The 72,089-nt window shown below is 32.2% G+C and overlaps 2 protein-coding genes and 2 long non-coding RNA genes across 24 annotated transcripts in view; 3 read left to right on the top strand and 1 right to left on the bottom strand.

The window, feature by feature from the left end:
• Positions 1-6,202, top strand: part of LOC114383768 (pentatricopeptide repeat-containing protein At1g22960, mitochondrial-like) — a 7,342-nt gene extending 1,140 nt beyond the window's left edge. Inside the window, exons 1-7 of one of the 17 annotated variants that reach the window (XM_028343509.1) lie at positions 1-1,325; positions 1,419-1,505; positions 2,130-2,313; positions 2,441-2,562; positions 3,079-3,150; positions 4,159-4,882; positions 4,995-6,202. The exon at positions 1-1,325 is cut by the window's left edge and continues 1,140 nt beyond it. In XM_028343509.1, the coding sequence (XP_028199310.1) occupies positions 1-1,167 (1,167 nt within the window). In that variant the 3' untranslated portion in view covers positions 1,168-1,325; positions 1,419-1,505; positions 2,130-2,313; ... (2 more) ...; positions 4,159-4,882; positions 4,995-6,202. Of the gene's footprint in view, positions 1,326-1,418; positions 1,506-2,129; positions 2,314-2,430; positions 4,883-4,994 lie in introns of all 17 variants that reach the window. The other 16 variants (XM_028343500.1, XM_028343511.1, XM_028343503.1 and 13 more) reach the window with 16 other exon arrangements.
• Positions 6,203-6,446: 244 nt separating this feature from the next.
• On the bottom strand, positions 6,447-7,078 carry LOC114383770. Its single transcript, XR_003660601.1, has 2 exons — positions 6,859-7,078; positions 6,447-6,667 (listed from the first exon to the last, which is right to left on the bottom strand). It is a non-coding gene; the product is annotated as an uncharacterized LOC114383770 (long non-coding RNA).
• Positions 7,079-17,828: 10,750 nt separating this feature from the next.
• LOC114385478 lies at positions 17,829-22,931 on the top strand. Of its 2 annotated transcripts, none has more exons than XM_028345584.1 (5): positions 17,829-18,137; positions 19,215-20,719; positions 20,846-21,086; positions 21,834-21,913; positions 22,561-22,931. In XM_028345584.1, exons 2-5 carry the CDS (start codon positions 19,265-19,267, stop codon positions 22,723-22,725), a joined length of 1,941 nt encoding a protein of 646 aa, XP_028201385.1. In that variant the 5' UTR covers positions 17,829-18,137; positions 19,215-19,264; the 3' UTR covers positions 22,726-22,931. The 2 variants fall into 2 exon arrangements, with proteins under 2 accessions (XP_028201385.1, XP_028201384.1); XM_028345583.1 differs by having other exon boundaries at positions 17,829-18,174.
• Positions 22,932-38,239: 15,308 nt separating this feature from the next.
• On the top strand, positions 38,240-51,599 carry LOC114383499. Of its 4 annotated transcripts, XR_003660523.1 has the most exons (7): positions 38,240-38,397; positions 38,498-38,618; positions 48,669-48,716; positions 48,841-48,907; positions 49,165-49,211; positions 49,565-50,232; positions 51,220-51,599. It is a non-coding gene; the product is annotated as an uncharacterized LOC114383499 (long non-coding RNA). The 4 variants fall into 4 exon arrangements; XR_003660521.1 differs by having other exon boundaries at positions 38,242-38,618; XR_003660522.1 differs by lacking the exons at positions 38,240-38,397; positions 38,498-38,618 and adding an exon at positions 39,432-40,082.
• The last annotated feature ends 20,490 nt before the right edge of the window (positions 51,600-72,089 follow it).

Below are 72,089 nucleotides of genomic sequence, written 5' to 3'. Positions count from 1 at the left end.
AGTAGAGGGGCTGTGCCTACTCTGGTGACCTACAATACGATTATGTATGGCCTTTGCAAGTGGGGGAGAGTGAGTGATGCTAGGAAGTTGCTGGATGTTATGGTGAACAAGAATCTGATGCCGGATTTGGTTTCGTATAACACTCTGATTTATGGTTACACCAGATTGGGAAACATAGGGGAGGCTTTTCTCTTATTTGCTGAGTTAAGATTCAGGGGTCTTGTTCCCAGTGTTGTGACCTATAATACGCTTATCGATGGTCTTTGCAGAATGGGGGACTTGGATGTTGCCATGCGGCTAAAAGATGAAATGATCAAACATGGGCCTGATCCTGATGTATTTACTTTTACAATTCTTGTTAGAGGATTTTGCAAGTTGGGGAACTTGCCAATGGCTAAGGAATTGTTTGATGAGATGCTGAATAGAGGATTGCAGCCAGATCGTTTTGCGTACATAACCCGAATAGTAGGTGAGCTGAAGCTTGGTGACCCATCTAAGGCTTTTGGTATGCAAGAAGAAATGCTAGCCAGAGGCTTTCCGCCTGATTTGATCACTTATAATGTCTTCATTGATGGGCTCCACAAGTTGGGCAATTTGAAAGAAGCAAGTGAACTTGTGAAGAAAATGCTCTACAATGGACTTGTTCCAGATCATGTAACATATACTAGCATCATCCATGCTCACTTGATGGCTGGGCATCTTAGGAAGGCTAGAGCGGTGTTCCTTGAGATGTTGAGCAAAGGGATATTTCCTTCAGTTGTCACTTACACAGTTTTGATTCATTCATATGCAGTCAGGGGAAGGCTGAAACTTGCTATTTTGCACTTTTTTGAGATGCATGAGAAGGGTGTACATCCAAATGTGATCACCTACAATGCTTTAATCAATGGACTTTGCAAGGTGAGAAAGATGGATCAGGCATACAAATTTTTCACAGAAATGCAAGCGAAGGGCATTTCTCCAAATAAGTATACTTACACTATTTTAATAAATGAGAACTGTAACTTGGGCCATTGGCAGGAAGCTTTGAGGTTGTATAAGGATATGCTAGATAGAGAAATTCAGCCTGATTCATGCACACATAGTGCCCTATTAAAGCATCTAAACAAAGACTATAAATCGCATGTAGTTCGGCATCTTGAGAATGTTATTGCAGCTGGTGAATAAACTGATGATGTAAGGATGAAGGAATGGTTATTTATTATTCTCATTTTGGCATTCTCACATGGCTAATGAGTAAAAGACAACCCTACATTTGAATGGGTTTTGCCTTTTGAGGTGTAAATTCCCCAGACAGAATCATGTATATTTTTCTGACAGTCATGGTAAGAGTCCCTCTTTTTCCTTTGATACATAATGCCTTATATAACTGTTATACTCCTCTCCTTTGGCCCTGATACATTTTCTAATTTTTACAGGTTGAAGATGCCTGTGGTGTTCTTGATGATTAAGATGGGCAGACTTCAACTATTTACAAGTTTTCAAACGTTATGTCCCTAGACTAGGTAATACTTGGTCTTGGAAGAGTGTTAAGTTGTCCTGTGACAATATGCTGATTCAATTCCTCCTCTCTTCAGAAATAGGAAATATTTTAAACAAAATTGAAGAAACAATGGTGTCCATAAGAAATATTTTAAACAAAATTGAAGAAACAATGGTGTCCATGCTTCTTTTTGTTCTCTTTTCAGAATGTGATATACTTTCGATGTAGTTGGTGATTAAATTGTACTTTTTTTGTTTATTGCTATATAACCATGTTTAATCCCCCGTCCCTGAAAAAAAATGAACAAGAAAAAAAAAACCTCCATACCAAGTTATATTTCTGCTTGTAGTTGTGGCTTATTTTATGTTTTTCCACTCACTCTCCTTAACATGAGCCCCTTACTTCATGTTGAATATAAGGATGATACATAGTATATGGTAATGGTAACACACATCAAGGCATTTTTCAATTATTAATGGATGTAGAGTAAATGGTGTAGTATCTTATTCAAATATATTGTAAGTGTAGACAATATGGTTATTTTGTTAAAATAAAATAATGATGAATTGAATGAATAGTATGAAAGATTTTCATGGTTGTATAAGCTATAGGTTTTGTATAAGTTATTTTAGTTTTTCTCTTGCAGTCAGGGGAATCAATTTGCTTTGTGGCTATTTCAGCAGTGTGTAACTGCTAACTTTTCTTCAGCTGTTATGTGACTTCTGACATAGATACTGGACCTGCATAGTTGGTGCTCAATTCAAATACAGAAGCCAAACAATCAGAAAAGATTAAATCATAATTGATTCCTGATGCATTGAAGTATTTAGGTATTCTTGCTAGATGTTTCTTTGATTTTCTTTGTTTTGTTGTCAATTTTAAAATTTAAAATGGCATAGGTATTTATTGTTTTTTACAAGGACTGTTAGGGGAATAACTTGTGACAGGTTTCTGCAGATTCTGATGATATGAAAAAGATCAAAAGTGTCAGTTCCCACTGTTCGTTAAATTCAAAATGGTCCTTTAATAATGTTATGGACAGATCGAAGTTGACAGATTTGATGTTCCATGACCATGAGGTGAGAGGTGATTGTTCTCCTTTAACGGTTTAACCTTGACATTAAAGTTTCTATTTTGATACCTTACATTTTCTAGTGTGCTGCTACTCTTTTTATGGTAGGATTGTTGGAAAAAAAATTCATGAGTCTGCACTTGAAAGTTATGATATCATGTGAATAAGATCAGATAGTGTATCAGAGGGATTTTGGAATTTGGATATTGTTCTCATTCTAAAAATATATTCATTTTGATCCATAGTCTGGCATCTTCTTACTGTTTTAAACTAATTTGTAAATTTAGAATTCTACCTGATTTTTTTCTGGTTGAAAAAGAAGAAAGGGAACAAGCAAGCAAAATAAATTATAGATCGGAATAAAACATAGATGCCAAGAGCATGAAATCAAAAGGATGTGAAGAGACATTAATGAGATGAAAACTGAGAAGTATAAAATAGTACTATGGGCGTTGAAGACAATCAAATTTTTTTCTTTTCTTAAAATATAAAAATGAGTCTTTTTTTCTTCTATTCATACCAGGTCAATTATGGGAACTTCATGCATGGGCTGATGAGGGAGTATATCCAACTTTAACTGAAAGTTTCTGTCTGAGTGAGTTATCTATGCATGAACCCTATAGCTTTAAGTCTTCAGTAGATATATCACGAAATGCATTTCCAGGAAACCAAAATGTGGTGGTTCCTCCTACTTTAGCAAACAGTGGTAGTTTATGTTAGAATCGTTAATCTATCTTTGACAGTTTCGAGTGTACTGCACTGTATTACAATCAATTTTGTATGCTTGAAATTCGCAAATTCATTGTATACTTTTTAACTGCATGATTTTTCTCCTCCATTACCATTTCAATTACTCTGGTGTCAGAATTATGGTACAATCCAATAAACCTTGATTCCAAATACTGGTTGTTTTTATGGACCATTTACTGCCATTAGTCTCTATAAAAAATTAAAAGATTACATCAGTTATCCTAGGTTAGCAACAATCACTATTAATTAATTATTCAAACTAATTAAAAATTTAAATTTATAGGGTAGAATTGTGAAGGCACCACAGTAAAATTTATTTTAAATGACATGCTTCTTTTATAGTACTAAATGGAGTTTCTCCGGTGCTTTCATTAAGGTAAATGTGGTAAATTGGTAATCATTCACTGTGTAGAAGACAATTGCAAGTCTCTTTGTAGAAAAGGAATCGTGTGATCATTCTTTGAGCAGCTATCTCATATGGTTTTCATATTTGGTGGGATTTGTACTTTTGTAGACAACCCAAATCCAAATGAAAATATTTATTAAATTAAAGAAAACAAGGGTTGGGAACTAGATAGTCAGAAGACACGTCTATAATATAAGATCACACGCATAGATTACATAATGTCCGTGCATCACATAGGTTGGACACTAGATAATTCATATTTCACGTAAAGATTAAGTATGATATGTTAGTTTAATTTATAGTTCCAGCTAATTTCATGTAAAGATTTAATTCATGATGTTAGTTCTTTATAGGTTTATTTGTATTTATGTATTTTGCAAGGTATATCACCTATGAAGTTCTTCATGAGCATCATCTTCATCAAGTGATATGGGTCTTTGATCACAGATAAAAAGAACAGAATGTCCTTCTGGCATCACCAACAGGGTAGATGGCAAGCAAGAAATAGCCGAGTTGCAGGAAACAAGGATATATACTAGGGAACATTTGGCAAGTTTTTAGCTTCTACCTTGCTATCTTGCTGTTCATAGCCAAGCGGGATAAATATAATAATGCAAAAGAATGTGCCCTTGGTGTGGACTGCAAACTGAGACTACAACACATACTGTTCCGATGTGTGATGAGGTTTGAAGACTATGGTTTGCATCACAATCAATGTAAGATTAGATGTTAATGATGACATAACTATTGCTGATTGGATTAAATTGTGTCTAGATACAGTTGATGAGGGAGCTTTAGAATGGATTTTTGTTCTTGCTTGGTCTTTCTGGAATTGTAGGAACCATATGGTATTCAAGCAAAAGAAAATATTAGTTGAGCAGATTATGCAGCAGGTGCATCACCTCATTAAGTGCTACAAGGAGGAATGAAAGATGGCAGAAGCCATTGACAGGCCAAATTAAAGCAAACTTTGATGCTGCTGTTAGAAAGGGTGTTGACACGGGCATTGCAGTCATTTTTAGAGACCATGAAGGTGAAACTTTGGCAGCTGCAACAAAGTTTCATCAGAGTGGCAGAAGCTCTGGCCTTAAGATGTTGTATTGAAGATCTTTTGTCTTTGTTGTCTGAATCTAGCTTGGATATAAGCTAGATAACCTCCGCTAAGAGAATGGTAAGCAGTGGATAATGTTGATGGACTCATGATTCTTAATCACTGCACTGTGCAAAGGGATTTCTATTTCTGCACAACCATAATTTTTGACAGATTTTTCCAATTTTGACAGGGTTTCATCATTTGACTACTCATTTAATCAACTGTCTGTGAGTTCAGGCTTATGCCTTCAGTAAGTGCAGTTCGAAGCCTGTGGGGAAGAGTACACAACAAACCTAGAGGCATGTTCGTTTATATTGGCAGGAGCTGAGAGCGTTAAAATTAGGATGGGGGCGATTACATGTGATGAGATGGGTGAAGATTATGTCTCTGTCTCTCTGAAGATGCATGGGAATTTTATGCAAGGTTGAATTTAACTGATGACTCATGCGAATCAGAGTGGCTGTATACTTTGTGGCGCAGGGTAATTAATACGGGAAAGGGGAATGGTAATTAATGCTATATTAACTTTTGGTCAAATTAGCATTGTTACAGGTCGAATATGGTGGTTACACGATAATGTATGGTATGGGGATATAATTAAACTAGATTGAAGGGTAGAATAGTTTGCTTTAGTTTTGATGGTTCGGTGGTTAATTAATAGGGAGTTGCTATTGGCTCTTACAATCCCTCAAAATTCCAAGATTAACATCCTCTCGAAAAACATTACGGCATCGTGTTTCCGCAGCACAAAAGGGAGTGCCAATTTTTGTGCACAAAAGGGAATCAACCGGCTCAACTCCAAGTCCACCCACCACGCTTGCTCCCTCGTCTGCCACCATTGATTCCACCTTGAGTGCTGAACCCAAACCACCCTCGAAATTGGTGCCACCCACCACTTCCTCAACGGTCTCCCCACCCAATCACCGACGAGCTTGTCTGTGGAGAGATATACGATGCGACTAATTAGAATTTATATTATAGGGATTGGATTTGGATGGTTGGGCGCATGAAAATGAGGAGAATTTATTTGATCGTGGCATGCATATATGTGGGAATAAAAAGAGAATGGTGGATTGGAAGGGGTAACTGCAGTGTACCTATCTATCGTGTTCACTATTGTTATGTGCTTCATTTTACTCCATTCTTCTTGAGCTCTGTACACAAACAAGGGAAAAGAGGGAATCACCTGATAAAATTGTTGCAATATCCCCACCATGGCAACCAACTTGTGAAGAGAGAGGCTCAACAAATTATTGTTGCAGACTCTGCTATTTAGTTTCTGTTTTAGTTAATTATTGTAATCTTGATAAAATCTCATAGTTGTTGAGATTTTTAGCAAATTTCAAGTTGTTTGTAAATTGATTCTCATTTATGGAATATATTGCCTTTTGTTTTCAATTCTATGGCCCAATTTTTATCTTTGTGTATGTTCCAGAATTATTTTTTTTCAAACGCAATTATACCTCAAGCTGACTTCCATCTGGAAATGTTTGCCAAGATGGTATTAACTCAACAATGTGATCTCTAACACTAAGAAGGCACTCCATCTCTCTCTGCTACACTTCTTTCTTTTCACAAGGTATAGATTCTAGTCTCCAGTCTCCACAATTTCCCAAACACAGTGGCTACAAGTTGCATGAAATTCAAATTGAAAACATTATTATAACAATAAAATTCAAACCATAACAGGAAAATTTGAAAATTTTACCAATCCAGAGAAGGTAACACTAATTCAATACATTTGTTACAAAGAAAGCATACCACACATATTAGTAGTAGCGTTTGAGATGGCTAAAGCACTGCCAACTCCTTTCCAATTGAAAACATACTATTAATCAAGACTAGTAGTAATATGGTCTGCACCTGCGGAGCAATAGCATTTCGACGGAGACAATTTAATTTACATACTTACAATATGAGAATGGTAACATAGTCTAATGACATAGTTCAGGACTAAGTTGTTTCATACGAGTATGTGCTAGAAAATGAAGCATTTCAGAGTTCAGATAAATGGTGTCACGAGGAAGTGCAGAACAGAGCCAAATGAAAATTACCAAGAGAAGATGTGTTGAAAGTTGGTGGATTCGGAGATCCTACGCTTCAAGGCCTTCGTTGCCACCACTTCCCCGATGTTGCCTTCTACTTTGTCGACGAGCGGTCACAGTCTCTTCCTCTTCATTGCAGCTTTTCTACTCACAGTCTCTTCCTCTTTGCTGCGTGCGTGCGCGTAAAGGCATGGAACAAACGAGTGATGTTGTCCACTGGGAAAAGGGTAAAATTGGAAGAAAAAGAACCTAATTTAAAAATGTTAAATTAAACAAATATTTTACCAGAGAAATCAGTTGACAAAGTGTTGACATTTTAACGATTCGGAGGATATCTTGGCTAATTGAGGCGGAGGATACAGCATTTCTCTCTTTGGAGAACTCCAATTTAATTTCATTTTTTAAAAATTTTTGGCTGGGGATGTTTATAAATGTACATATCTTTATATATGGTTATCAAACTTTAAGTCTAAGTAAACTCAGTAGACTCTGAAGTTTATCACTGAGTTTATGAGTCCGTAAACTACAAAATTAGATCAAAACATAAGTTATGTTTATGTTGTTTTGTGTCAGTTTAGTATTCAACATACCTCTATTTGATGTGTTGTTCCCGAATCGAAATTTATTTTACCTCTGATAATATTAAAACCTTGTTCTCTAATAACATCAATCACTTTATTGGAATACTCTACCACTAGTATAACATCTGCAAGTTATTATTTTAAAATTCTTGAATTTGGTAACCTTATATATATATATATTAGAAGTGAGTAATTATATCTTTTTCTTTTACTTGTTCATTTTAAGGTTAAAATTGTAAATCTCAAAGTCATTTCCTCTCTCATAATTTAAAGGATAAAAAATAAATATTTTTCCCACTCTTTATAAGGATACATTAGTAATTGAAGATTTTTTGTTACTTGGATTTTTAATATTTTAGGAATTTATGATTTATAATTTATAATATTTAATTTATTAAAATTATATATAAACATTAAACATGCTTAATTATTATATATTTAAAAATATTATATTTTTTAAATAAATTTTAATGTTAAATTGTTAATATTTAAAAAAATACTCATACATTTAATGCTAAAATACCCGTTAAGGTAACAATTTTTCTAAAAAAAATTATATAACAAATAAAATATCAAGTTAAGGTAGATAATATTAAATAAAACATATTAATTATGAGTGTTTATGGATACTGGTCACCTGTGAACCTGAATTGACCCAAACCGATCGAAACAATTTCAATTGGGTCATTTATGTATTTCGGTCAAAATCGAATTAAACTAATTAATATCGTTCATGTACCGATTAAGTTATGGGTTTAAATTTATAGATTTTATCAAAACCGGATCGAATTGATAAAATTTTGTAGAGTTGTTTGGTTTGATGTTAAATAGTGTTAATATTGGGACTCGTGTTGAAACTATAAGTGTTGAGACTACTAGTTGTTTGGAACTTCTCAAGGTATTACTTTCAGGTACATTATTGTTTATTTCACCTTTTTCATATTTATTTTTTTGTCATGTTTATAATATTAATGGATCATACTTTATTTATTAGTTTCAGCAAAGCTTATTGTAAGAAATTAATTTGTATCAAATAACTGTGATTCAGACTATTATAGAAAATTTCGTTGAAAAATATTTTATTTTAATTTGTATTAGTCAATTTAAAATATTATGTTGATGGTATTAAATAAATTAATTTTACTTCTTTCAAACGTTTGATAATATTGTATTAATGATATTGAATATTTGGATGAATCATGATATAAATTAGTAATTTTATGAAGAAAAAAAATCGAATTTAAATGAGAAAATCATTGGTCCAAGCCAAATCAAACCCTTCATAAATAGGTTAAGTTAAAAAAAATATAAAAATCGAATCAGACTGATCAAATTTAATTGAGTTGAATTTTAAATTTGATCAAAATTGGTCTGAACTAACCTACAAACACTTAGTATTAATTAAAATTGAAACAACAATTTTTTTACAGAAAAGAAACAATTATTTTAATAATCAAATCGCAACCTTCTTACATGCATCCAAATCATAATCACGATAAATAAAACAACTATTTATTAATTACAAATTGCAAATTATTAATTGCATTAAAGATCTTGCAATTGCATTTAATATTTTTTATACTCTTTATGTAAGATGATTATTAACCAGAAAGATTTTTAATTAAATAAATAAACATGATATATAAAATGTCATATTTTTGTATTTTTCATTTTCAGTTTGTATTTAAATAGATAATAATTTTATATTTAAAAACATTCTTTAAATAAGATTTGAATGTTTAATTGTTAAAAAAATAAGTTAAAAACCGGACAAATCTTTATTTTTTTATTTTATAATTGAAATTTATATAGTAATAGTAATAATTATATATGTGAATTTAATTTATTTGATTTCGGTTCTATTTAATTTGGGAATTTATACGATTGTAGCAATATTATTATGGTTTTCAATCAAATCACGATCAATGTTCTTCATAATTAAGATATCCTTGACGTAAAATCTAGAAATTCTCCCATCAGTGCCAATCAAATTGAATAAAAAATATTACAGAAATATTTTAGACCACTTAAATTGAATCAATAATTAAAGAGTATTTGTGTCAATTAATATTAATTAAGTGTTTGAATCAATTAAAAATATTTGTTCCTATTAATATTAATTAAGCATTTTAATCAATTAAAAATATTTGTGCCAATTAATTATATGTCTTATTTTTTTGAATTATTTCAAAATGGTAATTAATTATTATGACACACTATTCCATTTTTATCTTCCTCTCTCAATTTTAACTTTTTAAATTTAATTTTATATTTTCATTTTATATTATTTCTTTCAATCTTACTATCCTTTCATTCTTGCAATCAGTTTACTAAAAAATTACATATTATTGTGACACAACTATAAGCTGCATAATAGTATATTAAGACCATTGACGGGGACAAATGAAAATTTAATAGGTTTTGACTCGGTAAAAAATCTTTAACAAATTTCAAATTATTACCAGCATATTTATTATTTTCTTTTAGTTCTTTTTTAAAAAAAAATTACATTTATTTATGTATTTTTATTTCTTTTATAGGTGATATAAAGACAAAAAAAATTAAATAGTCAATAATTAAGAGAATAGCAAAAAGAAACATGAAGGCAAAATACCAAAATACAAGACAAACTTAAAGTATTTGCATTTTATTTCGTCGTGCATTTGTTGTTGTTTTGAGTTTCTTTTTATGATTTTTGTATTTGCAAAGAAAACTCCAATTAACTGAAGAAGATTATCATGGTTTTTCTACTATCAACAGACTTTTTTTTTATGTGGGCTTTCGGTTTTGTGATTTGCTGTTTATTCAATTTCTGTAGATTATTGATTTTATATATTTGTGTTATTTATTGTTCTTATAATCTTTCTTTCTTGATCTACAAAACCAAGAAAAATATTATTTTTGTTTTTCATCTGGGTGTTATTTGTACGTTATTTATCGGTTGTCACTGAAGTGACAATAATTATACATTTTTAAATCTTAATATATTATATAAATTATATATTTCTTACAAATTCGGTATCTTTTTAATATTCCTTTAAGTTTTATCTAAATTTAAAATATTAGTATAATCTTAATAGTCAGCAATTGGTCATTGTGAGCCACTAAAAATATCATGAGTTTACAATTCGAAACATTATTTAAATGTATTAAATGTTTCATTGCTCAGATCTTCCAAAAAGAATCTAAGATTTCGCTTGGAATAGTTGCCAGCTTGTGATTTGTAATTTTGAAATTTTATGTTAAAATCAAAACGTATTTAGCAAAATCTAGTGAGTTTTGATTCTTACTAAATTTTAAAACTGTTTTATCTTATTTTAAAAACAAGAAAAATTGGTTTGTTGAATTTTGTTGTTAGTTTTACCCTATTTCACAGACCCCATCATGTTACGCTTTTTTTCTCAATTTCTATTCGTGTTTCTGTTTCTATGTATTTTCCGTTTTAATTTCGCTTCGGTTTCGGTTATAAATTAATACTTTTTAATTATTAATTTTTATTATGTTTAATTAATTTTTTATATTGCATAATTTCTTGATGGAATAAAATAGAACATGAGACTTATTTTATCTATTTTTTCTTACAACAGCTCCTACATAATTTGATTCATACCCAATTTGATTATCGGCGAGTTGCATCACACATTGAATAAGGAATCTATGTTTCACATGTTTCATTTGATCCTTTATAATGTTTGTATTATGATAAGTTCATAAGCATTTCATAGAAAAGTGAAATTTGTTATTGATAGTTGTTAAATAAAAATGGAAATATACAAAATTTAATTTAAAGCAAAATAAATAGCTTTCTTATGAAAACTTCTGTATATTATGACATAGTAGGTGACCAAATTTGAAAAGTTGTGCAACATGAGTAGCACACTTAGCCTATTGCGAGCCCATAAATAATCTTGAAATTATAATTTTGATTTAGTTTTTGCTTATTTAAACAATTTCTTTGGAGGGATGGGTTGGATAGGAGAAGGATTTGTTGGGTAGCGTGGGATAGGGTATGTACAGAAAAGGAGATGGGTGGTTTGGGCATAAAAAACGGGATCTTTTCAATTTATCATTATTAGGGAAGTGGTGATGGCGTATGAGGGTGGAAAGGAAGTCTTTTTTGGTATCGTGTTTTGAGAGATAAGTATGGGGGGAAGGCCACTGTGATTCATCTTGTTCAGTTTGGTGAAGGAGCTTCTTACATTGTTTAAGGAAAGGGGACAAGGTATTATGAATTAGGTAAAGTAGTATTATTTTGGAGGGATCATTGGGTGGGTGAGGCGACATTGGTATTGAGTTATCCTCGATTATTTGATGTGGCTATAAATAAGCAAGTTTCGGTGAAGGAGATGTGTCTTTGGAGGGAGGGTGGTGTGGGGAGGGATTGGAGGTGGAGAAGATGCTTTAAAGATTCAAGGCTTTGCATGGAAAGCGCTTTAGGATCACATTCCCTCTAAATAGAATTTGGCTCGTAGGAATGTTATTCCAGCCTCGGAAACTCTATGTAGTGTGAGTTTTCAGCAATGGTGTGGAGAATCTACAAATCATATTTTCTTGTAGTATGAGTTTTCAGCAATGGTGTGGAGATTGTGTTTGGAGTGGTGGGGTTCGCAAGTTCCTTTGCATTTGGATCTGTCACAACATTTTTTATAATTCTGAGGATAGTGTCACTGCATAGGAGACAAGCTTATATATGAAGGATGGTTTGGTTTGCAATGGTGTGGATGACTGGGTGTTGTGGAAAAAAAGGACTTTAACTTTCTGTTTGGATAGAAGATTTAAAATTTTTAAGAAATTCAAATACATAATTTTAATTGTTTTAATTTAAATTTTTTTTATTTTATAAACATTTTGTTTGGATCAAATCATTTAATTTCTTTTATTTTAAGTTTCTCGTTTAGATAAAATAATTCAATTTCAATGAAATTTAATTTTTTATTTTTAAATATTTATTTAAAAATTTAAATTTTAATATTTAATAAAAATAAATATTAGTCATTTTTTAAATAGTTAAATATTCAAAATAAATTTATTGCTAGACAATATTTAATAATCAATTTTTTAAAATTTAATAATTAAATAATCAAAATAATTTTAATATTAAATAATTTTGAATCTTACACAATATTTTTGTATTAACACAAAAAAAAACTTGGATTAAACAATATTATAAAATTAAAGATGAATGATATACAATTTCTTGTTCAATCTAATTCCTTGTTAAAAAAAAATTAATTATATAGTCTCATAATAATTTTTAAAAACGTATTAGAATTAAATAATTGTGTAATTTAAAAACAATCATCTGAAATGATTATGATTCATAAAATGATTGTGATTCATAAAACCACTATACATTACAATGAGATACCTTCCATGAAAACAAATGAGAAAATAAAAGTCCTATTAAACATCCTAAAATCCCGTGACAAGAAAATATGAAACTTTGGAGTTTCAAGCATTTTATCATATCGCTCATCATGTCCAATGGTAAAGAAGATGAAGTAAATAAAGTGGCATATAACCCCATTAAACAACCTCATTAACAACTTCCAAATCAAAAGACCAAAATAAAAATAAATTAATCATCAAAAATCATACAAGTAGCAAGTAGAAGTTGAACAATGAATACATTATTCCCATTCAGTTCTCTTACAAAAATAAAATAAAATATTTACCTAGCAAGACTTTCTAGTTTCTACCATTGTCAAAGAATACCAGCTACAACGGTTCTAGGATTTTCTCTCAATCCCTCTCTTTTTTAGCTTTCTATCAACTTTTGCTAGCCTCTTTTCTTCTTGTTTTCTCATTTTTCTTGTGTAAAAATTCTATCAATTAAACACAATCTATCAATTATATCTCTATTTCTCTTTCATGCATATTTACAAATATATGGTGCTCACAACCTATCTCAACTCCAAACCCATCCAATTCCACACCCACCAACAAATTAAAATCATTGAAAAAAAAATGAAATAGAAAATGAAACATAAATTAATAAAATCAAGCGAACCTTGTAGCCAAAAAAATGAAATCAAAATTAATGAAACATAAATTTGGGAAAAGAAATACACATAGATAAGAGATAGGGGGAGAGAGAAACCTATCAATGAGAGGAAGAAAGAGTTGTGATGAACAGAAAGAAGAACCTACTAGTTGATGGATTTTCTCTCAATCCCTCTCTTTTTTAGCTTTCTATCAACTTTTGCTAGCCTCTTTTCTTCTTGTTTTCTCATTTTTCTTGTGTAAAAATTCTATCAATTAAACACAATCTATCAATTATATCTCTATTTCTCTTTCATGCATATTTACAAATATATGGTGCTCACAACCTATCTCAACTCCAAACCCATCCAATTCCACACCCACCAACAAATTAAAATCATTGAAAAAAAATAGATGAAATAGAAAATGAAACATAAATTAATAAAATCAAGCGAACCTTGTAGCCAAAAAAATGAAATCAAAATTAATGAAACATAAATTTGGGAAAAGAAATACACATAGATAAGAGATAGGGGGAGAGAGAAACCTATCAATGAGAGGAAGAAAGAGTTGTGATGAACAGAAAGAAGAACCTACTAGTTGATGGAGGTCGTGATTACAGAGCAAGCGATAACTCATTTGCAAGTGATGCCAAGCGTGTGCTGAGAGGAAGAGAGAGAGCTATGGAGAATGCAAGAGCGTGTACAATGTTTCATGAGTGGAGAGTTTTGATTCCTTTGTTTTTCTGAGAATTTGAAATTCTGCTAAGTTAGTGTATTAAAATGCTTCACAAAAATGATAACATTTCAATTACTTTTAAAATATCATATCCAAACGAATTACATTATAGCAAGGCATTTTAATATCACAGTTGAAATACTTGAACCGATTTAATTCCCCCATCCAAACGTACGGTAAAGGTTTTTCAAGGAAAGGATCAAGATGTGGAGGAATTGATTGATCAAGTCAAAGTTCTGTCTTGGGGATGGATTTATACCAAAGGCTAGTTTCCATATTCGTTGGATTATGGGTTTAATGATCCGATATCTTGTAGTATGTTTTGATATCTTATTTATTAGAAGTAATTTGTTGGTGATTTTGAGTAGTGGAGATGTGTTGCTCAATTTTTTAGGCATGGATTGGTTTTTGGATTTGATGTTTTTGATGTAGGGGTGAATTTCGTGTATGTTTAAATCTCACAAGTTGAAAGATTTGGTTGGGTTCTAGGTTGATAGTTTTTGTTGTGGTTAGATATTTTTGTGTGGTTGAGGCATATATTATAGAGCATATAGTGTTCTGTCCGCTGGTACACGTTGGCCGATTAGGTGGGTGCATAGTTGTCCCTTTATCATTAATTTTATTCAAATCCAAAAAGTTAACAAAGAAGTGGTTTTGCTATGGGGAGTATTTGTGAGTTCTATGTCAAGTGAGTTGATGTTGTGATTGGTCATTGTTGAGTTTGATGTCAAGTTTTTTCTAGCATCGAATGTATCAACTAGGAAATTTTCCTTTTCTACTTAGCACGTGGTGTTGCAACTACTATTTTGGTGTTTGTTTTCATTCTTTATGCAAATAGAGGTCCTTTATGATCAATAAATCGTTGAGTTTCAGGTCAAAAGATAAGGTGCATACATATTGGGAATTGAATTTTTATCACCAAGGTTTAGGTGACTTAAATGCAAAGTGAAAGATTGCATTTTACTAGATGAATCTTATTTGAGTGGATGCATTGAAAGTTGCTTTTGTTTTAACTTCCAAGAGAGCTTATTTTTTATAGTTGGTGACAATCTCCACTATAAATAGAGAAAAGAATTAGTGGAGAAACACAACACATGAAGAAAGAGTGTGTAAGAAGAGAGATTGTGAAACAAAATCACTTTGTTGAGAGAAAAGTGTCTTTGTGTGAAAGTATTATCATTTCTTGTAATTATTAAGTGAGGTACTCGGGTTTGTAGAGTGATACACTATTTGTGGTGGGTTACAATCTTATAATCATTTTTGTGATAGTAAAAATATTTTTTGAGACGGTTCCGTGGACATAGACAAGAAGTGTCGAACCAAGTTAAATTATTGTGTTTGTTATTATTTTTCATACGATGTAATCTTTGTTGTATTCTTACTATCCTTTGTAGGTGTGAGTAATTTTATTTGTGAGAGCGTTGATTACCCAACACAATAGACATTTTGTTGTGGGCTTGTCTTAGGCTATCAGAGTCGTGAGGTTTGGTCCTTTTGTTTTAAATTCTCTCTGGTCAGCTTTCTTTTTGTATTCCTTTTCTATCATTCTAAACATGTTTTATGTTTAGTTTGATGTTTAAGGAAATTCAGTTTTAGCTTCTTAAGAAAAGATTAGGACTGTAGTCTCACATTTTCTTCTTTAAAAATTACAAAATTTTAAATAATAATTAGGACCAAAGATTCTATTAATCTTATCAAAACTCTTTGCGTGTATTTATTTTACGAATTAAAAGTCTATGTCTAAGAATGTATGCATGGAAATGTAACATTTTCATGTTTGTTACAAATTTTAAAAAAATTATTTTAGAGTGTTGTTGATTCATGGGAATGTCATAACTTCCTTTTTTAGTATGTTTTCCATGCTTTAGGGACGTTTATTTGAAGTTATAAAATTGTATTCCCAGAATTTATATTCCTAGGAATGTTATGCATGAGAATAATATTATTTCCATGAAGATATTTGGTTGTTAACTTGTTATTAAGAATTTTAGAAAATAAAGTAAAAATATTTAATTAAAAAATTTTAAAAATAAAAGTAAAATAAGAAATGTGAAGAAAAAAGTGAGGATAGGTAATTCTTGTAGAAATGAGAATGTGATATTTTTAAGTCTATATTTTAACAAATTTTTCTTGATAACTTGAAACAAATGTCTCATAATATTTTCATGAAAAGGGATGAGAATGTGATATTTCCATAACAGTATGATAAGTTATTCTATAAAACACATGTAACTTTCTTTTTTTTTTTTTATCTTTTTTCATTTAATTATTTTGAATTTTAAAAAATAATCCTAAAAATATTAAAATATAATCAAACATGTTTTTAAATATACCTAAAAATAACATTTTTAGTCATATGGTTTCTGGAATTATGATTCTAGGAAATACAATATTATTCTGTAAAACAAACATTTCATCTGTCTCTTCTCCAATGAGTTTTTTTTTCTTATTTGCGAAAATAAAATTTATCATTTAAAAAGAAAACTTAAGGATTGATTTACGCTTAGCATTTTATTAATTTTGTCAAAAGAGACTTTGACTCCACCATCTAGTAGTCTCGACCTTCATCTTTTTTTTACAAAAAATCATATTATTCCCGAAAAAACCAAATCCATTTAAAAAAAAAACACAACATATCTTCTTCTTTTGAATAAAATAATAAATAATAAAATATTCATAGATACATTATTTTATACTATTAATTACTTTCTTAACACTAGCCTAGGTTAAGGTTTTAAGTAAGAATATTTAATGATTAAAAAATTAAAAGAGATATATCTTTTGCATTTTCGATTGTTGTCGCTATAAGCCTGAACGTATAATAGTAATTTTGAATCGTAATATGAGAAAACGAATACAAAATAACTGTAATAAATATAACATTCAAGGATATGAAACAAAAAATAAATAGAAAAAAAATAAATTTTACTAAACTTGAAATAAAAGGAACATTTTTTTAAAGTGGCTTGTAAATATTCGATACAATTATTAAATATTTTTAAAAAATTATAAGGCATCCGTCAAAATTATCTTGTAGGTTTAGATGGAGAAATTTTAAATTCTAAGAATTTTAAATATTTCAATTGAAATTCTTTTATTTTTAAAATTTTGTATTTGGATAAAAAAAATTAAAATTATGAGGATGAAAAAAATGAATGAAAAAAAAAGAAAATATATAATTGGTGTGTATGTTCATATCAAATCTTTAGGAGTTGTGTTTTTCGAAGAAGACGGTAAGAAAATTTCAATTTCTCACATTTTAAAAGGAAATTGAAATTTTAGATTTAAAATTCTGTTTTAAAATTTCAAAATTTTAAATTTTTCATAAAAAAAACATCCAAGAATTCTAAATTACAGAAATTCAAATTCTTTAATAAATTACTTTCCTCAAAATTTTATATGACGAGTGACCATAAGATGCATATTATTTAAAGGATATGGTACACATATCAATCAATGAACAAATAAAACAATAATTAAAGCGTATATTTTTCAAATATATGAAATCAAATACACAATTTTTTATTATTAAATTTAAACTATTTACTTACGAATAATAAAAACAAGACAATAATTGAAATATACATCCTTCAAAAGGGCAAAAATTTAACTTTATGAAAGAAAAAAAAAATAGAGGGTGGCGTTAATGTGACAGTGGGTTAGGTATAAGAAAGGTTAGGGAACGTAACTTCACGAGCTAATGCCACTGCCACTGGAACAAAGAGAAAAGAGTTACTACTAATGTTCACTCTGTTCAGTTTGGAACCTTTTATTGTTCACAGCCCAAATTGTTCTTTTTGCCATTAACAGAAGGAAATTAGGTTTGGGATTGGACTGTTCAACTTTTCAAATCCCAAACCTCTCCTTTATCCTTTGCCTTCACCACCGTCGTCGAGACCAAATAGAAAACAGCGGTTCAGATTGAGAACCACACGCACGGTGCACCTGGCTAATCGAACATCGAGGAGTTGGAGTAATTGATGTTTGGTGAGGGAATGCGTTCTTGGGCTTAATCTTGTTGAAGGTTAATACTTTTTTGTTTAGCATAAGCATAATCTTGTTGAATTATAACTATTTTGGGTTGTCATTTTATGAATGATTGAATGTTGGTCTCCTAAGGGCGTTGGGGGCTTTTTAATTTGGTTTTCTTCCATTGTGCATATGAAAGGGAAACTTTGGAATTGATGATAATAATAATTAAAAAAAACTCTCATATGGTGGACCTAAAGAACCAAAATGAGGTATTGGCGTTCGAATTTTTTTACCAAAATCATAAAGTGTACTACATACATAAATACATTACTTATGCCTGAGGGAGGATATGGTTTATAAGCCTATGGAATATTCAATTTGTGGAGGGTTTTGCTGAGGTTTTTTTGTTTAAATTTTCATAAATTTAGTAGCCTAAATTGTGGAATATTCATTTGTGGATGAACTGCTGCTGCTGAATTTTCCATCACAGCCTGTCCAGTTTTAACGAAGATGATAAGCGCTTTTTTGGAAGAAAAAAATCATTATAGCCCATGTGCCAATCACCTTCCATGTCTAACTTAACGATTTTTTACACCGTTTGGAACCAGGGGGTGTAGGTGTAACAAACCCAAAAAAATTAAGGAGATTTTTGTAGGGTTAAAAAGGGAAAGGGTATTGAGTGTGTGTAATATGTCCAAAACTCGGGAGGTCTATGTAGTTTACTCAAAAAAATAATAATAAAAAGTAAGAGTTGCCTGTTGATCAAATTGCGATTGCATTTAAATTCAGCTTAAATGCCTATTGATGCATTTTAAGCTTCCATTGCTGTGTAGTGTGTATTATATTTTTGTATGTGCACCAAGCAAATAGATTGTTATCTATTGATGTATTTAATTAAGTTGATGTAATGTATCTGTCGTTTGGATTGAATTTTATTTCCATTAATTAATGGACTGAAAACATGTTCTCCATTACAAAATCAATGTACTTTCCATATAATTATTTTTCACAGTATTTTTTTCCTCAAGACATCAAAATTTCCAGCATAACAAATTGACTGTTTTCTTTTTTGATTTTTTTGTTTGTTTACAGCGCGTAAGTAGTCCTGTTGCAAAGGAGGACACTGCTATTGTTGAAGGAAAATGGGGCCTGCTCCGGACACAATTGATTTGGAAGGTTATGATGATGTGAGAGCGATTCTGAAACCGAAAGGTTCTAATTCTAAGGATTGTAGGTTAGAAAGACGATGGAAGAGATTTGAAAATTCAGGTTCAAACAAACAATTGAAGCACAATCACAGTGACAGTGGTACAAGATCAACTGTGAAGAGTCATGGAAAAGTGGCAAGTTTAACAATAAAGAAGGGTCATATGTCAGAGGATGAAGTGGATGAAGATTACAAATTCTTTTTGCTTACATATGATCCTCATATTGATGTTGTCAGTGATAGTGATGTGGATGGTTCTGATGATGACATCAACATTGGCCACAACAATGACCATAATGATCATCCTTACAGGGAAGAAGAAAGCTTGCATAATAATCCCAAGTTAGACAAGGGTTCAAAACAAAGGGATGAGACAGGAAATCAAAGAAACAAAGGGAGTGATTCTGTGGGAAAACAGACAAGTGGGTCAATGAAAGCTAAGCAGAATTTGGAGGCTAAAAGAGTACTTAGTAAGAAAAGGCTACATGAAGATGTTTCTGGTGTCCCCAAGAACAATGCCCAGACTAATAAGGAGTTAGATATTGTGGACGAAGATTACCAGATATTCCTGAATTCTTGTAGGGATGACTATATACCTAGTGAATTAATAGAAAAGCAGAATTTGGAGGCTAAAAGAGGACTTAGTAAGAAAAGGCCACATGAAAATGTTTCTGGTGTCCCCAACAACAATGCCCAGACTAATATGGAGTTAGATATTGTGGACGAAGATTACCAGATTTTCCTGAATTCTTGTAGGGATGACTATATACCTAGTGAATTAATAGAAAAGCAGAATTTGGAGGCTAAAAGAGGACTTAGTAAGAAAAGGCCACATGAAAATGTTTCTGGTGTCCCCAACAATAATGCCCAGACTAATATGGAGTTAATTGTTGTGGATGAGGATTACCAGATATTCCTGAATTCTTGTAGGGATGACTATATACCTAGTGAATCAATAGGAAAGCAGAATTTGGAGGCTAAAAGAGGACTTAGTAAGAAAAGGCCACATGAAAATGTTTCTGGTGTCCCCAACAACAATGCCCAGACTAATATGGAGTTAATTGTTGTGGATGAGGATTACCAGATATTCCTGAATTCTTGTAGGGATGACTATATACCTAGTGAATTAATAGGAAAGCGATCAAATGTTATACAGAATTCCCTTGTTTCTGATTATGTGCTGAGTGAGGTTGATGAAGATTACTTACAATATCTGAATTCTGTTTTGATTGTTGATGGTGAGGTGGGGTGTAGGCCTGAGAGGAATACCTCAAAGACAGACAACGTGGATGGTGACAGTAATTCCTCTGAGCCAGATGTTATTCTTCTAGAACCTGATCAAATTCATGAAAACACTCCATTTGTTTCTTCGAAAACATATGATTCATCTGTAAGTGTCTTTCTTTTACTTCATACAATGTAACTGCATCGTTCATAATCTGAACATGATTCACACACAGGCACATTATTAACTAAACACTTATTTTTTAACTTGGTAATGTCTCTGTGTGTTTAGTGGTTCGAAACTGAAAAGAATCCCAAAGACAACTGGCAATTACCTGCTTACGGTAATTCTCAGTTTAGGAGAAGACTTATGAATGATCTTCAAAGGCCTTATGACCAAGAAGAATGTGATAGACTTCTGCTTGAAGTACGTCAGAAAAAACAAAAGGAACGTCATAGAGAAACACGTCATGGGGTGGTCAAGTTTTGTCGCACTAGGGGTGTCAGCGAATCATATCTTGACTTGTACCCTGGTATGTCCAGTATTTTCTCAACTAGTTTGACTTTTTGAATATTCCTTTTTATTTATATATATTGTTAATGTGAAGTTTAATCCTAACCAAGCTGTCAAGATTCAATGGTTTTGACTTTTGATTTGTTCCTCACCTCCAGCATTAAACATCTCTGGCTTGATATAAGCATGGAGCAACCAATACTTAGTTGGATTATTTGAATAAGAGCAAGTTAATATTTTCATTCCTTTTGTCAGAAAACCTTCAACTACCACCATTTTTTTGAATTTTTTACTTACTGAGCTTATAGAAATGTTACAAGATATCGCAATAAGCTCAAATAAGCTCTTCCAAGTATACCATAAGTGTAATTTTCAAAACAACATAGGTGATGAAAATAATTTAGAGCCACAGAAATGAATATGATGTAATTTGCTTATGAGCTAAAGAACCAACTTAATCTCAATATACTATAATGGTAGGGGAACCTTTGATTCTCTCTAGTGAAGGTAGACCAATTTTCCTGTTTGTTATACCCTTAGAGGGGTTCATTCTTGTGATTGATTAATACTATTTTTTAGTCATCATTATATTTGGGTTAGATTTTTCTGATAGGTGCTTCATTTTGGTAATCTATGGTTTGTGCAAGCAGTTAGGTTGCTTCTGCTTCTTTTTGGACTTTCAGGTGGTGTTATTCTCATTGTTGTATAACTGTCTTTGCTCAATCTAATGCCATCCTCTATCAAATTTTGTTTCATGATTGTACAGATCTAGCTAAAGCAATTGCCGAATTCAAAAAACCGGAAAAGGTTTTGTTTCTCTTGCGTGGATTTATTTTCTGGTTGCAAGTAAGTCAGTAGATTCATGTTCAAATAATATCCTGTTTAGGCCGTTTTCATCTTGAGTGATTGTGATGAGAATGAAATGAACCTTCTTAACTTAAGTTGTTTGTGGATTACTTGGAGGTGATGGGTTCTTATGGTATGGAATTTTGAATCATTTCTGGTTGTAATTGTTAATCTTCTGTGCGAAGAAAGTTCTTGATATGAGTAATATGGCCACATGCAGTATGTTTTAAACGAGATACAATATTGTAAAACTAGAATATACTTTAGAGAACATAACTATTTTCTCCAGCCCACCTTTAGGCCACTATGGAATATCGTTTCTATCATCCACATTTTCTTTAGTTCTGAATTTTTATTTTTTTTAAAATGCATGTGACTTCTAGATGTAGATCTACTGGTCGTGTAAAGTAGGAAATTGCTTATTAATAGTACTTATGAATTTGGTGACTTTTGTGACTTTGCATTCACACACTTGTGCAATTTTTTTATTACATTTGTTGGCTCATTTGGTCTAATCATTTCATAATTTCATATTTACATGTTCTAACACATTGGTGAGTATGGGAGTTCTTGTATACATCTTCTGCTAACTGTGAATTGCATACAATAGCAGATATCTTAATGCATTTTTTTGATGCATTTTGCAGAATGTGACCCACGAAGGAAAATTTCGACCTTGGCTTGACAAGCATTGTTTGGACTTTTTACGACAAATAAAAAATTGGAATCTTGCTAAATTTGGAAGCAAGAGTTTAACTAACATAGTCAACAAAGTTTACATACGTACAGTTAAATCTATCTTGGAACTTTGACCTAGTTGTAGAAAGAAAGATAGCTAGAGTTGTGGTTCTCATCAGGAGTTCTTTCATTTCTGTTAAACCGTGGTTCTCTTTTTGTCCACCGTTTTTTGTACCATTGAGAAGATGGTGATAAACTGATAATTGAGGGGCTTAGGTGGCTAGCATATGCTGTAATATAATGTTATATTCTTCCTAAGCTAGTTTTTGTTGAGCCCAAATGCAAGATATCTAGGACTCTGCTCAAAAAGACTAATTTTTATAAAATAACTGTAATTATAACCATAACTTTTTATATAAAAGTAGTTATAAAATTATAATCGATTTTATAGTTATGGTTGTTTAAAACAATTTTTTATTTAAAAATTAGTTATAAAATTATAACCTATTTTACAGAAAATAATTATTTCAAATGCCTTATTTTTATAGTAGAAACACATGCTGTATTTTTATTGCGATTTTTTTTATTTCATTAAAATTGATATATTGTAACAATCTTGTATTATGTACTTGTGGAAACACAAACATAATATGTGTGTTCACATTTCTATTGTTTTAAAATATTTTTAGTATATTAAATTTAATACAGTATAACATTTTTCTTATTAATATAAGGATGTGTGTATTAATTTTGTTCTAAATACATATTTAGATGTTAATTTTTTGATATCATATGTAATTAGTTTATCACTTGAAAATGTGTAAATTATATGCATATTCCGTTTTAAGATCTTTGAGGAGTATATCATCAAAGAAATTTTATTTATTAATTTGAATCTATTTCAGTAAAAATTCTTGTAAAGAATAAAAACATACAAAAGGGTTTATTTTGATTCATTAATTAGTAATAGAATATTATTATTTTTTAATTTGTTAGACATAACTCTTAATTTAATAGATAGTAAAATGAGATATTTAATCTAAATAGTCTTTTTTTTATTCATTCATTAAGATAGTCTATTTGGAAGATAAACAAATAATAAACTAATAAAATTAAAAATGCTGAGAAGAAAAAAAATGGTACATTAAGAAAGAAACAATTGGTTAAAAGGAGAACGGTTTTGAAAACAATTGGGTAAGAGAGTGAGTAAAAGTGAGAAAAGATTTTCCAAAAAAACTGGAGAAAAAATAGCAATTTTTTTTTTTGGATTTGCATAGCTTTTTATTTATTTATTTATTTATTTATTTATTAAGGGTATAATAGTTTTTTTGGATTTGTCATACATTTTAAACATAAAAATAGGAGAAAGAAGGGAATAGAGAAAATAAAAGAAAAGAAAAATGAAAATTACATATGAACGAAAAAAGAAAAAGAGAAAACCTTGATCAGTTAATCATCAAACACAAAATTAACTACTATGGAATAAAAGAAAGAAAAGAAGATGGCACGTTCTATATTACAAACAAAAAATAAAAACATGAAAAGAAAAAAAATACAATAAAACAACAAAGCTAACAAAAAGAATAGAAATAAATAAAACTATGAAAAAAAGAACAAAAAAAAAGTGATGAGACACATTATTTAATTGTAAAACAAATAAAAAAAAGTGATATAAAACAAATAAAAAATGATAAACAAAAAACTTGTGAATATAATTGCTCAATTGCTTTCATGGATGGTGACAACAAAGAAAATAAAGCAAAAAACCTTAATGCATAATTGATTCAATCAGTGGTAGTACCCAGGGAGAAAAAACAATTATGTAAGCAAGAGGAGTTGTAGCAACAATATGTAGTATGAAAATTGTTCTCTTGGATTCAAATCGTGAAATTCTTGTCATGAACTTCCTCTTATATACAAGACCCTTCACAATCATACATAACATGAAAAACAGTTGTGAATGATCTTGTTGATCCCACATCAACCAAATATTGTAATTACTGTTAATAATGAATAAAAATGTTAAAATGTTATACTTCATGTAAATACATACACATAACTTTTGGAACACTTAATACATGATGAAGAAAAAACAAAATTTAAAATAAAGATAATGCATATAAGAAGATATTGGCACAAATTACTTCAACCATTATCACGATTAAGCAGTTGTAATTAGTTATAAGAAATTATTTGAGTAGTTAGTTGGTTACTAGAAGTTATTTGAGTAGTTAGTTGGTTACTAGAAGTTATTTGAGTAGTTAGTTGGTTATGATAGTTAGTTGGCAAATTTCCCCATCTGGGGTAGTTTTAGAAACTATTTCTCCAGATGGGGTTGTTTTTAAGTTATTTCCAAGAGGGGGTACTTTTGAACGTGAAAACCATGCGTGCAGGACCCAAACCGCCAGAACCAGTGGCGAGTTTGGTGTCCTTGAGCAAATCGTCAGCATCAATGGCGATACGTGCATGCAGAGACCAAATCGCCAGTTGGAATGGCGACATGCACAGATGTTTGGGAACCGCCAGTCAAACTGGCGAGTTCCATGGACTGAGGGTGCAGGCTAGGTTTCAGGCATAGGGGGCTGCTTTTCAGTGTTAGAGGGACCGCTTTTTCAAAGAAGGGGAGTTGCAACTGTCATTGGCGAGTTGCCTGCAAGTTGCAACTCCCATTGGCGATTTAGGGCAGAAAAAATAGCCATAAGGACTGGCGATTTTGTGCTTATAAATACGAAAACTTCTTTCAGTTGTGTGCTCACAATCACAAGTAACGTTTTTAGCTGTGTTCTTGAAATCACAAGTGACTTTGAGATGAAGAATTCTTTCCTCTTTCAGCAGTGTGTGCTCACAATTAGTGGCTTTGAGTTTTTTGAATGCACTAGGAGCTTTGAGTTTTCTGAGTGTTTAGGGATTTATCCGCATAAAGTTTTAAATTTGTTTGCTTGAACTTAAATATTTGAATCAGGTTTGTAATTTTGAAATTAATAATTTGTGTTATAATTTTTTTAACTAAATTTTTATAGTAGTTAGAAGGTATAGTTTTTAGTAATTCTTTAGTTAAATTAGTTTTATATTTTTATTTCGTAATTTCCTGTAAAATAATTTGTATTATAATTTTTTTAAGTAATTTTTTATAGCAGTTTGAATGTATAGTTTTTATGAAATTTTTAATTAAATTAGTTTTATATTTTATATGATTGTTTGTGTGTATAAAATAGAAGAAATTTGTCATCAAATTTTTAATTGGTTTGAAATTTGGTTCTTGAGGGTTAAATTTGTGAATGAGGTTCGTAAATTTCAGTCAAATAAATTATATTATAAAATATTTTTGAAGTAATTTTTGAGACCAGTTTGAATTTATAGTTGTTAATAATTTTTAATTAAATTAGTTTTATATTTTATATCTGTGTGTATAAAATAAAAGAAATATGTGATTATATTTATTTAAAGAAAATATTTGAGTCCCGAAAAAATTTGGTAAATATGAAATTTTTAGTATATTTTTAATTAGATTAGGTTGGTGTTGATAGTTTGTTAGTGTGTTAAAAATTAACGAAGCATGTATTGTGAAAAGTGTGTGAAAGTAAACAAATTTGTAACATCATAATTATTTTAAGTAAGTATTTTGAGTGTGGAAATTTATTTTAATATAAAGTTATATTAATTTTTTAATTAGATAAGGTTGATGTTCATGATTTGTTGGTGTGTCTTAAAATTTTATTTGCATTCAACTTGAACGGTATTTAAAATTTAATTTTTTTCCCATTATATTTATTTGAAGTACGTATGTTGAAGTTATTATTGTGAAAATTAATTATTTATAAATAATACTAACTTTGTTTATGGTTTATTTGGGCTTTAAAGTTACTACCTTGGATTCATATTTTTTTTGAAGTGTTTACCATCCAAAATATTTCAAGTTAATAAATTTTTTATAGAAGAAAGTTTTAATGTCAAATTGTGTTGAAGATAATTTTTGTGATTACATTTTACTATTTTGAATTTATTATGATTAATTAATTAAAATATTGTTTTTGTAGGTACACGATGTATTCGGTTATAACAGTGTTGTATTTCAATGAAATGGTATATGAAGATAATGATGGTGTAATATTTAAAGGCAGTAAAAAAGCGATTCAGATTAAACGTGGAATTAATTTCAATGCTTTGAAGAAAAAAATTGGAGACAAGGTAAAATTACAAAATAATGAAATTATTTCTGCTATCAGTTGTAAATTTTTCGTGTCAGGAAAATATATTGCCTTGTAAATTTGCGATGACGAAGACGTTGAAACGATGCTGGAAAGTTTTAAACAACAACAAGAAATGTCAGTTCTAGAATTGTACATAGAAAAGGATGTGGCTGGTGGTTCAATGTTTCATTCTACAAATTCGGTTACATCATGTGAAAATTATTTATCTAATGATGACACACAACCGCCAACAAATATGAGCAATTTACATCTTGATGAAGATGATTATCTTGTGTCTAACTCATACGTTGAAGAGTCTTTAGACGAAGAAGACAGTGTTGACGGTATATCTGATACAGACAATGAAGTCACCGAAATGATTCCACCAATAAGAATTGTTCACCCAACAGAAGGTATAATTTCCTCTTAAAAAATACTTCACTCAATACATTTATTATTTCACGACAATTGTATTTAATGGCAAATAAGTATGATTTGAATTTTTTTTGGACTATAAGGTGTACAAGGAATTCAAAATCCATTTTGGAATGATGTTTTGCATTATAATAATATCAACTGGAGCCATCCTGATGAGGAGGACATTTGTGGTTTGGAGATGCCATCCACTTTTAATGTTGGCCAAGAATTATATGTTGGCATGGAATTTGATAGTAAAGATGCGGTCAAGAATGCGCTCAAACAATATGTTATGAAGGTGCATCAAAGTTTCAAAGTGGTTGAAAGCAAATGGGACAAGTATGTGGTTTGTTGCTTGAATAAAAATGCAGATTGTCCTTGCCCTTTCTACATAAGGGAAATTCTATCTAAAAAAACTTATTCATGGAAAGTCACTCAATGGGGTGGACCACACACATGTCTCAATATGACCATGACCCAAGATCACGAGAAACTTGATTCAGATTTAATTGCCACTTGTGTAGTAGGTACGTATTTTATGTTCATATTATGTTATTGTTTTAGCCTTAATTGTCATTTAAATTTTGTTATTCTATTGACATGCATGATCAGAGAAGATCCATCGATAAAAATTTCATTGATTCAAGAGAGGATTAACAGCCAATTTGCGTACAAGGTGTCGTACAAAAAAGCTTGGTTGGCGAAACAGAAAGCCATTGCTATTGAATATGGCGATTGGGATGAGTCATATGCGAAACTTTTGTTGTGGCTAACACACATGCAAAATCATTCTCCTGGATCGTATTTTCAAATACTACATGACGATTTTATCGTTGGAAATACGGTTAGTCGCGAACACTGCCAATTTCATAGAGTTTTTTGGACTTATGGCCAATGTAAAGAGGCTTTCAAGTACTGTAAGCCAATCATACAAGTTGACGGCACACATTTGTACGACAAATACCGTGGGACACTCTTAATGGCCACATCACAAGATGGAAATGGTGGTGTCCTTCCTCTAGCATTCGCGGTGGTCGAAGGTGAGACGTTGACAACGTGGTCATGGTTTTTGGCACACTTGCGTGAATATGTCACATATAAAAATGGTATTTATCTGATATCTAATCGACATGCGAGTATAAAGTCCATTGTCGCTAACGAAGCACTTGGCTGACAACCTCCCCATGGTTATCATGTCTATTGTGTGCGACACATAGCAAGCAACTTCAATCGAAAATTCAATAATGCCAAACAAAAAGAAATGTTGAAGAAATTGGGTAAAATTTCATATTTGATGGTCACGTTTATTTTACTTTCATTTATACTTAAAATTGTTATTCATAACTAATTTTATGCAGCCTACACTCCATGCAAGCACATTTTTGATCAAAATTTAGAAAAATTTCGTGAACTGAGTCCAGCCATAGCAACATGGATTGATCGCATCTTAAAGGAAAAATGGACGATGGCTTACGATAGAGAAGGACGTCGATATGGCCACATGACAACGAACCTCTTAGAATGTCTCAATAAGGTTTTAAAAGATTGTCGCAACATTCCCATAACAGCATTGGTGAAATCAACGTACAGTAGGTGTCGAAAGTACTTTGTTGAGCGTGGCCGCCAAGCCCAAAGACAGTTAAATGAAGGCCAAGTATATTGTTCAAAGCTTGTTAAAGAACTGAGGAAAAATCAAGAACAAGCTTGTACGCACATCGTTCGCGTGTATGATATCCAGTCCACAAGGTTTGAAGTAGAGGAGAGCTTCAACCCTATAAAGCAACGTGGCGGACAAAAGTGGACAGTAAACTTGAATGGTCGTCATTGTCAATGCGGAAGGTATTCTGCGCTTCACTATCCATGTTTACACATTATTGCAGCTTGTGGTTACGTGAGCATGAACTACTACCAATATATAGATGTTGTTTATACAAACGAGCACATCTTAAAAGCTTACTCCGCACAATGGTGGCCTCTTGGGAATGAAGCAGCTATTCCTCCTTCTGATGACGCATGGACACTTATCCCTGACCCAACTACAATTCGTGCGAAAGGTCGGCCAAAATCAACAAGGATAAGAAATGAGATGGATTGGGTCGAACCATCTGAGCACCAACCAAAATGTAGTAGATGTGGAGCCGAAGGGCATAATAGGCGTCGCTGTCCAATGCAATCTGAGCGTGGGAGTTGTTCAAATCGTTGATTTATGTATGTTAGTCGAGTGACTTGTATTTGTTTACGTTCTGTTCAATGTATTGAATTTCTGGGGTTCAATGAATTCGGTAGTTAAAAACATTTTGCCTTTTGTACATGACTTATTTGTGGGGTTCAATGAATTCGTTAGTTAAAACCATAAACATAAACCCTAAACCTAAACCACTAACCCTAACCCTAACCCACTAACCACTAGCCCTAAACCCTAAACCATAAATCCTAAACAGTAACCACTACCCCTAAACCTAAACTGTAACCACTACCCCTAAACCCTAACCACTAACCCTAAACCTAAACCACTAAAATTAAACCCTAACCACTAACCCTAAACCTTAACCACTAACTCTAAACCCTCACCACTAACCCTAAACCCTAAACACTAACCCCTAACCCTAAACCCTATCCATATACTTAGTTTGATGCGCGACATAAAAATAGTCATTATGATTACTACCATTACTTATTTTGATTTGTCTACTTTAATTTTTCTTTATGACTTTATTTATTATTCTAGTTTGTTGCGCGACATAAAAATAGTCATTATGATTACTACCGTTACTTATTTTGATTTGTGTACTTTACTTTTTCTTTATGACTTTATTTATTATTCTAGTTTGATGCGCGGCATAAAAATAGTCATTATGATTACTAACCCATAACCCTAACCCTAACTCATAACCATACCCCAAACTCATAACCCTAACCCATAACCCCTAAACCTAACTCATAAACCCTAAGTCCTAAAACAAACTCATAACCCTAACCCTAACTAATAAACCCTAAACTTAACTCATAAACCTAACCCTAACTCATAACCATAACCCTAACCCATAACCCCTAAACATAACTCATAAACCCTAAGTCCTAAAAGTAAGTCATAAATCCTAACCCTAACTCATAACCCTAACCCTAACCATTCACCCTAACCCCAACTCATAACCATAACCCCTAAACATAACTCATAAACCCTAAGTCCTAAAGTAAGCCATAAACCCTAACCCTTACTCATAACCCTAACCCTAACTCATAAACCTAACCCTTCACCCTAACCCCAACTCATAACCCTAACCCTAACCTTCACAATAACCCCAACTCATAACCCTAACCCTAACTCATAACTCTAACACTAACTCATAAACCCTAAGTCCTAAAACTAACTCATAAACCCTAACCTAACTCATAAACCCTAACCCTAACTCAAAACCTTAAACCTAACCCTTCACATAAACCCTAACCCTAACTAATTAACCCTAACTCATAAACCCTAACCCTAACTATGTATTTGTCAACTTTAATTTTGCTATATGACTTTATTTATTATTCTAGTTTCATGCGCGACATAAAAATAGTCATTATGGTGTCCGCGATGGTGATTCAATAACAAATGGTGATCAAAAACGCAATTCCATAACAAGTACAATGAGATACCATAAATTAAGTCTGAAATTCAAATTACAAAGATACAAAACAAATTTCAAATAGAGACATCAAAATCAGTCATTATGGTGTCCGTGATGGCGCAAGGATGTGCCACATGGTCGATCCCACCTTCGGGCTTGACGATCCGGATTTCTTCTTGCGCGCTGTCTCCGCCCTTGTTGCTCAGCCTCTGCAGAAAACTCGTGACGCAAATCAACACCTAATAAGTCACCCATATCAGGTATTGCTCTGGGTACATCCCATTGCGGACCTAATGGGGCATTAGGTGTTGCCATTGGGGCATCATGTTGCTGCAAAGGGGTCATGGTCGGCCATGAAAAATGAGGATGTGTTTCCGCAACACCACCAAATGAATGTTCGCTTGCAGACATATCAGTGTCACGGCCTTCGAAAGGATACTGATACATCTGCGAAGGATACTAAGAAAATGTTGGTGGCGTGTAATACATTCCATGGCCACGCTGCTCCATTTGTTGGGAAAAATCTTCCGCTTGAACAATCTCCCTTCGTCTGTCAAAACCTCGAGTTTCAACACTTGACTGAAGCATGTCAAACTGTTGTGGGGGAAATCGACGCTCTGATGCTGGACCATGTGTCACAGGCTCAGTGATCCTCCCTTGCTCTTAGGATAAAATCGCTAACTTTTCCACATATGGCACGAGGTCATCAACTGTCCATGTGTTTCGCCCTTGTGGTGACACCATATACTATAATGTCTCGGCAACTTCACCCTGCAATTATTAGGGTAAGGAAATTAATGTCGATGATTTAAAAATAAATTGAAGTTAAATAATTAAAAAGAAATAAATACCAATGTAGCCGTGTTTGCATTGTTTGGGTCAACAAACATTTTTGTTTTGCGCCTATACCACACCATGTAATCCGAGTTAAAACTCAATAGGCCCTCTTGTCGAGGATAAACGTCGACCCTAAACTCAGCTCGATTATTCCACTGACTGATAAATGGGGCCAACAGCTGGAACCAATTTTCATCTTGTTTGCCTTTCAATGTTAGCCCATGGACATTCCGTGGTTGCGAAGGAGACTCCGGAATAGGTTGTTGCATTCCAAATTGTCGCAACACTCTATCCGGTTGGTGCCCCTCTACAACATGGAAACAAATGAGTGGCACCACTGCGCACCACGCCATACTGCCAACCAAACAAATGGGAGACAACATCAACATAACAGTTGTTGTGTAAGGCTCCCACAGAAACTGCATAGAATAACACAATTGTTAATTTATCTTAAACCATGACATTTTATTTATTATTTAACGAATACATGATGATCTTGTTACCTCATGTCGTTTCATGATATCCAATTTGCGACGGAAAACTATTAGATCATCATTGCCAATATGTTGGTTTCCACGTCGCAGCTACCTAAAAAAAATATATGAAATAATTAGTGCCGACGCGTTACATTATTGATTATTTTCAAATGAATTTTTTTTCAAAACAACTAACCTGTGTCCGAGTGGTTTGTTTTCTATTATAGGAGGAGTTCTCTTTGGAGCCAAAGTCGTGCAGCGTTCCAATGCCCACATTTGGATTAAGATGCACATACCTCTGATTGATTTTATTTTGTATTCGGTGGCGCTGCACATCTCTCTGTATAAATAAGCAAGCACGGCAGGTCTCCATGCATATGTGCTGCATTGTTCAAAGTCCTGTAAAAATTGGAGGTACCTTAGGGAAACTTTACTGCTGCTTTTGTCAACAAATAAAACTCCTCCTATGAATCTGAGGATCCATGCACGAGTAAACCTTTGTAATTGTTCTACGTTAACGTCATGGATATTTATTTCTGAAAAATGGTGAGCCAGCCAACTTAATTTGACCACACTGCCTTGAAGTTCACCTTCCTGTGCTCTGACTCCCAATAATTCTTCACACAATTCAGCCCAATCAAGATTAGTCTGACCAATTAATGGTGCCCCCTCAGTATGAAGACCTAACAAGATTGACACATCTTGAAGAGTAATCGTAGCCTCTCCGCATCTCAAGTGAAACGTGTGTGTCTCGGGCCTCCATCTTTCAATCAAGGTTGTAATTAATGAAGAATTAATTTTCAGGTACCCCATTTTCATTATCCAATAAAATCCTGATTGGCGAAGCAGAAGAATAATTTCCTCTGGTATTTCTTCTTGTCCTTGATAGATGGGTACAGCTCGTCTGATATGTAGTTTTCTGTCTGGTTCCCCATTCCAAATATGTTCGGAAACATGTTTAGGTTACAGCCATAAAACGTCTCCATCTATTGGACCAGACTTAATGTGTATACTAGATGAAGATGAAGATGATGACGAAGATGCCATTGATACTGTAAAGTTAAATATAATACAAAAAATTGACAACAAAAATTTTACATTAAAAAAATTAACAAATTTAATAGCTACACAAATTTAAATAAATGTTCTAAAATACTCTACAAATAACATAATTACAAATTTAATAGCTACACAAATTAAAATAAATGACCAAATTAAAATACATAGATTTGTTACACGTACAAAAATTTAACACAAAAAACTTAAAATACTACCTAAAATAGTCTACAAATAAAAAAATTAAAAATTACATTCCTACACAAATTTAAATAAATTACCAAATTAAAATACATAACAAAATTAAAAATTTAAACACGTACATAAATTTTACACAAATAAACTTAAAATAATACCTAAAATAATCTACAAATAACAAAATTACAAATTAAATAACTACAAAAATTTAAATAAATGACCAAATTAAAATACATAACAAAATTAAAAATTTAAACACGTACATAAATTGTACACAAATAAACTTAAAATACTACCTAAAATAGTCTACAAATAACAAAATTAAAAATTAAATAGCTACAAAAATTTAAATAAATGACCAAATTAAAATACATAACAAAATTAAAAATTTAAACACGTACATAAATTGTACACAAATAAACTTAAAGTACTACCTAAAATAGTCTACAAATAACAAAATTAAAAATTAAATAGCTACAAAAATTTAAATAAATGACCAAATTAAAATACATAATAAAATTAAAAATTGTTACACGTACATAAATTTTACACAAAAAAACTTAAAATACTACCTAAAATACTCTACAAATAAGAAAATTAAAAATTAACATAGCAACATAAATTGAAATAAATGACCAAATTAAAATACGTACATAATAAAATTATAAAATAAAACACGTACATAAATTTAACACAACAAAACTTAATTTACTAACTAAAATACTCTATACATAACAAAATTAAATATTAAAATACGTACATAAATTTAATTAAATGATCATATTTTTTTTCCAATTATTAAAATTTAAATTAAATAACAAATATTATACACAAAAAAATGGTATTAAATCAAAAAAATTTCATGGAATAAAAAATTTAAAGAACATATGTATATATATATATATATATGTATATATATATAAAATTAATAAAATATCATATATTTCAATAAAAACTATAAATAAGTCAATTAAATAATATTCACATTTTAACTAAACCTAAAATATCATATATAAAATACAAATAATATCATACAAACCTAATAAATCTAAACCAAATAATAATAACATAACAACTAAAATTAACGTACAAATAATTTTATCACAAATAATAACATATAAATTTAAAAAATCTTAACAAAATCATATTAATAAATCCACTACAACTAACGTACAAATCATAATATACCAACTCAAATTTGTAACATAACTAACCTAACATATATCTATATATATAATGTACAAATCATAAGAACCTAACTTAAATCATAATATACCACTACAATTAAAGAAAATAATATATATCAATTTAACTATAACTAACCTAACATATATCTATATATATAACACAACTAATAACATATTATTTTTAAAACCTAACTTAAATAATATTAACCTATCAACTAGAGTTACCAAGTTAAGAACCACTTACCAAGTACAGAGAAGTCACGTAATATGAAGAGGAGAAGAGGAGAGAAACCACATACAAGGAGTGAAACAAAGCACAGGCCTACAAACATTAACAAAATATTTACCATTCATATATACATATATATATATATATATATATATATATATATATATATATATATATACACACAATAAATATTTATCATTCAAAAATACTTACCAAAAACAAAAGACAACAACAAAATAAGAAGAACGCAGTCAGTCTAATGGAGAAACTTATGAAGAACAATAGCAAAGCAATGGAAGCAAAGGAAGGAAGCGCAGCTGTGCACTCTCGGAGCTCCTGCTTTTATAATGGAAGAACCAAAATTTTCAAGTAAAGACAACCCGCCAGCCATGCTAGCGATCTGTGGGCAAGGCAAACCGCCAATGGTAATGGCGATTTGGCCTGCACTGACGCGTCTTCGCTGCTGCACTGCCATGGCCTGCGACTAGCCCTGCACCCTCAGCTATTGGAACTCGCCAGTTTGACTGGCGGTTCCCTATGCGTTCTGTATATCGCTAGTTCTAATGGCGATTTCAAACTTGCATGCACGTATCGCCAGCGTCATAAGCGATTTGCTCAAGGACACCAAACTCGCCACTGGTTCTGGCGGTTTGGGTCCTGCATGCATGGTTTTCACGTTCAAAAGTGCCCCCTCTTGGAAATAACTTAAAAACAACCCCATCTGGGGAAATAGTTTCTAAAACTACCCCAGATGGGGAAATTTGCCATAGTTAGTTAGTTACAAAAAGTTAATTGAGTAGGTTAGTTGGTTACTCAAGTTAGTTATTTTCTGTCTTTGTATAAATAAACCAACTTTGTAATACTTTGATGAATGAATCCTAAAACTGTTTTTTTTATCTATCTTTCATTTCTTTCATTTCTGATATGGTATCAGAGTTAGGTTTTTGCTTCCGTGCCTCTTGCTTCCTATTGAAGCTATTTCTTATTTTTCTCTCATGGTCATGACTGCCATTGATGATTCCAATCCCATCATTATTCATTCTTTCGACAATCCTGACATTGCCTTAGTTTCTCATCCTCTTACCGGTGAAAACTACAATTCTTGGAAGAAATCAATGCGCATAGCTCTTCATGGGAAGAACAAATATGGGTTTGTCGATGGTTCAATTCCTGAACCTGCTTTGGGTCACTCAACTCATGCTTTGTGACATCACAACGATAGTATCATTTCTTCCTAGCTCCTTAATTCTTTATCCAAAGAAATGCAAGTAAGTATCTTACATTGTTCTTTTGCTAAAGCAATCTGGGATGATCTTCAAGAACATTTCGAGCAACAAAATGGTCCTTTAATTTTTCAACTTAAGCATGACTTGATCACTCTGCAACAAGGTTCCATGTATGTTTCCTCTTTCTACTCCAAGCTTCATTCTTTGTGGGAGTCATTATCAAAACTAAAGCCCTCACATAGTTGCACCTGTGGAGGAATTAAACCTTGGTGCGATTTTGAACAAATGGAGTATGCTATGCAGTTCTTGATGGAGCCAAACAAATCCTTCTCTATCATCCACTAAAGCTGAATATCGTGTCTTGTCTTCTGTTACTAGTGAAATTGTTTGGTTAAACAAGTTATTTTTTTACTTTGAAGTTGATGTGCCCTCTGTGATGTTATTTTGTGATAACAAATCTCTATAAGTCTTGCTTCAAACCCTGCTCATCATGAACGATCCAAACACATTGACATTGATCATCATTTCATTTGAGAATATGTTCAGTCCAAAGTAGTCAAGCTTGTCCATGTCAAAAGCCAACACTAAGTTGCAGATGTTTTTACAAAAGCACTTCCAGGCCCGGTTTTTGGTAAATTCATTGCCAACTTGAGTGGGTATCACGATTAAGCAGTTGCAGTTTGTTACAAGAAGTTATTGAGTAGTTAGTTGGTTACTAGAAGTTATTTGAGTAGTTAGTTGGGTATGACAGTTAGTTAGTTACTAGAAGTTATTTGAGTAAGTTAGTTGGTTACTCAAATTAATTATTTTCTATCTTTGTATAGATAAACTAACTTTGTAATACTTTGACGAATGAATCGTATTTTTCATCTATCCTTCATTTATGATAACCATAATAAAAAACATGTTAAAATCGATAAACTATAACTCTCACAATTAAATGAAATACAAAAGCTGTGTTAACATTACCATTTCGACTTATTTCAATTGCCACCATGAATTGTTGTGGCACTGCAAACCAAGTAATAAACAAAGGATCATACACGTGAAACCTTAATTGGTCATGGATGACATGGAGATGGTATGGGTTTGTATTGAGAGAAAAAGGGAGGAATAGTGATAAAGAGAAAATTTGTCATAGCTTAGATAACGTACAATAAGAGGAAGATAAAAAAAACACCAAGGTTGAAATTGGATACTAAGGGGAAGGTGGAGTGAGTTTGTGATACTGTACAGTTAAAAGACTAACACAGGTAAAAAAATTCAATCAAACGATATTGCTGTTATTTTTCAACTTCGTGATAATGAAACAAAATAAAGAGCCATATTAGAATATTGTTTGAGGGACAAATATGTCTTTCCCTCTGTATAATGATAAAATTTATATAATGGTAAACTGCATTAATTTTAACTTTTTTTCTGATAAGTTAATATTATCTTCTACTACTTCCCTTCAATTGATCTTTTATATTTTATATGCTAAAATATAAAATTATTTAATAAAACTTATATAAGATAAAAGTAATATATTTATATGTCAATATAAATATTAAAATATATTAAATTTATTCATTGATGTGCATATTAATTTTAGTTTAATATTTTTTAATATGTATATTATTTTAGTGCATTTGAGAAAAAAAAAAACCATTTTTATGTACATTGAAATATAATGATTTATTGGGTAAGATAATATCTATACATATTTTAAAATTTAATTCAATGCTATTATTGTGGTCTCATAATTGACCTAATCAAGACATTAAATTACTAATAAAATCACTAAATCACTAATTGACTCACATACCTGATATATATATTTACCATTATTATATATATATATATATATATATATATATATATATATATATATTATTTTTTACTTAGAAAAACTAATATGTTATAATAGCTTAGTCGTTAAACTTCGCTCTTGTGACTTCAATAACTAATGTTCAAAACTAATTATTATTATTCAAAACAATTGTTATTGTACATTTAAAATTTAACAGACTGTGATTTTATTTTTGATACTTGTAATTTGTAAATTTTGGCTTTTGACCCCAAAATGGATGCCACCATCTATCACATGAATTACACAAAAAGTTTGACCAACAGTAGAAATTTCTAGACACTTATCACGCGTGTCATACAACTCCACTCCTTAGGTATCTCATACGCCTCACACACATCCCACCCCGTTAGATTTCCACTTTCCCCTATTTAAAACCTAGGGTTTTTTTTTTCCTAAACACACTTTTTTTTTCCTGCTTTTTTTTTCAATCTACACTATTTTTGTAATTTAATTCTTAATATTCTAAATCCAACATAGCATGAGATGCTAACATGTCTTTCGAACCCTAATTCACCTTGGTTCAGGTAAATCTCCTCTCTTGCATCTTTACCCTATTTTAATTTCTACTTCACAAATTATATATGTCCTTCTCCTTCATTTTTTTATATAATTTCTTTCGGTTAGGTTCTTTTGATCTCTTACATTGTTGAATGCAATTGTTGAAGATTTGATCTCTTGGGAACTGTCAACAAGATGACATCGATTTGTTCCCCATCCATCGCAGCCGTGATTTCCTTGATTAAAGGTAGCTATTCTTATTTTCATCCTGAAGACATTGAACAAAAAAAATATTGAATAAATTGTGGCTTGTATAATAAAAAGTTAATTTAATGCATATTTAAATTATCTTGTCCTTATTTTAAGAGATAAAATTCTGCTACACTAACTATTAGTTGTCAATAGCTTCTAACATCATTAAAACTGCAATAATATCTTTTTTCTTGTATTATAGTTTGTATCTATATCAGCCTTATGATTACAAGTTGTTAGCCCATACTCCATAGTTTCAAGCCTTGTTTGGGAGGCTTGGGAGGCTGTTTTGTTTGTTCATGTGTTAAATCTTATTTGGTTAGGTTTGGGGATATGATGATTTCCTTTCATGGTTCCTTTGTGTGACCCTCCTTTCCTTAGTGAAGCTATGGCTTCATGTATAGGAGAAGCAAAAGGATGCAATGTCTTTTTCATACTTGAAAACTTAGGAGTCTTCTTGATTGACAGAACTAAGAGACTCCGGTACATTTAATCTAACTATGTATCATTTGTGACTTGAATTGGTGTTAATTTATATATATCTTTATTCTTTAGCATGTATTGTTTGAGAGCTGCAAATGGTTTTTCATACTGCATAAATGATGTTCATTTTTTTTCATGTATCCTTTTGCTTCTCCTAAACAATTCGAGGCAGAGGAAGACCCAAAAAGACTATAAGAGAGGTTATCAAAAAGGATCTCGAAATTAATGGTTTGGATAGAAGTATGGTACTTGATAGAACATTATGGCGGAAGTTGATCCATGTAGCCGACCCCACCTAGTGGGATAAGGCGTTGTTGTTGTTGTTGTATCCTTTTGCTTCTCCTATGTCGTGCTTGGTTAAAGAAAGACATTGCATCCACAATCCATACATACAAACCTAGCACACTCTCATATTCAGCTGATCTATTTACTTGGATATAGCTGTCGCGGACCTTTTCCTTAAAACCATGTTGAAAAATGTTTGGTAAAATTTAAAGTAAATTATTTAACTCATAAGCATGATTATTTTTTTAAATGATTTTTGTAATTTTTGTTAGCAACATTGTTGTGGAATGTATTTGGTTGTTTGTCTTACATTACATATCATGGTTCTAAATTGCCGTCCAAAACCATAACCGCAATTGGTTGCATCAATTTCATTTTTTCACAGTTTCCCACAATGTCAAGATTGCAATGAAACCGCAACCACGATTTAATGTTACATAGGTTGTATTTTCATGTTTGATAAGTTAATTGATATGCATACCTTGCACACACTTGTTTTGTGTTTACTTGTTCACTTGTTTGTTATCATCATACATTCTTTATTCAGAGTCTTTTAGCCTGTGTCTATGTATAATGCATAAAGATATCTCTAATGACCTGAATTGCTCTCATGGGATTTTCCTGCACACTTGATGCTCACTTGATGTATCCTTATAAGACCAGAGATGAATGACTCTCTCTTGTCAATCAGGTGTGAACAAAATTTGTTTTCTCAATTTTTCAGTCGGTGCAATTTCGGTTTGATTGACCATTTAGGAATTGTTAAGTAGTTTTGAGGTAATTTTTGTTAATAAGAATTTTCTACCGTGTAGACACTAAACTCTGCCTATATGTTAGGCTTGTTTTATGCTTACTTTGCTTTTGGTTGGCAAACATCCTAATGCTTTGTAGTAATTAGAAGAATTTGTTTCATCTTTTGTAAAGATGTCTGCTATCTTCCCTTAGATGTAATGTAGTTTCTCTTGTTCTTTCTAATGTAATATTATTGCCTATCAAATAATTTTTTTTGTCTAGTGACATGAGATATTTTTCCTTAGTGAGCTATATTTATGGTGTGTATTTATGTGATTCTTGCATGATTATACTAAATAGATCAACTGAATATGAGAGTGTGCTAGGTTTGTATGTATGGATTACTCACGTTCGTATAATAGTAGGTTTCTACATGTAGAGTAGTTTTTCTTGATAGGTTTTCAAGAAGTTTGCAAGTGTGGCTTCATGTATAACATGGATGAAATACCAAGTAAAAAAAATTAGGGACCAAAAGTCAAGAAAAAATTATTAGGAATCAAAGGAAATATTTGAGTGTAATTCGCCAACCAAAATCATATTTAAGTCAATCTTGTTATTGTACTGATTTTATTTTATTACAACAAGTGTTATCAAATGGCGGCCATGGCGGAATAGCGTGACGAAAATTTGAAAAAATGCCACTGAATAGCGGTTGCGTTGCGGGTTGCGTATGGCGGCCGCCATAGCCATGGCGGAATTGCAAGAAAGGCGAAATAGCAGTTTTTTTTTTTTTGCGCGGTAGGTGTTGGGCTGACCCGACACAATCCTATCTGATATTCTATTGCAAAAGCGCAACGACCAGCACAACACACAGTAGCGACAAATGCACAACACAGAACACAGCACAAGACAGCCGCACCTAGCAGGGACCAGCAGCGACGAATGGCAGCAACACGACCCCGCAAAGGCGACGCACACGACCCTGCACAGCGAACGGCGGTGTCGAATGGCAGCGACGCACACGAGGACGACGAAGAACGGCAAACATGGATGCCATTTTTTTTTTCTTTTTTATTTTTTCTGTTTGACACCCATATTTTATGTCTGCAGTTTTTTTTTCGTTTTTCTATTTGACACCTTTTTTCATTTTTGACACCCATATTTATTTATTTTTTTCTGTTTGACACCACATTTTTTTTTCTGTTCAGTCCTCTTCTAAATGGCTGAACCATCATCCGATGCTGCTACTGCAAGTGCAACAAGGAAAAATAAGACAGACCTAGGCTAGAAATATTGTCATCCACTGGTGGAAGGGGATACAAACACAATTGTTTGTAATTTCTGTGGAAAAATCACAAAGGGAGGAATAACCAGAGCCAAACAACCCTTGATTGGGAAGTCGGGTAACGTTGCAGCAAGCAAGAAAACTACACCAATAACCAAGTACCAACACCAAATAAACGCATTCAAGAGTTCAAAATAACAAAAGGATAAAAGCATAAAAAATAGAAAAATGGGTGTAAAACAGAAAAAGATCATAAAAAAGGGGATGAACAGAAAAAAACATACCAAAAATAAAAAAGGGGTGCAAAATAGAAAAAAATGAAACAAAAAAACAACAACAACAAAAAAAGAAAAAAAGGAACCACGTTGTCGTCACTGTCGCCGTCGCCGTCCGTTCGTCTTGTGCATGGTGCGTGGTGCGGGGTGTCGAGTTCGTCGTCGGCGTCGTCGTGGTGCAGGTGCTGGTGCGGGGTGTCGCGTCACGTTTTCATGGTGCCGCTGGAGTTCACGTGTTGTTGTTCCTGCTCGGGCTGCTCACCCCTTTTGGATGCGAAAATCGAGTTAGGGATGGGTCGGGTTAGCCCAGCACGACCCATTATGAAAATTTTAAAAAAAAGGTAGTCTTCCACCATTTTTGCTAATTCGCCACGACCGTTAAGGCTATGGTGGCCGCCATGGCGCCGCCATATGAAACCCGCAATGCCACTGCTATTTGGTGGCGTTTTTCAAAAAAACCCGCGATGCCATACCGCCATGGCGTCGCCATAATCACTGTTTAACAACATTGCTTTCAAGTACTTGAAATGGACCATCCCCTCTTGGTTGAAGCTTGGATTATTTTTGCTTCGGAAACCTCTCCTTTCTCATGTGAACCCAAACCCAATCTCTGGGTTGGAAAACAACCTTTTTGTGTCCCTTGTTTGCTTGTCTAGCATAACTCTCATTCCTCTTTTCAATTTGGGCGTTGACTCTTTCATGGAGCTTTTTCACATAGTCCGCTTTGCCATGTCCTTCCTTATGCTTAAAAACTGAAATATTAGACATTGACAACAAATTAAGGAGTTAGTGGATTGAAACTATAAACAACCTCAAAAGGAGAACAATTAGTGGTACTATGCACAATCCTATTATAAGAAAATTCAATGTGAGGTAAGCAAACTTCCCAATTTTTAAGATTCTTTTCCAAAACGATCCTTAGCAAGGTACCCAAAGTCCATTCACGACCTCCGTTTGTCCATCCGTTTGAGGGTGACAAGTAGTAGAAAATAGTAACTTAGTACCCAACTTTGCCCATAAGGTCCTCTAAAAATGGCTTAGGAACTTGAAGTTCCTATTACTAACAATGCTTTTTGGTAATCCATGGAGTTTCACCCCTTCTTTGAAGAACAAATTTGTCACATGATTAGCATCATCAAATTTTCTACAAGGAATAAAATGAATCATTTTAGAAAACCTATCAACAACAACAAATATGGAACCTTACCATTACTTGTTCTAGGCAGCCCTAAAACAAAGTTCATTGATAAATCAATCTATGGAGAATCCGGAATTGGTAAAGGGGTATACAAACCATGAGACATTACCTTTGATTTGGCCTTTTTGCAAACAATACAACATTCACAAAATTGCTGCACATCTTTCTTCATGTTAGGCCAATAAAAATGCTCTTTCAATGTATCTAAGGTCTTTTGGACCCCAAAATACCCCATCAACTCACCTTCATGGGCTTCACACACAAGCAAGTTTCTAGTAGAACACTTGGGCACACATAATTTATTTTCTTTGAAGAGGTAGCCCTCATATCTATAAAAACCATTTTTAGAAAACTTTTCACAATTTTTGAAGATTTCACCAAAGGTGTCATCTCCTTCATACATTTCTTTCAAGCAATCAAATCCAATCATTTTTGTTTCAAGCATAGAAAGCAAAAAGTGCCTCCTTGACAAGGCATTCACAACAATATTTCATTTTTCCTTTTTATGTTTAATAACATAAGGAAATTGCTCAAGAAATTTCACCCATTTGACATGCCTTTTGTTTAGCTTACCTTGTCCCTTTAAGTATTTTAGAAATTTCACCCATTTGCCATGTTTTCAACGCTCTCACTTAGGCATACAACTCCTTATCATAAGTAAAATAATTAAGGGTAGGACCACTTAATTTTTCACTAAAATAAGCAATTGGATGACCTTAAGAGCATTGAAAGCTTCTTCTTGTTTCTCCCTTCATTTGAAAAGAACATTTTTCTTAATTACCTCATTCAAAGGTGCTGCCTACTAAAATCCTTCACAAATCGCCTATAAAAACTCACTAGGCCATGAAAACTTCTCACCTCGGTCACACTTTTAGGTGTAGGCCACTCTTGGATAGCCTTGACCTTTTCTTCATCAACTTGAACCCCTTTGGAACTCATTACAAAACCAGGAAACACAACATGGTCTTTGCAAAAAATGCATTTTTCAAGGTTGGCATACAATTGTTCCTTCCTAAGTACACACAACATCGATTTTAAGTGTGCAACATGTAAATCAAGAGTTGTGCTATAAACAAGGATATCATCAAAGTACACCACCACAAATTTACCAATGAATTCTCTCAAAACATGGTTCATTAATCTCATAAAAGTGCTTGGTGCATTAGTCAAATCGAAAGGCATAACCAACCATTCATATAATCCATATTTAGTTTTGAAAGCGGTTTTCCATTCATCTCCTTCTTTAGTCCTTATTTGATTGTAACCACTTTTCAAATCAATTTTGGAAAAGAAACAAGTACCATGCAATTTATCAAGTAAATCATTAAGTCTAGGTATTGAATATCTATATTTAATGGTAATATTGTTTAAAGCTCTACAATCGGAGCACATTCTCCAAGAACCATTTTTTTTGGAACCAAAATTACCGAGACAACACATGAACTCTTGCTATCTCTTATCCATCCCTTACCATGAGTTCTTCCACTTGTCTTTGGATCTCCTTAGTCTCTTGAGGGTTACTCCTATAAGCTGGCCTATTAGGCAAAGAAGCTCTCGGCACGAGATCTATTTGATGCTCAATTCCCCTCAATGGTGGCAACTTACTTGGGACACTTGATGGAAACACCTCCTTAAATTCCTGCAAAAGAGTTTTCACACTAGAAGACAATTCAAAGTTGTCAAAAGTGTTAGTGGTCAAAACATAATTTTTACAAATCAACAAGTATAGGAGTTGTTTTGAATGAAACAACCCTTTGACCTCTTCTTTGGTAGCTAGAAAATTCTCCTTGACTTCAAGTGTTTCACTCATCTTTTCTCTCTCTTGTGTTTCCCTCTTTTTGTCTTCACTTTTTAAAATCTCAAGTGTTTGACTCTCTTTTTATTTTTCTCTCTTTTCTTGAAGAATTTTCTCTCATTTTTTTTTATCCTTACATACTTCTTGTGGACTCAATGGTTTGAGCACTATCTTTTTGCCTTGATACGTGAAAGAGATCTTGTTGGTGAAACCATCATGATTAACCCTCTTATCAAATTGCCATGGTCCCCTCAAGAGTAAGTGGCTGGCCTCCATAGGAACAACATCATAAAACACCTTATCATTATACTTTCTAATGGAAATATCCAACTCCACTTGCTTCCTTACTTGCACTTCTCCATCCTCAGTAAGCCATTGAAGCTTATACGGCCTAGGATGTGATTTTGTGATTAAATTCAAATTAGACACAAGTTTTGTTTGTACTTGTTACATTGGTACAACTCCCTCCATCAATGATCGCCATGCAAACTTTGCCATTGATTCAAACATCTAGTGTGAAAAATGTTTTCTCTTTGACTTTCCTCCATAGACTTCAATTGATGGTCAAGTAACCACCTAATCATCAACAATTTTTCCTCCGGTGTTTTCTCCACTTCCTCCTTATCATTCTCACTCTCTTCTCCCTTTTCAACTTCAGACTCATTAATGTATTTTCCATCTCTAAGAATCATGACTTTCTTGTTAGGGCACTCATATGCATAATGTCTCAAGCCTTGACATCGAAAACACTTCACATCCCAGCTCTTTTTTGAGGATTGTTCATGGAATTTTGGAGGAGTTTTTGATGGTATAGGTGCTGCATTAGAGGTGGCAACTCCTTTACTCTTGTCCTTCCAACTAGAAGAACCATAATTAGTGGAACTTCTTTTGGCCATACTTTTCCTCTTCAATTGTTGCTCTACTCGGATTGTTTTGTGAAGAAAATCCTCCATTTCAACAAATTCATGCAGCTCAACATCATGAATATCACTATTTAAACCATTAAGAAATCTAGCCATAGTTACCACTTCATCCTCTTCTATCTTGGCTTGAATCATGAGTACCTCCATTTCTTTATAGTATTCCTCAACGTTTTTGCTACATTGGGATAACTTTTGAAGTTTGAATTTTAAGTCCCTAGTATAGTTTGCCGGCACATACTGCTTCCTCATGATCCTTTTCATCTCAACCCAAGTTTCCACCAAAGGCTCCTCATTTCTAGCTCTCTCCCTTTGCAATTTGTTCCACCACACCAGAGCATAATCCAAGAATTCCACAGCTACTAGTTGTTAGTCATGATTTACGACTAACTTTTGTATTGAAATATTCATAAAATTTATATCTTTTTCCTAATTTATGATTCTTTTTGTAGGTTTGTACATATTTTTATGTTTAGTTTAATTTCACTCAGTAGATATTCCCAATATTGTGAATTAATGTGGTTCAACTTCAGTTTTAGGCTAAAGGATGAAGAAGACGGTTGAAGTAACTGGTGTCTCGCTAAGCGAGACATATGCGCTTATCGAGTAACATCCGCTAAGCGAGGTACTCAATTCGCTTAGCGAGTGGAGAGAATCTGGAAGAGAATCGGCCATTCATGCACGCGCCTAGCGTGCTATCAGCTCGCTAAGCGAGTCATTTGTCTCTTCTTGAACTTAGCGCGCCCAGCTTGCTAAGCGAAAATTCACTAACTTGCGTTTAGCGAGAAAATGACGCTAAACGAATCTTCAGGATCAAAAAGCCCTTAAAAGACTAAAGTTGACAAAAAAAATAAAGAGTTCTTTTGGTGGAGAGATGTAGCAGAGCCGAAAAATAGAGCAAGAGAGAAGAGCTTGGATGAAAAGCCTCAACCTTTGAAAGATTCTGAGTTTAGGAGTGATTATTAGGTTTTTAGAGGTGGAGGAGACATCCCCACCACTATGTAATCTTAATTATCCTTCAAAAACCTATTCTTGGGCTGAAAGGTGCTAACTTACAATGGAAGGCTAAATTTGTTGTTGAGGATTTCTGCTGAACTTTGATGTAAAATCCTTTACTATCTATTTAAAGTTGTTTTTGTATGTTCATTGCTTCTATCTGCACTTAATTATTGCATGTTTGTGGCTTGATCACCCATTTGTGTGTAAAGTTAGGATTTTTAGCATTGGAAAGCTTTTTAAATCCTTTGAACCGGATAGAGTAGGCTAGAGAACTGTATGTCTGGACACGGAGTGCAGGGATTTAGTTTATATTATGCCGTAATCTTAATGCAACTCGTGTAGTCTAAGTTCGACGAGGGATCTAGAACGAAGTTTAGATAGACTTAGGCCCATTCACTCGAGAGATCCTGGTTTGGGTAGTTGTTTTCGACATTAAACACGAAAAACAACCTTAAATAGAGAAAAAAATACTCAATAACCTCAAGTAGGTTCAGTAGAAAGACCCAACGTTTTTAATCATCTGTTTATCTCTCATCTTTAGATAGTTAATTTTTTAGTTAAATTAGAACTGTAGACACAACTTCTTTTTATATTTACTATATAAATGTTTACTTACTGAATGAATGCTCTCTGAATGAAACAAGTTCCCTGTGATTTGATACTCGGTTCTTACCATTTTATATTACTTGCACGATTCAGTACACTTGCTTATTAGTATTGCAATTGGGAGAGCGCGGAATGATAGCTTCAATTTTTGGGTCTCCTCATAGGTGTTACATGAGAAGATATGCTCTATCTTGAGCTCCCACACCAAAATGCCTCCAGATCACTTTTGCCTTTAAAGGGAAGAATGTTGAGCTTGAGTCCTTCAATTCGGTTTGGCCTTGGACCACCACCATTTTCTCCTCTCCTTTTGTCCTCATGACGTTCAAGATTCTCTAATCGCTCAATTCTTTCATACAACTCCTTGTTGTTCTCTCTCAATAATCTTTGCATTTGAGCATCGAGAGCATCCAACAAGAATCTTTGTGCCCCATCCAATTGATATTCACCACCACTTGACATGTTCAAAATAAAAATAATAATAGTTATAAAGAAAATAGAACCTCACCGCACTCAAGTATATCTCTCAAATATGTTTTTTTTTTTAATTTTGTACACTCTTGCATTTTTCCACTCTAGAATTCTCCTTGAGTTCTAAAACAATTCAAGAGAAAGTTTACACAAAATTTAACCACCAATTTGTGACAAGGAAAAGGCTTAGGGTTAGGCTAACAAAGGCTTAGAACAAGGACAAAAAATTCCAGCAACTACACAACGTGATTTTTTTTTTTGAAGGAATTAAACTTCATAATTTAGTAATTCAAACCTTCTAACATCCAATTATATTATTTTCAAGAATTTTTGAAAGCTATTATAGCATGAACCATTCAACCCAAATATATATATATATATATTTTTAAAATTGTTGGACAAGTGGCCTCAATAACTTAAGAGGGGGGGTGAATTTTTGAAAGCTATTATAGCATGAACCATTCAACCCAAATATATATATTGTTTTAAAATTATTGGACAAGTGGCCTCAAACAGTAGTTGAAGTAGTAGAGGGCGGTTTGCCTTACCAAAACAATATGAAGAACAACAATCATTCAAAGTTTTATTAGGTATTGTCATGTTACAAGCTTTGAGAGTTCCCCGTGAGGCATCATGATGGGAATGACCTAATATATAATGCCATACGGTATACATGCTTACTTTTCTAGAATTTGAAACTCTCAACTCATTTCATGGTTTCAACTGGTTAGTTTTCATAATGAAGCAAAAATTTGGCGTCAAGAATGACTAGTTTTATGTTTAACTTGGAGAGTTTTAAAGCAAGAATAGATAATTAGATTATGCATTAAACTTTTTACAGTCTAAAATACAATAATACATTCAGCAAGATGTTGCATGTCCCTCTTTCATTTTTTTTTTGTATGGTTGCCAAGATATATTTTAATTTTTATTGATGCTTTTGATGTGCATTGATTAGATGTATTTATGATGGATGAATTGTTGTTTAAATGTTGATAGGATAATTTAGTGTGGAGGTGGATTTTGCATGAGAATCGTCTTGATGAAGTAACTCTCGTATCTGATATGCCTCGTGACATTATGTTATTACTATCCTTTTTAGTTTCTATCTCCTTTTCAGTCTGATCTTTGTTTTTTTTTTCCTACTATATCATGTTTTTTTTTCTTGTAGATTTCAAGAGAGGCATTTGATTCATACTTTGGTGTCAGTGTCCCCTGAAAATCTTGTCACTGCTACTGTATGATATTTTCTTTCCTTTTAGCTTTTGCATTTGTATATCAATCCTTGCAATATTTTAATGCATCAAAATGATGTGGTTCATATTGTGTACTAGAATGCCACATATGTCTAGGAAACTAAAGAAAGGGCCTACAATTTATGTTAATCTTAAGTTCCAACCTGCTAAATATGTTTAACTTTTTTCAAAGAAGCATTATGTTGAATGGGTTGATTGATAATTGACTAATTTCTGATTATTATTGCTTGTTATTGCAGGTTCATTGTCTTGATGTTGAGAAACTGAATCAAATGTATGAAGGAAGGTAAAAACATGATTTTCAAGTTATCATTTTCTAGCCTTCTTTTCTGGTTGAGTATGTGGCGAGACAGAGTGAGATGGGGGCTCATAAATGCATGTTTTTCCTAGTTAATTATAATTTGGCACCAATTGAAAGTATAATTATACAAAATTGCAACTCAAAGTCACTCAGTCCAAAGTAGGAAAAGGATGCCAATGGATAGAAATCTTGAATATTTCTTTGAAGTAACTTGACGTCTATACTATTAAGCTTCTGTAATTTTCTTTTGTATACCCATTGCCTTTTACTAAATATAGGTTTCTTGAAAGAAATATTACAAATGTGAAAATTTGACTTTCTTCTTGAACTTTGGATAGGATTCTGAGTACAGCTATGAAATACTTTTGGATTAGTGGGCTACAAGTGGATGTTGAGCTGAAATCTCCCTTTTCATGTTAGATGGAAGGAAATTCCAGTTAAGTGGAGAAAGAATTAACTTATTGGGGAACCAATATTATATGGTCTTTAAACCAATATCAATGTCATGATAAGCCTCTGGCTCTTTGGGACATAAGTGCAGCATGATCAGCATTCAAGGATAACAATTTAAGATATGCAGAACATTTACTTGTTAAGTGGATCTCATCATCTTTTCTACAATTAGATATGGACCTTTCTCCTGAAAAAGTTATCATTTTTCTCTTCAAGCTTTTCAGACATTCCTTCTCGACTACTATACATATGCTGATCGCTGATCAAATAATTGGAATACACAACAAGTTTCAAAAGCTGGAAGAGGTATGTCCTGCCATGGAAAAACAAATTACTAAGTGGACAAAAGTTCTTCTAAGTAGTGAAAGGCTTCTGGGTTTTAGTTGTTCTGCTTTCCGAACTAGCATGTTCAATCCAGGAACAAATTCCAAATCTGGTCGTTGGTATCCTGTTGGACTAGCACAGATGGAACAATGGATTGCTTTGCTTTAGATCAGGAACATATACATGACCAGTTAAAAGTCATTGCATCAGAAGTTAAGCATGAGAAAAGGTACTTTTTAGATTTTATATATTTTAGATATTGTTTCTTTTTCCTATATGTCTTACAGCATAATTAATTTATTTTTCATAGCTTTGCTTATGCACATGAACTTTTTTTGTCCTGGAATTGAGGATAACCAGATGTAAATCTGAGTAACATACATTAGTATTGTTTCTTTTTCCTATGTTATATTGTATAATTTATTTTTCATAGCTTTGTTTATGCACACGAACTTTTTTTTGTCCTGGAATTGAGGATGACGAGATGTCAAACTGAGTAACATAGATTAGTATTTTCATCCAAAAGGTGGAGATACACAATCTAGTTGTACTATGGAATCCACCCGCCATAAAACTTGAAAGAAAGTAATTCTCAAAATTGTAGAATAGCTTGGTGGAATATTAACACGATACCGAAACCAAATGGTATCCTTTCTAGATTCATATTACTCACCAGTCACCAATAAGAGTAGTCCATTGCAGCTCATTCCCATTCCTTTCTTTTGGTTTCAGTGACATTTGTTTGCCTGAATTAAAAATTATTTGCTCTTTGTGCTCATAACAAAATAAGAATTTTGTAGTAATTATTGAAGCAAAATTTTGGGGAAGGGGCCCATAATAAATTTGGGACAAAAATTGCAAAAAGAATTCTTGATAAAAAATTCAAATCAGAAGTGGTAACACTGCTGGGTTTTGATGTTAAATTAATGAGTAACCAACTATCCATTTATTAACATAGTTATTAATTTGAGAGGTTAATTATTCATATATTATTTTTTTAACTTTTCCTTGTTTTTTGTGCACATCTTATCCTTAATGTTAACTAGTAAGTTCTTGTTCATAAATAATTTCCTACACCAGTACAAAACTGTGTAGTGTTTACATAATTTTCCCGACTTACAACCATAAACTTGTTACCAAGCTTGTAAAATAGTCATACTATTTTGTGGATTTGGTTCAGAGCTTCAAATGTGCTTACAGTATTGTGTTAGTGCAGGTTTCTGAGCAGTAGATGATCAGCAGTGGAGACATGTAGTTTTTGTTCAGCATCTGTTCCATTTGAATCCCCTGAAGTTGGTTTCTGCCAAGGTGAAAATTCTACTAGTGGTGATGTTAAGAATCACAGGTTATTGAACCATTGGTTTCATTGAAAATATTTTAAAGGTTCATTATTATTAGTGTGTAGATATTAGACGACAAATGTAGCCCATGCAGCATATTCTCAATGTTATTCAGAGGGTTAAAAGAGTGATCTTTTAGTTTGCCATGCAAACTCCTTTTGCTTATGTGCTATGAACCCTTTGGTAACCACCAGCCAGATACTGTTTGAATCTTGACTTGAGCCAAAAAAAATCATAATCACACTTTTAAAAGGTACATCGCAAATATTTATGCAGACCTACCTCACTTTGGGGGCTATTTTATCCCATAACCCAAGAAATCAAGGGTTCACGGCATTATATGTCCTGATTGTCCTCTATTGGCACCCTCCCTTCAACTACCGCTTCCAGATGAAATGAAAGAACTCCAATATAAATTAATTCAGTAAAACAACTTTTGACAACTGTTATTAAATAAAGCTATTCAAAATTGCATGTTCCATTGGGGATCCAGTTGTCCTAAGAAGTTGGATATTATTTCACTGACATCTCAAATATATACTAGCGTAACTCTCAACTCCAACAAAAACTATTCAAAAGTTTGAAAGTGAGAAAGATGACATCCAATGACACTTAAAAATAAATTGACATGAATCTGACAAGTTCCAATTATTTCAAATATCATTTTCAATGGATGGAAGACTCATTAACAAAAGTAGAAGATAAAAAAAGTAAAAAGACTTTTCAAAGTTTAATCATGAAGGTACATGCTAAAGATAGTTTACCTAAATCAAAGTTCAATCTAAGAATTGTCTCATATCTATCATTTGAAGATTATTTCAGTAAATTTTAAGAGATCAAATTTAGTCTAACACTAAATACCCAAGATGTATTTGTGGGCTGGAGTTTGTTTGGATGGATTACTTAGCTTTTGAGTTGAATACTTAATCAAACCTATTACTTATTTTCATGTAATTTTTGTTCTTAGTTTTGGGGACATAAGTTCAAATGTATTTTTGTCTTTCCTAGGTTAGTTTTTAGTGTTTTTGAGCTTCCTAAGCCATTATGATGGTTAGTGGGACTTAATGAGTCATTGTGATGGTTAGTTGGGAGTAAAGGCTTGGTGAGAAATAAATGCCTAGTGGAAGTCACTACTTGTATTTCAAGTGTAGTTCAGCATAACCTATAAATAGGAGTCTCTAGTAAGCTTCAAGGTGATTTTTCAGATTAATCAAATTGAGTGTTTCTTTATTGTGAGAGTTTTATAGTGTTGGTTCTACCGCAAGTTCCTCTTTCTATCTTATACTTGTTTGACGACCCATAAGTAGATTCATATAAAAAACTTATTAACTTCTCCTTATTATTCGAATTAAAACATAATTAATAATACAATTTATACAAAATTATATATAAGTAAATTAGTTTTTTTTTTTAAAAAATAAAAGGTAGGTGAGCTCCCTACAAGTTTCTCTAACCCAAACAAAAATGAAATTGAATTTTAATTGCCTATATTTGCCTCTTTTAAACCTACCTCCAAACTCGACATGCCTAGGCCAAAGATGTAAATAATCAAAATTCTTGATCACAATTCAAAATTCTAAATAGGTTTATTAATTTTTAAACTACATACCCTTATTAGCAACTCGTACAATTAATTAACCAGATTATTATTAATCACAAGTTCCTCTTCACCGCCTATATATACATACATATACGTATTTATGCACCTCTCACATATTAATTAATTAATGTATACAATTTCATGTATAGTTCTTTATACATTCAGATATAAATCGTGATGTTCTTTACAACCAAAACAAATTATGCCTAAATAATAATGCTCCTGTGGAGTTAAGGCTGGAGGAGCCTGTGTTTTGGATTTGTATTTTGGAGAGGGAGCGGGGAAGGAGAGAGAAAAGTGAGAAATAGAGGAGAGAGAAGAGAGAAAAATGAGTGGGGAAGAGAAAGAAATCAATTTTTATTTCTTTTAAATATTAAATGCTTAATTATTATAGTACCCTTATGATTAATTTACTAAAATAGAAAAGTGAACGGATTTTTTGTCGAAACATTTTGGAGTACAATGGCAACATACTCCAATTGAAAATAAGGTGAGAGTATGTTAGTAATCCGCTATATGTATATATATAATTTTCACACTATATTTCTTATAATTATTTAAAATATATTAATAATTTAAATCATAATAATGATAAAGTAATAAAATCAAGGTTACAGAATTTATTAAAAAGTATTTTAGTTCTTAAATTTCTTAATTTTATTTTTCATATTTCTTATTAATTACTATTTATTATCTAAATTAAATATGTAGAAGCAAAGCTTCATGGTGAATCAAAGGTGATTCAAAGGTGTTTTGATGATAACAATGATGATGACAAAGGTGATGACAAAAAACTCAAAGATCAATCAAAGAACAACTCAAGAGAATCAAAGGTCAATCAAAGAACAACTCAAGTAAATCAAAGAGCAGTCAAGAAGACTCATGAAGAAAGTCTAGAGACAAGAATCAAGATTCAAGGTTCAAGATCTCAAGAATCAAGATCAAGATTCAAGACTCAAGATTCAAGAATAAAGAGAAGACTCAATCAAGATAAGTATTAAAAAGTTTTTTCAAAACTTTGAATAGCACATGACTTTTTGACAAAACTTTTTACCAAAGAGTTTTTACTCTCTGGTAATCGATTACCAGTAGCAAAATGAGTTTGAAAAAGTTTTCAAACTGAATTTACAAAGTTTCAATTATTTTCAAAAAGTTGTAATCGATTACAATGTTTTGGTAATCGATTACCAGTGCCCTTGAACGTTGAAATTCAAATTCAAATGTGAAGAGTCACATCCTTTCACTCAAAAGCTTTGTGTAATCAATTACACTTATTTGGTAATCGATTACCAGTGACTGTTTCTGATAAATCAAAAGATGTAACTCTTCAAAAGGTTTTTGACTTTTTCAAATTGGTTTTAAGTTTTTCTAAAAGTTATAACTCTTCTAAATGGTTGTCTTGACCAGACATAAAGAGTCTATAAAAGCAAGGCTTTGTTTTGCATTTCAATCATCTTGAATACTTTTCCAATCATTTCATTACAATCCTTTACAAGCCTTGAATCTCTTTGAACTTCTTCTTCTTCTTTGTACCAAAAGCTTTCTGAAGTTTTCTGGTTTTCCAAACCTTGAAAACTTGTGCTATTCATCTTTTCATTCTCTTCTCCCTTTGCCAAAAAGAATTCGCCAAGGACTAACCGCCTGAATTCTTTTTGTGTCTCTCTTCTCCCTTTTCCAAAAGAACAAAGGACTAACCGCCTGAATTCTTTTGTGTCTCCCTTCTCCTTTGTCAAAGAATTCAAAACGACACAGTCTGAGAATTCTTTTGATTCTTCCCATTCCCTAATACAAAAGTGTTCAAAGGACTAACCGCCTGAGAATTCTTTTGTATCCCCATTCACAAAGTATCAAAGGTTTAACAGCCTGAGATCTTTGTCTTAACACATTGGAGGGTACATCCTTTGTGGTACAAGTAGAGGGTACATCTACTTGGGTTTGACTGAGAACAAGAGAGGGTACATCTCTTGTGGATCAGTTTTAGTGGAGGGTACATCCACTAGGTTCAAAGAGAACAAGGGAGGGTACATCCCTTGTGGATCTTTACTTGTAAAAGGTTTTTTACAAGGTTGAAAGAAATCTCAAGGACCGCAGGTCGCTTGGGGACTGGATGTAGGCACGGGTTGTTGCCGAACCAGTATAAAAACTCTTGTGTGCTTGTTTCCTTCTTCCCTACTCTTTTACTTTCCACTGTGCATTTAATTTTCGCTTTTACTTTCTGTTAAGTTTCTCTTCTACTCCTCATTCTCTTAACAATTCAGTAAAAGCCTTAGAAGAGTAATTTTTTAATTAGTAAAGGTTTAGGAATAATTAATTCAACCCCTCCCCCTTCTTAATTATTCTGAGGCCACTCGATCCAACAAAATATAGTTAATAACTTAGTATATAGTTTGTTTAAAAATATATATAAGTAATTTTTTTAAAAAGGAGTACACAAATTCTTTCTTTGACCCTAACAAAAATGGAATTGAGTGTTAATTGTTTGTACCTACGTCTTTTAAACTTACTTGCAAACTCAACTTGCCTTTGATGGAGACAAGAAAATCAAATCCTTAATTGGAGTTCAAAAGATTGGAATTTTAGATAGATTTGAAAATTTATTTATTAAAGTCACAAGATGCCCTTTCATTCAAACAACACAACATGTAGAAACTACATGCACAACTATAGTCCCCAATTACAAAACAAAGAAACGACATGGGAAAAAAACACAGTTCACCAACAACATGATGAAGACTATATAAACCCTAGATAATCAATCCTAACCATGTCGCACACATGAAATTGATTAAGCTAGTTCTTATTCTTAGCTAAAATTTAAAAAGACAAACAAAAAATTTAAGTAGGACATCACCAATAGCATATCTCTTATGAAGGAATCAAAAGAACCTAAAAATAGATCCTTCTCCATGTTTTTGTTTCATGCTTTTCATTGACATGTGTCTTTACCTCGTTCAACATCTTTTGGTACTTCTCGAGTTGGGAATTGCTCATGCTTTCAATTGGCACATCCCACTAGATGTGATCCTCTGTGGCCTTCAGCAAGTGGTTTAGATCCTTTACATGTTGCTTCTCTACGGCAATTTGGTTAGACAAACAATTGAGGTGTGCGTGGAGCTCATCCTCATCCACGATGCTAGGGTCCTCGTTGAGGTCTTGGGTAAAGAAGGGAGGTGGGCTTTGGGTTGTATAGTGTGGATAACAAAATCCACATTAGGGCTACCGAAGGAGTAAACTTAGTTATTAGGAGAGAACATAATCACAGCAAGGTCGACACCACAAAGGGTTGCAAGCTCACTCGTTTTCTTGAAAACTCCAGTTTGACGCTTTGAGAAAATCACCTGAAGGTTACACTTGTTGCTTATCTTCTTCATCTCGATCTTTTGTCGACCTTTGGTCTTCTTAGTGGCATCGCTCAAGTTTGACTCATTTTTTGAATCAATGGGTTATAAATTATGCTATATGATATGAAATATGAATATGAGGTGTAACATAGAAGAAAGGTTAAGTTCAATTTATAGGAATACTCAGAGTCTGATTTGGCGGACCAAAGTCTAATTTGGCAAACCAAATGTGCACCTATGTAGAATTTCTAGCCTGTATTTTGACCACATTAAAGTGGTTTCCAGATTAGCAATTCTAGGAATCTCATTTGAAGGCCTTATATGGTATATACATTTGACCTTCCATATTTATCATTTGGAGTAAATATATGCATATTTGTAGCTGAATTTTTTCATGTACTTTTCATTTACACTCTCAATCTTATCATTTATTTGGAGAAAAATGTTTGATAATTAAGGAAATCGATTGGAAATTTTTTACTAGAGTAGTGCTAGGAACACATTCTCTAACACACTTTCTCTAATGAGTTAGAATTTATTGAAAATTACAAAATCTGAAGAGTGACTCGTTAAATATGATATGAGGGCCCACAAAATTTTGTCATTTTCAATAAATTTTAACAATAAAAAGTGTGTTCCTAGCATTTATCTTGTTGACTATATGTCAAAAATATTTTGGTGCACTTAACTTTACACCCGCCTTGTAGTTTGCATTGCTAGTAAAAATATTGCTAAACTACCTCAAGAAAAAAGTGCAAAATGAAACTCTTGTCCAAGGGGTGATTGGAAACTCTAGTCCAACCTTTTAAGGAGTGAAGTGTGTAGAAGCAAGCTTCATGATGATGAATCAAGATTGATTCAAGGAGTTTTGATGATAACAAAGGTGATGACAAAAAGTCCAAGAGAATGAGTTCAAGATTGAGTCAAGAACACTTCAAGAATCAAGAGAAATTTGAATTCAAGATTCAAGAATCAAGAATAATCAAGTTGAAGATTCAAGAATCAAGAAAAGACTCAATCAAGATAAGTACTAAATTTTTTTTTTAAAATATTGAGTAGCACATGAATTTTTCACAAAACCTTTTACCAAAGAGTTTTTATTTTCTGGTAATCGATTACCAATTTATTGTAATCAATTACCAGTAGCAAAATTGTTTTCAAAAAGCTTTCAACTGAATTTACAACGTTCCAATTGATTTCAAAATTGGTGTAATCGATTACAATGTTTTGGTAATCGATTACCAGTGTGTTTGAATGTTGAAATTCAAATTCAATTGTCAAGAGTCACATTCTTTCACAAAAATGCTTTGTGTAATCGATTACAATGATTTGGTAATCGATTACCAGTGATAAGTTCTGAACAAAAATCAAAAGATGTAACTCTTCCAATGATTTTCAAGTTTTTCTAAAAGTTATAACTTTTCCAATGGTTTTCAAGTTTTTCCAAAGGTTATAACTCTTCTAATGGTTCTCTTGACTAGACATGAAGAGTCTATAAAAGCAAGACCTTGACTTGCATTTAAATAACTTTTCTAATTGATTTTTGAATATCTTCTTCTTCTTCCTTTGCCAAAAGCTTTCCAAAGTGTTCTGGTTTTCCAAACCTTGAAAACAAAACTGTGCTATTCATCTTTTTCATTCCCTTCTCCCTTTGCCAAAAAGAATTCGCCAAGGACTAACCGCCTGAATTCTTTTTGTGTCTCTCTTCTCCCTTTTCCAAAAGAACAAAGGACTAACCGCCTAAATTCTTTTGTGTCTCCCTTCTCCTTTGTCAAAGAATTCAAAACGACACAGTCTGAGAATTCTTTTGATTCTTCCCATTCCCTAATACAAAAGTGTTCAAAGGACTAACCGCCTGAGAATTCTTTTGTATCCCCATTCACAAAGTATCAAAGGTTTAACAGCCTGAGATCTTTGTCTTAACACATTGGAGGGTACATCCTTTGTGGTACAAGTAGAGGGTACATCTACTTGGGTTTGACTGAGAACAAGAGAGGGTACATCTCTTGTGGATCAGTTCTAGTGGAGGGTACATCCACTAGGTTGTTCAAAGAGAACAAGGGAGGGTACATCACTTGTGGATCTTTGCTTGTAAAGGAATTTACAAGGTTGAAAAGAAATCTTAATGACCGCAGGTCGCTCGGGGACTGGATGTAGGCATGGGTTGTTGCCAAACCAGCATAAAAACTCTTGTGTGTTTGTCTTCTTCTTCCTTATTCTTTTAATTTCCGCTGCGCACTTTAATTGCCGCTTTTACTTTTGGTTAAGTTTCTTTTCTATTCTTTATTTTCTTAACAACATAGTAAAAGCCTAAGAAGAGTAAATTTTTAATTAGTAAAGGTCTAGTAATAATTAATTCAACCCCCCCTTCTTAATTATTTTGAGGCCACTTGATCCAACAAAGTGAATTTATAATTGAGATAAATTTTATACATTGTATATGCTACATATAAATTAAGGGAACTACTATTGTCACTACCAATAGTGCTATTGACACTACCAACCCCTATGAAACTCCATTTTGCCTAAATCCTTACACCTTTTCCCTTCCCCTCAAAATTCTCTCTTGCGCCACCCTACCTCGTCCCCTTTATGTTGCACTGTCCACCCATCCACCCCACCCCTTATCCCATCACCCATCTAGTATCCACGCGGAGGAAGGTCCTTCATCTTCAGATCTCAATATGGAGGAAGCAACCTGGTGCACGTCAACAAAAACCATGGATCCACCATGAAAACGACAATGATCGACACCCGCACACAATGATATCAACCATGCCACCCTCATGGGCGACTGTGCCTATTGAGATCCGTGTTGCGTAGTCCACCCTATCAATTATTGAATCATGTGTTGAATTTGTTGAGATGTGTTGTTGAATTTGTGTTGACGATCTTGTTGGGGATGTCGAGTAACAATGGAAATACAATTTTGTTGTTGTACAAAACAACATAATTATATTTCCATTACTTTTATTTTTCCACCCTCATGTGTATATAGAAATATGATTATGTTGTACAAGTGTGCAACGAAACCGTATTTCTGTGGGAAGGGTAATTCCGAAAAAATGTGAAACACACCCCACGTGGGTACTGGGAAGTGCCAATAACATTTGTGGTAGTGTCAATAGTAGTTCTCTAAATTAAAAATCACAAAACCTATCCAAACCGAAACAAAGCAAATCAAATCAAACCCCATATTATTTTTGTGTTTAGTTCAGATAACTTTTTTTCTAAAAATCAAACCAAATTACACCACAAACACCCATGAAGGAAAGGGGCCAAAAGAAAAGTGAGTGCTAATATTTCAAAGAATTTTTTTATTAAGATTCATTTTGATGAAAAGACTAAGAGGTTTCACCCAATTCACCGTTTCAGCTTCTCCTTCTCCACTTATGGTTTTTCTCAACCTTGAATTTCAATTTTCAAGTTTCCCAGTTATATTGAGCATTCAATTTTCATTGAGTTATTCAACTTATATTTATTGATAAGAAGAATATAGTGAAGTACAAGTGTGAAATCAAATTTACTTATACGATGATATGTTGTTTACTTATGTGGTTGTTTTGAGACCCATTGATATAAATTTCGCTGACAATAACTCTTTGATCTCCCAATAAAAAATTGCAACAAAATATAAAGATAAGTGTATAACCTCTGGCCCAAACTCATTTCCTTTTCCTCCCAATTTGCAAGTGTGTTAATTTAATGGTTATCACATACTCACTTGATATGATAGACTTGGGGTAATTGTTTAATTAGGCAAAGATGAGCCATATATAACAAAAACACAATACAAGGGCATGTGAGATATATGCTATATATAGCCTATATGCAATGCACGGTATAAGACAAGATTAGAAGTTGGATTTTACTTATTATAATTAAACAATGACATGTTAAACTATTAATTTTTTTAATAGTATATGTTGCTCGATGGTGGTAAAGATATTATTGTAAACCATTTTTCTAACTTGCTCGATCACACTAAAGATCACATAAGTATTACTTCCTCTATCATGTAAGAAAAAAATTATGTCAAAATATAAATATATGTGAGGCATTATATATTATTCATTTATTATAATCATATATATTATTTTTAATAAAATTACATGTTTATTTTCATTGAAATAAATATTTATATATAAGAGACTCTTTATTATTTTGTCTTAGGTCCATAAAATACAAAGATTGATGGTACAACACCTGTAAGTAAGTGTGCATGATCATAGGATCAAAATTATTTTTTTAGTTCTTTGATAACTTTTTTATTTGTTTAAACTAATTAAGTAAACTGATAAATCCTACCGACAACTTGGTCATTTTAATTATATATAATTTTTGAATATTTTAGGGATATACTGTTTATGGCAAAAGGAACAAATATAAATTAACTTAAATTTAACTTTCTTTACCCTCTTTTTATTATAAAATTAAGAGCATATAAAAAAATGTAAAGTATTCTAAAAGAACTTATATTTTACTCCAAGTTTTTTTTTAAGAGTTTAATAAATCAAAATAAGTTTAATATAGAAACTTATATTTTAGTCTAAACCTTTAACCAAAAAAATGTAACGAAAGAATAAAAAATATATGAGCATAATTGTTTATAAAATTGAATTTATTTCAAAACAAATGGGCTAAAAATATAAGGTGGCATTAAATATCAAACCATTATGTAATATTGGCATGATAATTATTAATTATTATCTTATAAAAATTAAATTTTTAAAAAATTATTGCAAGGATAAAAAAAAGTAACTTTTTATAACTGTTGGTATGAAATTTCCTTAGCTGTGGTAATGACAAAGTACCAAACATTGGTTCGCTTGAGGTGATTGACACAAGTAGAGAATTTTGTTCCTTGGTTGAATTTCTAGTCCACTCCTAAGTTTTCTAGCAATCAATGAATTGAAGTTTTTAAATTAAATTACTCTTATGTAGAAATTGCGGTAGAGGAAGCAACAAAGAGCAACAAGCAATAAGGGAATTTTAAAAAAATAGGCAAAAAAAGGCAAATAAGGGAGATAATGCAAATAATAGGTAAAAAAGTGATTGGATTTTGTATATTGATGTTTGTGTCCTTGTTACAATGTGATAGACCTTACTGATGATGATTGTCTAACGGTTACATTAGCCTAGCTGCAACACCATTGAAAAATCCCTAAAATCTATGAGATCATGACTATTATCCCTTCAATCGCTCCATTGTCCATCTAGTTGCATTACATGTTCTCTAAATCAACTTATGCACTATTCAAAGTGTTTCATCTCAGTCGCTCTACCATTTTATCCCAAATTAATCATATTAGTTGCTTCAATCGGCTTTCTTATGCTAGTCCTAGCCAATCACCAGTTGTTGCCCAAATTAATCATATAATTGGATTTCTTAAATATAAGTACAATCAATACTATCTTCCAAAATACTAATTGTATGCAATAATTTAAGAATGAGAAATGCTAATGACACTCTCTCTAACACTTTCACTCAGACTCTACATGATTAGTTAGAAATTATTGAAAATCATCCATTTTTGTAAATTTTATTTTTCATTTAATATAAATCAGGAGAGAAAATCATTAAATGAGAAGCAAAATCTACCAAAAATGGTGATTTTTAGTAAATTTTAACCAATCATGGTGAAAGTCTTAAAGAAAGAGTGTTAAAGAGTACTACTAGCATTTCTTAGAATGAGGAATCCATTTTTGTGATAACTATAGTACTTTCCTTTTATCTTTAATGAAAATATTTTAAGTCCTTAAATCTACAAAGATCAACAATTAAGATTTGATGTACGCCTTTAAGTTTACAAATAAATCCTATTCACTCTCTCTAAATAAAAGAAAAGATAGTGAATATATAAAATATAAAGAAAATAATAATAATAATTTATCTATAAATCTTCTATATATAAAATTTTTAGATTAGCAAAAATACAGTTTTAGCATTTATTAAATGGTGACACATGTCATTTGGTGGAATATTTTGGTCTTTAATTAAATCTTTTCTCAACATTTTCCCTCTCTTTTCAGATTTTGTTTTATTTTCTCTTTCTTTCCTTTTTTATTTATATTTTTCTCTTTCTTTCATGTTTGTTTTATGTTTTCTTTTTCTTTATATGTCTTTTCTTTCTTTCTTCTTCCTCTTTATGTTTTTTCTGTATAGTTTATTAAAATATAAAAATGAAGAGAGAAAAAAGATTCAATGCAGATTTAATAAAAGGCCAAAATATCCTATCAATTGACACATATTAATTGATGGAATATTTTGGTCTTTTACCAAATTTTCATTCAACTTTTTTCACTGTCTTTTCCATCTTTTCTCTCTTTTCCTTTTTAGATGCTTCCTTTTCTCTTTATTCTTTTTTATTTATGTTTTCTCTTTCTTTCATTTTTGTTTTATATTTTTCCTTTCTTTTCTTTCTTTCTTCTTCTTTTGTTTTTGCTTTAAATTTTATTAAAATCTAAAAAAGAAAAGAGAGAAAAGTTTGAAAAGAAAGAGAGACAAAATGTTGACTAAACACCTAATAAAACATCAAAATATCCTACCAAGACATGTGTCACCATTTTAGAAAGACTAAAATTATATTTTTTCTAGTCTTAAACAATTTAGATAGAGATAAGATATATAGAAGACTAGCCTAAACAATTTATATATAGATTTAAAGGTGTACATCACATCTTAAATGGTTGTCTCTATAGATCTAACGACTTAAAATATTTTAATTGAAGAATTAAAATTAAAAAAAAACTTGCACTTGATAATGCATAATTCTTTTTCTATTACCTTTTAGGAAGATTTTGCACTTCCCGACCATCGTCAACGTCTTATTCTTTCTCGAACTTATTTTCCTATCCTAAAAAATTTATATATAGATTTACAGGCATACATCAAATCTTAACCATGCACCTGATAATGAAAATTCTTTTTTCATTACCATTTTTTTAGAAAACCCAAACAAAAAAAAGTAATTTTGAGAAAGATTTTGCACTTTCTGGCCACCATCAACATCTTATACTTCCCCAATTCAAGCTTCTCCCATTGTGACAATTATTAGCCTCAATTGAGTAAGCTTTCCTTCAAAACCCAAGAGGTCATAGAAACGACTTAAGATGATGATCTCCAAATTTGAAGGGTTGGGGGAGGAAAACCATCCAAGAGAGAAAACGAGGTAAATAGATATAAAATTTTCAGAGTGTATGATCATGTGAAAATTCAATAAGTGAGGATTCATTCCTCTTATTTGAAGGATTTTTTAATATTTGAAGGATTATGTCGCATAATTTTTAATTTTCAAGGATTAGTTTATGATTTTTTTTATTTTGATTATTTAGGAAATAAAGTAAGACTTTAAGGATGAAATTGGGAGTTTATGCATAGTAAATGGTAAATTTAATTTATTAAATATTTTATTTATTTTATCAAGTCGGTGAATATTCCGTACTAATATCATGATTAATAAAAAATGATAGATACACATTAAATATAAATACATTTGCTAGCTAGATATTTGATACATTAATTGCTTAGGGAAGATTTACTTCTTTGGCTAAATCTAGCTATCCAAATATGCCTCTAAAAAAAGGCTATGCATATTTGAAAATTTTCAAATAATTAAAAAATATTTAATATGGATAATATTTTAAAAATCATATTAATATACACACTAATTTTCAGTATTTTTCAAATTTAACAAATATGTTAAACATCTATTCCTTAAAAAAAATTCTAGTTTTTTTCATACTAGTCTTGTGTGACACTCTCCATTCATCTTATTCAATTAATGAAATAAGATTATTTCTAAAGTGATTCAGCAAAATGTACGAAAAAAATTTGACCGAATAAAAATATATTTACTGTTAATTTAATTTAAAATACATCATTATCTTAACATACTAAAAATTAGTAATAAATATAATCTTATTTGCTAACTTTAAACATAATGATACATCTTCAAAAATAATATAAAATTTAGTTGAACAATTGATTCTAAAAAATATATATTGTTTAGAAAATAACATTTTCGTGTGCATTATGTAAGTATTTTTTTTATTAGTTTTTAATTTTTTTAGTAGTTGAAAATTTGTTTGATTATATTAATAGCATTTAGTAAGAAAATGTTTTAGTAGGTTATGATAATTTTTAGTTGCGTAAAAGGAATTTTCTTTTAAAAGAATTCCTTAATAAAAGATAAATATTTTAAATAAACTTCTTTAAATAAATATTGAATTTCAACAACAAGCTACGATATTGATTATGATTTTTTTCTCAATTGTTATATACAACACAGTTATACTATCTTTAGGTCTTGAGTAATGTTGATTCTTCTTAAAAATATAATAAGAAAATAATAAATTATTATTATTATTATTATTATTATTATTATTATTATTATTATATACACATAAATAAATAAAAATAAAAAATCTTCCAAAATTTATTTTAAAAAATTCCATTAAATGTATTTTCCTTTTTTGTTCTTTCTAAAAAAAAAGAAGACACACATACACAAAATAGTTCTTAAAAATCTTGCACAATCAACTTCAAAGTATTCACTTTAGATTGGATGTGCTAAGAGTTTTGTAGGATTTAGTTTTCACCTTTGTCTATGCGTAAATCAATTCATGAACCTCATTTCTTCGTAAAATAGATTATTTTTTTCTTTATAATAATTTTAATATTTTCTCAAATTGAATAAACATTGTCGGTGGTTTCATTTCCAATTTCTTTTGTTGCTTTCATCGCAATACTATAGTCATGATGACATTCACCACCCCTTTCCCCTTATCTCCTCTTTCTTTATCATCTTATCCCTCTCCTATCTTCCTCCACTAAAGCCTACCCCCCTTTCCCTTCAAATCTTTTCTATTTTCTTTTACTATTAACTCTTCTTTGTTCAAACCTTGATAAAATAACAACGATAAGTGATATGATGATAAAAAAATATATTCAAAGTAGGTATAAAATATAGGATATAATAAAAACATAATAGTATATTCAATAACATATATAAAAGGTCAGTAAAAAAACATATATAGAAGGACTTCAATAATTAGTGGTTTCCTAATCATCCATGTTAGGATCATTGAGATTTGGATATTGGTTTATATCGAAATCATTATCAACAACCATATTCTCACTCACTTCAGGAACAAGTGTTTGTTGCAAATCCATACGGGAGAGGTTCATACCTTTGGACTAGTGTAGCCTGTAGGTTTGGTGCTTCAAAATGCTAAATATTTGGCTCCATTGCATGGAACCCTATAGAACTTGACCCAAACGAATTAATACCATCATTTCCTACTCTTGTTGGATTTTCATTACCCATCTCAAACATTGAAGTCTTCAGATTGAGTGTGTTTCCTAAAGCACTTGCATGATCTTCAACTATGGTATTGCCAAAATTATACAACCAAAGAGGAAAACTAGCATCATTTTGAATAGGGTCAAGGTTCAACTCCACTGGACACCTAGGTTGGTGATGTTGGTATGGCAACACCCTCATCATCACTTTGGCGATTTTTGTGATGAAACAACTCTTGATCCTCATGCTCACTAAAATCATCCAAGTTTTCTTAGTGAAATCGTATAATGGGATCTTCATTAGTGATGTGATGTTCATTTGGGTTTGATGATTGTGTTTGTGGTTTTTGTGATGGGGTGTTGTTGTAAAATATTATGATGGATGCGTATAATGGGAATGCGTATAATGGGATCTTCATTTGGGTTTGATGTTTGTGTTTGTGATTGTTGTGATGGGGTGATGTTGTAAAATATTATGATGGATGATAGCTTTGTTAGTGAAAAGAGGTTTGTTGGGCATAAAAAAAAGATTCATTTTGAGATAATAGTTGTGTGCATGAAGTATAAATGTCAAAGACATCTTGTGTTTGAAGGTTGTTGTATGAAGACACTGGATCATTGAGGTCTAGATTGTTGTACGATAATGGTTATGGAGACAGTGGTTGTGGAGATAGTAGTTGTGGTTGTGGTTAAGGAATAAGTCCAGTAACAATATACAATTCAGCAGAATTCAATTCTGAATTTTGGACAATTATCTTTAACAAGCCTTTGAGATCGTCATTGTCGTGTAATTGTGTTGAAATAAAAAGTGTTTGGCCATGATGAAATGAAATAGGGATACGATACAACAACTGAATAACTGTTTTAGTTGCTCGAGTAGGGAGATGTTGGTTAATTTTTTGAATCAATTTAGTTGTCTGGGTCGTCTGTAATCTGACCATGGGGTGAATGATGTAACATCCCATTTTTTGTAAATAAAATAAAAAGCTTTTTTCAGTTAAAAAAATAGAGTTTTAAAAAATGATGAGGTTTTTATAATTAAATAAATAAGGAGAAATAATTGTATTAAAATAATAGTTTGAAGGAAAAAAATGTTTCATATATTAATTTGATAGGGAATAAAATAGAGTTTCATTTTATAAAATAAAAAAATAAATAAATAGAGTAAATAATAGGTTGTGAGTACCCTAGCTATAAATAGAGACATCTTAGGTCAGTTTTCAGACTCACGATACTCTTTACGCCTCCTCTTCCTCTCAATTTTGTTTTCCCTCCTCCTCCTCCCGAAACCCTCTCTTTTTCCCGCATACCACCAAGCCTATCTTATAAAAATGATGATCTCGAACTTATTTACCGTTGGATCATCGTGAAATTTGAGCACAAAGTTAGGAACTCATTTTCAAACATTCTCACCGTTGGGAATTACTAACACATGTCGGAGCAAAGAGAAATAACCTTTGCATTGTAGCTTTTTCTTTTCCCACAGAAACCCAAAACTATATCAGTAAAACTATGATCCCGAACTTGTTAACCGTTGGATTGTCATGAAATTTTGATACGTGGTTCATAATTCATTTCCACACATCTTCACAATTGGGATTTGCAAAATAATGTTTGTGGAGGGAGAAATACTTGCTGCATGTAGACAGTGGAATGGAGGCTTCAATTCCTTCTCCTCTCTCTAACGTGTGGAAATCCTATTAGAACAATCAGAGGAAAAGCTTGAGGAATCTCAGGAAACTATTAGAGATGCGTTATCACTGTCAGAATACACACGTGAGCGCGCTTAGAGGTAAGGGATGAGTTATTCACAATTGGAGAGTAGTGAGAACATGTGTAGGGATCCTTAAAGTATCAATTGAAATTAATTTTTGGGGTGTTTCCACAAATTATTAACGTGAATTATACTCTAAATAATATTATTTTAATGACTTATTTTATACAAATTATTATCTTGTTCTATATTTTCCCACGGTGATGATCAACATTTTATGTGTGTGTGTGTGTGTGTGTGTGTGTGTCTATATATATATTGTAATACTAAAATAATAAATTAAAGAAAGTTGTAAGGTTAATGCCTAGTAGTAATTTCTTTTGATGTATTCTTAAATTAATTGTTGTAGAAACTCTTTTGATTAAAAATAATGTAGTTTGATTTACTCTCTCTCTCTCTCTCTCTCTCTCTCTCTATATATATATATATATATATATATATATATATATATATATATATATATATATATATATATATGTATGTATATATGTATGTATGTTTTGTGTCATGCAAATATTATTACTGTGTGATGTGTATATGAGTTGTGAGGCGTGATAAATTATTATAATGAATTTTAGTTGTGAATAAGTGTGTGGTTAACACTTGATGTGACATTACCTATGTTGTGAGCTGTGAATTATACAATAACTCGACTAGTGTTTATCTTGAGAAAAATGTTGATGCGCAGTGTTAAAGGGAAAATGTAGGTTTCCTAATTAGGAATCAGTGTTAAATTGTAGCGCAAAGTGTTAACCGTGTTTCAAACGCAAGTGTGAGGTTTTGGATATTGTATAATCCATGAGCAGTGTCTGCTTATAATATTATTGTTGAAATCAAGTATAAGTATGAAGTTGAACATGTGTTAATTTGTGAGATACATGTAAACCTGTGATGGTGGATTGTGACATTATGAGATGTTAAATCGTGGGCATGATATTTGGTTGTGAATAAGTGTGTGTTTAACACTTGATGTGACAATAATTATGTTGTGAGTTGTGAATTATACAATAACCCGACTGGTGTTTATATTGAAAAAAGTGTTTATGAGCAGTGTTAAAGAGAAAGTGTAGGTTCCTAATTAGGAACCGGTGTTAAATTGTAGCGTAATGTGTTAAACGTGTTTAAAACACGAGTGTGAGGTCATGGGTATTGTATAATTCATGAGCAATGTCTGCTTGCAAAAATTGTTTTAGGGGTTGGACCTGAATCAGGAAGATGAGACCTTAACGAATTCTTCGGAGTCTAGGCCTTGGGGGTAAAGACACTCAGTTTGAGTGTTCCTTTAAGCCTGTGTTGATCCCATATGGTTGGAGCATTCTCGTAAAACGGAGTGACCCTAACTAGTCACCTTATGATTTTACTTAGTGAGAGTGACCTGACATACCCATCGTGTGGTGTGTCTTATTATGTACTCCTAAGCGCCCCAGGGTAGTTTTTCATTGACATGGTACCACATTACATGTATACTTGAGTCTTAGTATAATTGTTGCATAACGCTTGCTAATTGCTTATTATGAAATTGATGAGTGTTATCGCGTCTTGACTTAAGTGTGTGATTCATGTGTAATGTGATTAGTGATTGAAAAACAAGTTTTAAAGATAAAGTGGTGAAAAGTTGAGTTATGTTATAAATATTTCCATAAATTATTTCAATTACATCTTGTTTATTTGTTTTGTTATTTCTTTTTTGTGATAACTCACTCCCTGTGTGCTATTTGTGTTTGGATCCTGTGATGATCTTGAACCTTGTGTTCGTAGGAGCAAATGACTAGGTGGATAACTTTAAAGAACCTCGTGTCAGAAGACATTGGGACACAATACTCTGATAGGAAGTGACATTGAGGATAAGTTTTTATTTTAATTGCGTGATATTTTTTTTTATTTTACCTCACTGATTTAACAAAACATTTTTTGTAAACTTTGACGGCTTTGTTTTTGACCCGAATATGTTTATAATAAGTATTATTTGGTAATACTGAAGTGAATGTGAACCTTTTACCCACATGAATTTGTTGATCAATATTTTTATATGCTTTATTTATTTATATGTATGTCGGGGTAGAGGGTGTCACAAATGACAACCGATATTTCTTTAGGTGGAGCCATGGCTGGTATTTGAGGGATGTGAGTGGGAAGGCTATGAGAGTTAGGAATAGAGGCTACTTTGTGAGGATGTTGTTGTGTGTGATGTGTTATGGAATGCTGAGATTATATATAGAATGAGAAAGTTCTATAGGAGACTTAGGTGAGAGGGTTAGATGTGAGTGAACAATGTTTAGCTGTGCACATCACAAACAACAACTTGTTTGTTACATCATGACTGTTGATTACACTGTTCTGCATCACTCACCAAGCCCACATGGGTTATTGTGATCCACATTAATGTGGTTTTTAGTACATGTGAGTGAATAGTGTGTAGTTGTGCACATCACAGACAACAGGTTGTCCTTTGCATCATGACTCTTGACTGCACTGTTCCACATCGCTCACCGAGCCCACATGGATTATTGAGATCTGCATTTGTATGCTTTCGAAACATTTAGTATCATATTGTTAAAGTAAATTGAAAATAACAACGGAAAAGTATGGAACAACGACAAATACTTAATAAAGACTAACAAATAATTAAAAGCAATACAACAACAAAATATGGTAAATTATTCATTCTAATTTTAGGGAATTGTCCAGCTTGTGCTCCATCTCCGCCCAACTTAGGTCATTAACTTGAGAAGGTGATGATGAATTATGAACATCTACAATAAGTTCCAAAAATATTACGCTTGTCATATTTGCAAATGTATCGAACATGCACCAAACACCTTCTTCATCAATAATTTGAATTGTCCTATACTCAACACGACCATTGAATTGGTATACAGGACAACGATATCAAAGTGTAGTAATTATATGCGTAACATGATCATTTCCAATTGTTGATTGTATTGCGGTGATTATGTCGGGCAACGTCATTGTTGGATTCAACAGTATCGATTTTGTCTTGTCACTTCTGAAGACTACATTTGCACTTGAACTGTGGATGATCTCACCATTGATATAAATGTACGCACAAATTGGCTCTGAACTCTTCTTGCTATCTCTGTTTTCTCGCTCAATTTGATTTGATGCAACTATGCAAAGTCAATGGTGATTATAGGCCTTTATATATACAATCAATCACAGGTCCATGGTTCACGTGATTTGGAATCTCGATGTGTGACTGTCTTATCTTAACGTGTTTTTGAATCTCGAGGCCTTACAATGAGACAAAGTGTAAACGTGCTTTGGAATCTCAACGCAGTTTATATTATAAATTGATGGGAGATGCATATCAGTACCATATTTTCATCACCCAACTTTAAATTTTATATCATTTGTACCTGTTTTACCATTAAACCTCATTGTCATGGCTCATATACCTCTATTCTATCATCAACATGTTCACCATTCACGTACCACAATTAACGACTTAATCACTTCATATTACCATACAATACTTGAACCATAACCACAACTTGTACCATTATTATCGTTTACCAGGTTCCAACATATTGGTCTAATCAAACAATGCAAAATTGATCAAGCATTGTTCACTACATTGGTTGAACGGTGGAGGCCTAAAACACACACCTTTCACCTACCATGGGGTAAGTGCACTATCACACTCGAAGATGTTGCACGGCATCTAGGCATTAGGGTCGATGGTCGTGCTGTGATAGGACCTAGGTTCGTACATTGGGATGAGTCATTCGACATGTTACTAGGCGAAGTCCCTTCAAATAATGCACGTAAGGGAGCCGCACTGAAGCTGACATGGTTGCTTAGCATCTTGCGTGCCCCATTACCTAAAGAACCAACAATACACCAACTACAACGTAGGTGTAGAGCTTACATAATGTACATGATTGGTGGTGTTTTAATACCTGATAAATCTGGAAACAGAGTTCATCTAATGTATTTGAACCTATTATGTGACTTCAACAACATAAAAAAATATAGTTAGGGTTCCACTTGTTTAACAAACTTGTATAAAGAACTAAGTGAGACATCATCAGAGATTGGTAGAGTTATGAGTGATTGTGTCATACTATTGCAATCATGGGCTTGGTACTACATGCCTTTTATTGCACCAAAAATTCCACGGCCCGAAACAACTTATTCACTTGCTAAAAGGTTATAATAAATAATGAAATCAAAATTTTTAATTTCAATAATGTGCATTATAATATTACAATGAATAATGATTTTGTTTCGTTTACATTTCAGACGGAGTAGTGGTAGATTAAAACATAGGGACACACCTTATGGTGACTTGGTCGGGTATGAATCTCGTAGAGATCATATGGAGAGCCATTAGGTATATTACTATCATCAATCGCACCATCAATTTGTACATATTAACATTTACTAATGTTGCATTGTTAACATATATTTCAATTTTATAGGGTCCCATATAGAGGATTTGAAGAGCACCTACCAAAACATGCATATAGAGACAGGGACATTTGGTCTGCATGCAGTGCAATAATTTGTTTTTCCATTGTGGAATGGCATCAAACAAACCGGGTCAAGCTACAATTTGGACTACATCAAGATATTCTTGTTGATCTCATGAATCTTGATCGACTTCACCAGATTGATATGCGAGACAATCATTATAGTGACTGGATGGAATATCATGTGAGATGAATTAATATATGGAAAAACAAACACAATGATGTTTTAACTAG

The sequence above is a fragment of the Glycine soja genome, chromosome 14 (genome assembly GCF_004193775.1).
Source record: "Glycine soja cultivar W05 chromosome 14, ASM419377v2, whole genome shotgun sequence".
NCBI lineage: Eukaryota > Viridiplantae > Streptophyta > Magnoliopsida > Fabales > Fabaceae > Glycine > Glycine soja.
The sequence above is the reverse complement of the archived record's forward strand: the minus strand, read 5'-3'. Positions and strand labels throughout refer to the sequence as shown.

Excerpts from the sequence above, each read along its gene's own strand:
- LOC114385478 (XM_028345584.1), top strand. The coding sequence starts at position 19,265 with ATGGGGCCTGCTCCGGACACAATTGATTTGGAAGGTTATGATGATGTG. Across the intron at positions 21,087-21,833 it reads ATATCTTGACTTGTACCCTG|ATCTAGCTAAAGCAATTGCC; the intron begins GTATGTCCAGTA and ends ATGATTGTACAG. Across the intron at positions 21,914-22,560 it reads GATTTATTTTCTGGTTGCAA|AATGTGACCCACGAAGGAAA; the intron begins GTAAGTCAGTAG and ends TGCATTTTGCAG.